The following is a 71028-nucleotide window of genomic DNA, read 5'->3' as shown; positions in this document are numbered from 1 at the left end:
CGTCGCTCCACTGACCGGCCTGACAGAAAGACAGCGCTGCCTGCGCCGCTCCGACTGCGGTGCCACTTGACAGAGTGAGGCTGACAGGTAGTCAGGCCCGGCCGCAGGCACCATAGGAAGCTCCGCTTTGCCCGACCCAGGGCTCGGACTCGGGCTAAGCCCCGGAAGACGGCGAACTCCGCTCCGCCCGACCCAGGGCTCGGACTCGGGCTAAGTCCCGGAAGACGGCGAACTCCGCTCCGCCCGACCCAGGGCTCGGACTCGGGCTAAGCCCTGGAAGACGGCGAACTCCGCTCCGCCCGACCAGGGGCTCGGACTCGGGCTAAGTCCTGGAAGACGGCGAACTCCGCTCCGCCCGACCCAGGGCTCGGACTTGGGCTCAGCCCCAGAAGACGACGAACTCCGCTTTGCCCGACCCCAGGGCTCGGACTCCGCCCTGGCCTCAGCCGACGGTCTCCGCCTCGCCCGACCCAGGGGCTCGGACTCGACCTCGACCACGGAAGACAGACTCGACCTCGGCTTCGGAGGAGCTTCCACATCGCCCAACCTAGGGCGCAGACCAGCCACGTCAACAGGAGGCGCCATCATCACCCTACCCCAAGCTGACTCGGGCCACGGGGAACAAGACCGGTGTCCCATCTGGCTCGCTCCGCCAGATAGGCAATGATGGCGCCCCGCATACTCTGTGACGACGGCGGCTCTCAGCCCCCTTACGGAAGCAAGAGGACGTCAGCAAGGACTCAACAGCTCCGACAGCTGTCCCTCCGCCAGGCTCCAGCGCTCCTCCGATGGCCACGACATCACACCAGCTGGGTGCCAAAATCTCTCCGGCTGCCACAACAGCATGTACTTAGGGCGCTAGCTCTCCTCCGCTAGACACGTAGCACTCTGCTACACCCCCCATTGTACACCTGGATCCTCTCCTTACGCCTATAAAAGGAAGGACCAGGGCCCTCTTAGAGAGGGTTGGGCCGCGCGGGGACGAGGACGAGACAGGCTCTCGCGTGAGGCCGCTCGCTCCCTCTCCCGTGTGGACGCTTGTAACCCCCTACTGCAAGCGCACCCGACCTGGGCGCGGGACGAACACGAAGGCCGCGGGATTTCCACCTCTCTCACGCCCATCTCCGGCCACCTCACTTCCCCCCTTCGCGCTCGGCCTCGCGCTGACCCATCTGGGCTGGGGCACGCGGCGACATTTCACTCGTCGGCTTAGGGACCCCCCGGTCTCGAAACGCCGACAGTTGGCGCGCCAGGTAGGGGCCTGCTGCGTGTTGACGAATAGCTTCCCGTCAAGCTCCAGATGAGCAGTCTCCAGCAACCTCTCCGACCCGGGACGGTGCTCCGTTTCGGGAGCCTTGAGTTCATGTCCCTCGACGGTGGCTACGACATGATACTCCTTCCACCGCCGAACGACAGCGACAATGGCGGCCGACAGCCCGCCCGCCGGCGGCGGAATCGACGACGTCTTCCCCGCGTGGTGGAAGAACAACATTCGAGCTCGCCCCGTCCTCTCCCCCGCCAACGGAGGAGGAGGCGGGGCAACCAAGGCCAAGCGGGAGGCAGCGCCTCGTCGGCTGTCGAGCGAGTCGACGGCCCCAGCGCCCCAACGGGGGGCGCGTCGGGCATCGACCTCGCGTTTGAGACGAAGGCGAGTGCCGTCTCCCCGCGACACGCCAATTTCGAGCAAACGGACGACGTCGGCACGCTCGCGAAAGGCTTGCTGGACGTCACCCTCGTACCTGAGACGACGGTGCAGTCAGTCCCCGACGTGACTTCATCACCGCCCGTCGACCAAGAGGTACCGACCGATTCCCATCTCACGCCTTTCGGATTCAGCCTCGACCCACCAAGTGGCCTCGCTTTGGTGGACGCTCTCGTAGAGGCGAGTCCTAGCCCTATGGGGTTTCGTATGCGGTCGCCCTGGGACCGGCTGACGGAAGTCTCGACCTACGGGCCCTCCGGGTCCGAGGAAGACGACGAGCCCAGCTTCTGTTGGGATTTCTCCGGACTTGGCAACCCCAGTGCCATGCAGGACTTCATGACCGCATGCGACTACTGCCTTTCCGACTGTTCCGACGGTAGCCATAGCCTCGGCGATGAGGACTGCGGCCCAAGCCGCGAATGTTTCCACGTCGATCTAGGGGGTCCCTCCGAAGGCAACCATCTCGGCATGCCGGAGGACGGTGACCCCCTAGGCCGGTGCCTCGCGTTGACATCCCACGGGAGCTAGCTGTGGTCCCCGTTCAGGCGGGGGGCCATGACCCACAGCTCGAGCAAATCCGCGGGGTGCAGGCCAGGCTCGATGAGGGAGCAGGAGCGCTTGAGCCGATCCACCGGGACGTCGTGCAGGAATGGGCGGGCCAGCCTCCGGCCGGAGAAATACGTCATCTACCCCAGGGCTTCCAGCACCACATCGCCGACGATGTCAGGGTCAGGCCGCCACCCGCATCCAGTGGGGTTGGCCAGAACCTGGCTGCAGCAGCAATGCTCCTCCGCGCGATGCCGGAGCCATCAACCACCGAGCGGCGGCGAATCCAGGGAGAGCTCAAGAATCTCCTGGAAGGCGCCGCGGTCCGACGGGCCGAGAGCTCCGCCTCCCGAAGGCAGGGGTACCCCTCGGAACCTCATGCCGCGACTTCTCGATTCATGCGGGAAGCCTCGGTCTACACCGGGCGCACGCGCAACACAGCACCTGCGGCCCCGGGTCGCCTCGGCAACGAGCACCATCACCGCGACCGTCGGGCCCACCTCGACGAGAGGGTGCGCTGAGGCTACCACCCCAGGCGTGGGGGACGCTACGACAGCGGGGAGGATCGGAGTCCCTCGCCCGAACCACCCGGGCCATACGACGGGCGCCGTTCCCGACCCGGTTCCGACCCCCGACTACTATCACAAAGTACTCGGGGGAGACGAGACCGGAACTATGGCTCGCGGACTACCGTCTGGCCTGCCAACTGGGTGGAACGGACGATGACAACCTCATCATCCGCAACCTCCCCCTGTTTCTCTCCGACACCGCCCGCGCCTGGTTGGAGCACCTGCCTCCGGGGCAGATCTCCAACTGGGACGACCTAGTCCAAGCTTTCGTCGGCAATTTTCAGGGCACGTACATGCGCCCCGGGAATTCCTGGGACCTCCGAAGCTGCCGACAGCAGCCGGGAGAGTCTCTCCAGGACTACATCCGGCGATTCTCGAAGCAGCGCACCGAGCTGCCCAACATCACCGACTCGGATGTCATCGGCGCGTTCCTCGCTGGCACCACCTGCCACGACCTGGTGAGCAAGCTGGGTCGCAAGACCCCCACCAGGGCGAGCGAGCTGATGGACATCGCCACCAAGTTCGCCTCCGGCCAGGAGGCGGTCGAGGCTATCTTCCGGAAGGACAAGCAGCCCCAGGGCCGCCCATCGGAAGATGCCCCCGAGGCGTCAACTCAGCGCGGCGCCAAGAAGAAGGGCAAGAAGAAGTCGCAAGCGAAACGCGACGTCGCCGACGCGGACCTTGTCGCCGCCGCCGAGTACAAGAACCCTCGGAAACCCCCCAGAGGTGCCAACCTCTTCGACAAGATGCTCAAGGAGCCATGCCCCTATCACTAGGGGCCCGTCAAACACACCCTTGAGGAGTGCGTCATGCTTCGGAGCCACTTCCACAGGGCCGGGCCACCCGCGGAGGGTGGCAGGGCCCACGACGACGACAAGAAGGAAAATCACCAAGCAGGAGAGTTCCCCGAGGTCCGCGACTGCTTGATGATCTACGGTGGGCAAGCGGCAAACGCCTCGGCTCGGCACCGCAAGCAAGAGCGCCGGGAGGTCTGTTCGGTGAAGTTGGCGGCGCCAGTCTACCTAGACTGGTCCGACAAGCCCATCACCTTCGACCAAGCCGACCACCCCGACCATGTGCCGAGCCTGGGGAAATACCCGCTCGTCGTTGACCCCATCATCGGCGACGTCAGGCTCACCAAGGTCCTCATGGACGGAGGCAGCAGCCTCAACATCATCTACGCCGAGACCCTCGGGCTCCTGCGTGTCGATCTGTCCTCGGTCCGGGCAGGCGATGCGCCTTTCCATGGGATCATCCCCGGGAAGCGCGTCCAGCCCCTCGGACAACTCGACCTTCCTGTCTGCTTCGGAACACCCTCCAACTTCCGAAGGGAGACCCTGACATTCGAAGTGGTCGGGTTCCGAGGAACCTACCACGCGGTACTGGGAAGGCCATGCTACGCGAAGTTCATGGTCATCCCCAACTACACCTAACTGAAGCTCAAGATGCCGGGCCCCAACGGGGTCATCACCGTCGGCCCCACGTACAAACACGCGTTCGAATGCGACGTGGAGTGCGTGGAGTACGCCGAGGCCCTCGCCGAGTCCGAGACCCTCATCGCCGACCTAGAGAGCCTCTCTAAGGAGGTGCCAGACGTAAAGCGTCATGCCGGCAACTTCGAGCCCGCGGAGACGGTTAAGTCCGTCCCCCTCGACCCCAGCGGCGACGCCTCCAAGCAGATCCGGATCGGCTCCAAGCTCGGTCCCAAATAGGAAGCAGTGCTCATCGACTTTCTCCGCGCGAACGCCGACGTCTTCGTGTGGAGTCCCTCGGACATGCCCGGCATACCGAGGGATGTCGTCGAGCACTCGCTGGACATCCGAGCCGGAGCTCGACCCGTCAAGCAGCCTCTGCGCCGATTCGACGAAGAAAAGCGCAGAGCCATAGGCGAGGAGATCCACAAGCTAATGGCGGCAGGGTTCATCAAAGAGGTATTCCATCCCGAATGGCTTGCCAACCCTGTGCTAGTGAGAAAGAAAGGAGGGAAATGGCGGATGTGTGTAGACTACACTGGTCTAAACAAAGCATGTCCGAAGGTTCCCTACCCTCTGCCTCGCATCGATCAAATCGTGGATTCCACTGCTGGGTGCGAAACCCTGTCTTTCCTTGATGCCTACTCAGGGTATCACCAAATCAGGATGAAAGAGTCCGACCAGCTCGCGACTTCTTTCATCACGCCCTTCGGCATGTACTGCTATGTCACCATGCCGTTCGGCTTGAGGAATGCGGGTGCAACGTACCAGCGGTGCATGAACCTTGTGTTCGGCGAACACATTGGCCGCACGGTCGAGGCCTACGTCGATGACATCGTAGTCAAGACGAGGAAAGCCTCCGACCTCCTTTCCGACCTTGAAGTGACATTCCGATGTCTCAAGGCGAAAGGCGTCAAGCTCAATCCCGAAAAGTGTGTCTTCGGGGTGCCCCGAGGCATGCTCTTGGGGTTCATCGTCTCCGAGCGGGGCATCGAAGCCAACCCGGAGAAGATCGCAACAATCACCAGCATGGGGCCCATCAAGGACTTGAAAGGCGTACAGAGGGTCATGGGATGTCTTGCGGCTCTGAGCCGCTTCATCTCACGCCTCGGCGAAAGAGGCCTGCCTCTGTACCGCCTCTTAAGGAAAGCCGAGTGCTTCACTTGGACCCCTGAGGCCGAGGAAGCCCTCGGGAACCTGAAGGTGCTCCTCACGAAGGCGCCTATCTTGGTGCCCCCGGCTGCCGGAGAAGCCCTCTTGGTCTACGTCGCCGCGACCACTTAGGTGGTTAGCGCCGAGATTGTGGTCGAGAGGCAAGAAGAGGGGCATGCATTGCCCGTCCAAAGGCCAGTCTACTTCGTCAGCGAGGTACTGTCCGAAACCAAGATCCGCTACCCACAAGTTCAGAAGCTGCTGTATGCGGTGATCCTGACACGGCGGAAGTTGCGACACTACTTCGAGTCTCATCCGGTAACTGTGGTGTTATCTTTCCCCCTGGGGGAGATCATCCAGTGCCGGGAGGCCTCGGGTAGGATTGCAAAGTGGGCGGTGGAAATCATGGGCGAGACAATCTCGTTCGCCCCTCGGAAGGCCATCAAGTCCCAGGTCTTGGCGGACTTCGTAGCTGAATGGGTCGACACTCAGCTCCCAACAGCTCCGATCCAGCCGGAGCTCTGGACCATGTTCTTCGACGGGTCGCTGATGAAGACAGGAGCCGGCGCAGGCCTACTCTTCATCTCGCCCCTCGGGAAGCACATACGCTATGTGCTACGCCTCCATTTCCCGGCGTCCAACAATGTGGCCGAGTATGAGGTTCTGGTCAACGGGTTGCGGATCGCCATCGAGCTAGGGGTCCGACGCCTCGACGCTCGCGGTGACTCGCAGCTCGTCATCGACCAAGTCATGAAGAACTCCCACTGCCGCGACCCGAAGATGGAGGCCTATTGCGATGAGGTTCGGCACCTGGAAGACAAGTTCTACGGGCTCGAGCTCAACCACATCGCTCGGCGCTACAACGAGACTGCGGACGAGCTGGATAAAATAGCCTCGAGGCGGACAACGGTTCCCCCGGACGTGTTCTCCCGAGACCTGCATCAACCCTCCGTCAAGATCGACGACACGCCCGAGCCCGAGGCACCCACGGTGCAGCCCGAGGTACCCTCGGCTCAGTCCAAGGCACCCTCGGCTCGGCCCGAGGCGCCCTCGGTTCAGCCCGAGGTACCCTCGGCCCCCGAGGGTGAGACGCTGCACGTCGAGGGGAAGCAAAGCGGGGTCGCGCCTGATCAAAACTGGCAGGCCCCGTACCTGCAATATCTCCACCAAGGAGAACTACCCCTCGACCGAGCCGAAGCTCGGCGGTTGGCGCGGCGCGCCAACTCGTTCGTCTTGCTGGGAGATGGGAAGGAGCTCTACCACCGCAGCCCCTCAGGCATCCTCCAGCGATGCATATCCATCACCGAAGGTCAGGAACTCCTCCGAGAGATACACTCGGGGGCTTGCGGCCATCACGCAGCACCTCGAGCCCTTGTCGGAAATGCTTTCCGACAAGGTTTCTACTGGCCGACGGCGGTGGCCGACGCCACAAGAATTGTCCGCACCTGCGAAGGGTGTCAGTTCTACGCAAGGCAGACCCACCTGCCCGATCAGGCTCTGCAGACGATACCCATCACCTGGCCTTTTGCTGTGTGGGGTCTGGACCTCGTCGGCCCCTTGCAGAAGGCACCCGGGGGCTACACGCACCTGTTGGTCGCCATCGACAAATTCTCCAAGTGGATCGAGGTCCGACCCCTAAACAACATCAGGTCCGAGCAGGAGGTGGCGTTCTTCACCAACATCATCCATCGTTTCGGGGTCCCGAACTCCATCATCACCGACAACGGCACCCAGTTCACCGGTAGAAAGTTCCTGGACTTCTGCGAGGATCACCACATCCGGGTGGACTGGGCCGCCGTGGCTCATCCCATGACGAATGGGCAAGTAGAGCGTGCCAACGGCATGATTCTACAAGGACTCAAGCCTCGGATCTACAACGACCTCAACAAGTTCGGCAAGCGATGGATGAAGGAACTCCCCTCGGTGGTCTGGAGCCTGAGGACAACACCGAGCCGAGCCACGGGCTTCACGCCGTTCTTTCTGGTCTATGGGGTCGAGGCCATCTTGCCCACAGACCTGGAATACGGTTCCCCGAGGACAAGTGCCCATGCCGACCAAAGCAACCAAGCTAGTCGAGAAGACTCGCTGGACCAGCTGGAAGAGGCTCGGGACAGGGCCTTACTATACTCGGCGCGGTACCAGCAGTCCATGCGACGCTACCACACCCGAGGGGTCTGGTCCCGAGACCTCCAGGTGGGCGACTTGGTGCTTCGGCAGCGACAAGACGCCCGAGGGCGGCACAAGCTCACGCCCCCTGGGAGGGGCCATTCGTCATCGCCAAAGTTCTGAAGCCCGGAACGTACAAGTTGGCCAACAGTCAAGGCGAGGTCTACAGCAACGCTTGGAACATCCAATAGCTACGTCGCTTCTACCCTTAAGATGTTTTCAAGTTGTTCATATACCTCGCTCCTACGCAAAGTTTAGTCATCAAGGAAGGGTCAGCCTTGCCTCGGCAAAGCCCGACCCTCCCTCGGGGGCTAAAAGGGGAGAACCCCCTCTGCGTCGAAATTTTTCCTCGAAAAAAGATCTTTTCTGCCAGAATGTCTTTCGTGCTTTTCGACTGCTTCGAAAGTGGATCCTGAGAACGACGGAGTACACGTAAGCAGCCAAGGCTGACCGAGCCGAGGGACTCCTACGCCTCCGGGATACGGATACCTCACTCATCACCTTCTGCGATAAGTAACTCACGTTCGGATGAGTGATTCTGCAGACCGAACAAGTCTTCACGTTCGGAAGACCTTCTGCCGGAGCGATTCTTCGAGCCTTCTCGACTGCGTCGGTGACAGAGCCCCATGGACGGGTAAGAGTGCGCGTAAGCGGCAAGGCCGACCGAGCCGAGGGACTCCTACGCCTCCGGGATACGGATACCTCACTCGTCACCTTCCGTGAGAAGCAGCTCTCGCTCGCACGAACAATTCTGTTATCGACAAAAAAGTCCGGATACTCGAAACAAGAGGAAAAGAGACGCAGCTTTACAACACGGCGAGGGTGTGTTTTGGCCTCGGCAGCCGCAAAAAACACGCGCTACAAGATGATCCGATCCTGCAGGCTCGGATCTTGACGCTTGAAGGGAGCAGCAGCACCCTCGGCGTCGACAACACCTTCGGCGAGGTCCGACCAAGCCTCGGATGGCGACGCAGTCCAAGGGTCTCCGCTCTGAAGGACAACGTCATCACCAAGCCCGGATCGTCGCCGCCAGGGTCTTCTCCGAGAATCCGGCTCGGGCAGGCGGCTCGACTGGCCACCCCGAGGCCTCGGCCAACTGTCCCCCGAGGACATCAGCCCGACCCGAGGCCTCGGCAGGTCAATTCCGGCGTCGGTCCCGCTAACGGACGACCCGGCCAGGCTCCGGCCGACCAGGTCTTCTTTCCGAGCCAACTCTGCCTTTGTTCGCGCTGACACCGCTACCCCTGGCCTCAGCTCATCGAAGAGCGGCCGAGGGGTTCCTTTAACTGAGCAAGAGAAGCCTCGGGCAACAAGGCTGACCGAGTCGAGGGACTCCTACGCCTCCGGGATACAGATACCTCACTCGTTACCTTTACACGGGGCGACTCACGCTTGGTGAAGCGGTTCAGACAACCAACAGGTGAGTCTTAGTGCTCGAAAATGAGGAAAAAATACATACATGTTCAGGCCTCGACAGCCACAATGAACAAAAACACTGGCATTCGAAGTGCCATTACAAACGGAACTCCGGTTCCACCTCCGCAGGTACGAACAACCCCACTCGATGGGGGGGGGCCTGCGGAGCAACAGAAGACCGACGAACGGCGCGCCGTCGCCCGCTCCGGCAGCGGCGACGACGACGACTTCTGCTCCGGGGGGCCGAACAGCGGCAGCGATGACCTCAGGGCGGATGCTGCTGCCAGGAGGCCCCCGCCCATGCCCAAACTCGTGAGGCAAGGACGTGCAGAAGGTCGTAGAGTTGGAGGTCGGTCCGTGGGCGGCCCTGGCTATCTCGTCGGCGGAAGAACCTCTTCCAGCTGCCGTGGCAGAAGCCGGCGCCGAGAGCGGCTCCGAAGCCACTCGAGCCCGAGAGCCAGGCACGCGGCAGCTGCCAGCGCCACGGACGACAACCGCCCTTCCCCCAATCACTGAGGGAAGGAGCGGGCCACCGCCCACGCAGGGGCCGACCCCAACTCGGCACACTCCCCTCCCCAGCCCTGGTGATGAAAATCCTTGAGGCTGAGGGAGGGGCAGAGGCCGCGGCCCGGTTTGCTTTCCCCCGCCATCAAACTGGAGGTCACCATCTTGGGTGACCGCCGGTGGAGGGGTGCAGCCGGGCCGACTGATGAAATCCTTGAAGCCGAACGATGGCTGAAAGGTACCAACTCCCGCGGAGTTGTGTTCCGCCAACGGCAAGGCGGAAAGACTGCGAGCATCCCCCATCCGGGGGCTTGGAAGGTGGAAAGGCACGATGCATAAGGGAGCACGAAGACGTGGTCGCCCTTCAAGGGGGTCACCCTACTTTTAAAGGCGACTCTCCCTACTTGCGTCCCCAACCGTCGTGGGCTGAGTCTTCTCCAACACGCTCCAAGGTCCTCCCCTACAGCGCGGGGGCTGGGTCCCACACGTCATGCAAGCCGGCTCAAAGCAGAAGAAGCCAAACCGCCGTGCGCGGTGCGTGCAACCGCCCAGCGGTTACAAGCGGCTCTCCACTTTTGCCCAGACCAGCGGGCGAAAGGGCGGGCAGCCATGCAGGCGGCATGCAACCGCGCCGAGTGGGCGCACTTCTCCGACTCCCAACACACCCAGCATGGAGGCCCAGGCCCACGTGTCATGCAACCGGCGCGCCGAATGCTTCGTGCATGCAACTGCACCGCCACTTGCGCCACCACCGCGCCTCCTCGACTGCGGAACCAATACCGCGACTCGAGGCGACCCAGCGCACGACCCAGCAGCGCCAGCCTGGCGCGACGGTCAATGCGGCCAAAAATGGGCCGGCAGTAATGGCGGTGGCAGGCGGGCAGGAGCAGCGGTCACGTCGTTAGCCAAGCTTACGTCCCATCCAGGGGCAACGAGAGAACCCTCTCTCATGGCGTGAAGACAACGCGCCCGTGTTCCGTTCCTCGAACGGCTCGCGCACGCGCAACGGCTGCCCCGCGAACCACTCGCCCCGTCGCATTAACTCCGCGGCGGGACAGGCGGCGCCTCTGGCAGGAGAAGCAAGCGACGCTTCGCCTTCGCCATAATGACCGCGTCAAAAAAGGTACGCCGCGTCGTTCGATTTCGTATCCTTTTCCTTTTTCCTCTTTCTCTCTCTTGCAACAGAAACCGGGAAAGGGGGATACCCCGAAAAGGATCCTTCCTCGTGAAGGAACCAGGCTCCGAGCCTCCCTACTGATCAGAGGTTCGAAGGCTGGCCCCTCAGAAGGGTTCGACAGCCGCCTCAGATCGCGTGGGCTCTACACCCACTACTGGTCAGAGGTTCGAAGGCCGGCCCCTCGGAAGGGTTCAACGACCGCCTCAGGCTACTCGGGCTCCGCGCCCACTACTGATCAGGGGTTCGAAGGCTGGCCCCCGAAGGGTTCACAGCCGCCTCAGACACAGAGCGAGGGATGACCATGGGTACGTTTGATACATAACCAAGGCTCGGGCTGCGCTCCCGAGGTACCCTAGGACATTTCCGAGACCAGCGGGAACGATCTTGTAACGGAATCCCATCAGAGGGAGGCATCGAGCCCTCGGACCCCGTCGCCAGGGGACCGGGTCCGGCAGATCACCCGCAGGTACTTTTGGGCGTGCCTCTGGGCCTCTAGCCGACCCCTAACGAATGGGGCACAGACGTCCACTCGGATTACCCGCCTGCAGCTCACCGGAGACACCATGTTCGGCGCCCACCGAGGGCAACATGGCCCTTTCCCCCCTCCTCCTTGCGGAAAGGCGATGCAGGGGCGTATGTAAAAAAGTCGAGTCTGTCCCTGATCGCCCTCTCGCCCTGTGCAGAGGCTCGGGGGCTGCTCTCGCAAACCCGGCTCCGGCCGAACCGTTGACAGCGTCAACATACCAGCCCAAGAACTTGGGACCCGACCGTACACCCGGGCTACGGCCAGCTCGCATGAGGGAACGACCAGACCAGCCGAAGCATTACGCGAGGCATTAAGACCTCGGAGGAGTCAAACCACTCCTCCGATGCCTCGGGGGCTACACCCAGCGGGTGCGCTCGCGCGCACCCACCGGAACAAAACGCAACCGAGAAAGGCTGGTCCCCTTGCAAAAAAGTGCGACGAAAGTCTCCAAGCGAGTGCTAACACTCCCTTCGAGGCTCGGGGGCTACTGTCGGGGACCATAATTAGGGGTACCCTCAAGGCTCCTAATTCTCAGCTGGTAACCCCCATCAGCATAAAGCTGCAAAGTCCTGATGGGTGCGACTAAGTCAGGGATCGGTCCATTCGAGGGACTCGATCACGCCTCGCCCGAGCCTAGCCTCGGACAAGGGCAGCCGACCCCGGAGGATCTCCGCCTCGCCCGAGGCCCCCCTCCAGCGGCTAACGTATTTCCGGCTCGCCCGAGGCCCTGTCTTCGCCAAGAAGCAACCCTGACCAAATCGCCGCGCCGACCGACCAAATCGCAGGAGCATTTAATGCAAAGGTGGCCTGACGCCTTTATTCTGACGCGCGCCCTTCAGCCGACAGAGCCGAAGTGACCGTCGTCACTTCGTCGCTCCACTGACCGGCCTGACAGAAAGACAGCGCCGCCTGCGCCGCTCCGACTGCGGTGCCACTTGACAGAGTGAGGCTGACAGGCAGTCAGGCCCGGCCGCAGGCACCATAGGAAGCTCCGCTTCGCCCGACCCAGGGCTCGGACTCGGGCTAAGCCCCGGAAGACGGCGAACTCCGCTCCGCCCGACCCAGGGCTCGGACTCGGGCTAAGTCCTGGAAGACGACGAACTCCGCTCCGCCCGACCCAGGGCTCGGACTCGGGCTAAGCCCCAGAAGACGGCGAACTCCGCTCCGCCCGACCAGGGGCTCGGACTCGGGCTAAGTCCCGGAAGACGGCGAACTCCGCTCCGCCCGACCCAGGGCTCGGACTTGGGCTCAGCCCCAGAAGACGACGAACTCCGCTTCGCCCGACCCCAGGGCTCGGACTCCGCCCTGGCCTCAGCTGACGGTCTCCGCCTCGCCCGACCCAGGGGCTCGGACTCGACCTCGGCCACGGAAGACAGACTCGACCTCGGCTTCGGAGGAGCTTCCACATCGCCCAACCTAGGGCGCAGACCAGCCACGTCAACAGGAGGCGCCATCATCACCCTACCCCAAGCTGACTCGGGCCACGGGGAACAAGACCGGCGTCCCATCTGGCTCGCTCCGCCAGATAGACAATGATGGCGCCCCGCATACTCTGTGACGACGGCGGCTCTCAGCCCCCTTACGGAAGCAAGAGGACGTCAGCAAGGACTCAACAGCTCCGACAGCTGTCCCTCCGCCAGGCTCCAGCGCTCCTCCGATGGCCACGACATCACACCAGCTGGGTGCCAAAATCTCTCCGGCTGCCACAACGGCATGTACTTAGGGCGCTAGCTCTCCTCCGCTAGACACGTAGCACTCTGCTACACCCCCCATTGTACACCTGGATCCTCTCCTTACGCCTATAAAAGGAAGTACCAGGGCCCTCTTAGAGAGGGTTGGGCCGCGCGGGGACGAGGACGAGACAGGCGCTCGCGTGAGGCCGCTCGCTCCCTCTCCCGTGTGGACGCTTGTAACCCCCTACTGCAAGCGCACCCGACCTGGGCGCGGGACGAACACGAAGGCCGCGGGATTTCCACCTCTCTCACGCCCATCTCCGGCCACCTCACTTCCCCCCTTCGCGCTCGGCCTCGCGCCGACCCATCTGGGCTGGGGCACGCGGTGACATTTCACTCGTCAGCTTAGGGACCCCCCGGTCTCGAAACGCCGACATATATATATATATATATACTAGTTAGATGCCCGTGCGTTGCCACGGAAGTTAAAAATTACTATAAAACATAAATACAGAACGACAAACACCATTTTAATATATAAAAATCTGTGTGGCAAACTATCAACATAACATTAATATTTTATTGACGATATAAATATGTAATATTATTATAAATACGTCGACTCAAATAAAATGAATGATGTCGAACAAACATTATAATATAGAAAAGATCATTACAAAACATATTTCTTCTGCAATAAACATAATCAAACCACCAAACCCGTCCAGATCCAAAACTTTAGACAAAAGAAAACAATATATTGTACACATTCCTCAACACTGGTGACGGGAGTTACAATAGGAGGAAGATATATGGCCTGCTAACATAAACATGCGACAACACTAATATACAAGACCTGATAGACCATCCTCATGCGAGTAAACCCATTTCCTTCTACTTATGTTTGGGGAACGCTGTCGAGTGTACGGTGTCCTTGTGGATGTTGTTGACGAGTATGTGCAAATTGGCAATGGCACCCAATCATATTTGATGGTATTGGTTAGGGTATGCCATATCCTACCAGCAGTGCAATGGTTAGGCATCACACAAGGGTCCAGTGGCAAACTACTGTGGACCCTCACTGTGACAGAACCTCCCAAGTAATTAGGCCCACCTACAATTGTCCTTGTCCAACGGACTTCAGACAACCCTGTAGGTGCCCCTGAACTACTTGACAAGTTCGGTATCTTTCCTTACCTTACCAGGAACGTTTCACCCGTCTTGCAGACATTACAGAACATCGGAGATAAAGAAATGCGGAAGCAATTACATAATCTTACATTTATTTCAAAAGCAAGCTTGAGTTATTTTATTACAGACCAGACTAAAAGTGAGTGCAGAGTAGTATTATACAAACCAAGGGAGGCACAAACTCCTCCTGATAAGCTAAAAGCAAAAGATCCTAAGTGGAGGACCGAGTCCTTCCGCACTTCAGTCTTGTTTTTCCTCGTTTGGTACCACCTTGGAGCAAAAGCAACAAAAGTTTGTTGCTTCCTCACCTAAAAACAACAAAGGGATAAACCCTGAGAATGGAATACTCAGCAAGTCTTACCCGACTAAGGAAAAGACTCTCAAGGGTATGCTGGATAAATAGGAGTTAAGGAGAGGCTTTAGCAAAAATCAACTTATACTTTTGCAGAAATAGCTTACTAAAGTGAGTCCTTACTTTCAGTCTTTTAACGCCATGTTAAGTATTAATAGACTCTATTTGCATCTAGTCTAATTTCACATCACATCAAGACAACATCATTTTTATCCATCGTGTTCACATCCTGACTTTAGGTTGCAGGGAAGTGACCAAGTCTTCATAACCGCGAAGGTACGGCGATCCGAATCGATTATACTCAGCTGAGGATCTCCAATCACACGACATATGTAGCACTTAACCCTTCCATATGTCAACCCGCCACCGGGGTTCTTAAGACCGGATCAGGTTCACGCAAACCGAGAGCACAGATACACCACCGTCCAGCCTCTTGCCACGGAGGGTACACGCTACTCTCGCCACCGCTCCACGCCCATTTCGTGTTAGCTTATTCCGGCCTTAGTCTGCCCGAGGCAAGGCTTACCCATGACGAGGCATGTGACCAGTTAAAGGGTCCTCGGTCAGCACGCCTACATACGCATTAATCCTTAACCAACCTGGGTAGAACATCACCTGTTCCTAACCCAAGTCTCAATTTAAGTATTTCCATCCTTAGGATGAAAGAGCATCACAGGGAACTTTGCAGTAAGATCCCTCTATTGCTCCAAATGAAAATATTCTTGCAGGTAGAAGCCATCCTTTCTCGAGTTAAATTAAGGACAACCTCTATCCACAAGATCTAAGCAAGGCTAAGCATTTTTGTAAATCATATTTTGATACTTCACAGAAGTATCTATAAAGGTATGGATATCAAGGAAAGCAATGCATCAAAGGGCTTCAAGCAATTCCTATGAACCTAATGCACATTTCACTAGACTTAAGTGTGCGAAAAGTATTTAAAAACACAAGGAAAGGGGTTGCATGCACCGGGGCTTGCCTTCGTTAGTAGGTGAGTCAGGCTCGGACCCGCAGACGTCGAAGTAGAGCCAAGTCCTTGCCCGAGATTCCAAAGGTGGTTGTGTCTTCTTCAATCACTTCACTCTCTTCTCCGTTTTCTAAATATAACCATATAGGTATATATATAAGAATGAATGCCATGTAATGCTTATGAGAGTGCAAAAATAATAAAAATTTATTAACTAAGTCTTGAGTACAACTTTCTTTCATGAAACTCCGAGAACCTAGGGTTTCCGGAGTCGGGAAAGGAGTTCAAAGGGCAGGGGGTGGTTTTGGGTTCTAGTGATCAAACAAGGTCCAAATCAATTCAAACTCTACCCAAGGCTTTTAAATAATGTGAAAAGCTTACATAAAAAGTTTGGGCAATTTTGGGATTATCATTTAATTTCTAAAAATCCAGAACTGTTAGTTTAAGCTATTTTAAATGCCTCAAAATTCCCTGTTTAACCTAAAAATCATGAAACTATTTTTATTAAATTCTAGGGAAAATAAGAAGCCTAGGAAAATTGGTTTCATAATTTTAGGATTTTTCTACAATTTTCTACAAGTTATTTGGTTCTGAAGTAAAAAGAAAAGGAAAAAGGCATTAACAGTAATGGGCTGACTTTGGCCCACACGGCCCAGACCTAAGCAGAAGCGCGCCCGCGCGCGCGCTGGCTGTTTTGCGAAAAGGCCCTCTGCTTAACGGTTAACCGAAATAGGTCCATTCACTATTGAGGTGAGTCTCTGACGGTTTACAAAAAGAACCTCCACGTTCTATACTTTCGCAGAGCAAAGTCCACGACGAGGAACAGTCCTCGCCGCACTCCGGCGAGCCTATTCCGGCCAGATGACGCCATGGCTGGAGCTCCCAAGCGACAGGGACACAATTAGATCCACCCCGACCATTTCCCCTCCATCAATTTCACCTAGGGGACACTGAATCAATCAGTTCACGGTGACCGAGCGGATGGACAAGAGGATGAACATGTTCCGATCAAACAGCGACGGGGACGGCCAAATTGAGGCTGGGTAAAGGTTCACGGGTTCACCAGGGCCTACGTACACACTTTGGTTTGGGCAGAACAAGAACCGAGGAGCGGGTCGACGGTGAGGGGGGGTCACGGCGGCGTTTTACAAGGCAAGGGCGCATTCCGGTGATGGACTTCGGCCAAATTCCAATTGCTCGGTACAGAGAGCAATAGGAGACTATACACGAGCTAGAACAGAGAGTAATTGAGAAACTACCAACCCGAAGAGTGTTGTCCACGGTGGAGTCCTATGCGGCGGAGCAAGAACAGAGGAGGAGGGAATTTGGGGCTGCGTGTGAGCTCCGGTGAAATTCAGCCGATTGCTCAGTCACTGAGGTGCGGGATGTGGTGAAGAAGCAGAACCCGGGCGCAATTTATAGGCCGCAAGCCGGAGATGTATGAGATCCACCAAGCTGTGACCGCGCTGGCGAGCACACCCGCGCGGCAGAGCCACGACGGAAGTCCGGTGGCCACCGTTTAACCGGGTAGCGCCACCTCAACGTTTTGAAGCCACGTCGCGCCAGATCTTTACTGCGGACGCCGGCGACCCATCCCACGCCGCGGTAGCGTCCTTATCGCCGGCGAGGGGCTGATTCTTATCCTCTTCCCCGATGTACTGTACCATGGCCAGCCTCATCAGACAGCCTGTCAGTCCATGTTTGGGGTGGATTTTCTCCAATTTTTATGTGGCAACTAAGCCAACCTTCTGTAGTAAAGTTGTAGAACTATAATCCCTTTACAACTTTGGTACAATGTGCTCACACAAAAAGTCACTGGACCCCATTCAAAATCGGGCTCAAAGTTCATCTCATAACACTGTTACTCTGAAATTTAAACTTCAGGCAGTCTGACAGTCCAACTTCAGGCTCATTTATCTCTAAATTGTTCTTAACAACTGAGCTCACACTCTTTAGCAAAGTTGTTCTCCATTAATTGGTCTACAAACTTGTTGTGGTCACTTTGGGCAAAAACCTTATATTTTAAAAGATACAGGGCTCCAAAGTTGAACCAACAAAACTGAATTTCAGACTTGGCTCTATAGTGCTTAAGAGGTGATTTTTGCAAATAAGCCCAAAACTTAGGGTTTAACTTGCAAATTCACATATTTGTGAACCAAATGACTTTATATGTTTAAACATAGTAGTTTTTACACTTTAGTCCAAAGGTTCATCATTTTTGCACATAAGCCCCTAGGGTTTGGTTTCAGGGTTTTCCAGGGTTCCAATTAGGGTTTCTGGTATCCCATGGGTATAAAAGTGATTCAAGTTTATTCTAGGGGTTATTTTATTACTTTTACCCTAAAGCTTTTAGGTTTTCTCAACTTGGGTTAAGTTTTACCCCTTTAACCACTATTTAGGGTTAAGTCCATTAACCAGGGTTTCATTTGCAAAAACATTAAAACAATACAACTTGTTTGAAATTTTTGCCTAGTGAATGCACTCTAGGTGTGTCACACACATGCAATGCCAATGCTTATGATGTCATGCTCAAGTTTTAGTTATAGTAACACCAGGGGTGTTACATCCTTCCCCCCATAAAAGAATCTCGTCCCGAGATTAAAAGTCCTAGGGTAAGTAATGGTAAAGGAAACGCATCACATTTTTATTTTCTTAATTCTGGTACAAGGCAGGGGTAATGTGGGGGTTACTTCTTTATTACAAGAGCTATACAGGCTTTACAATTTACATGAGGCTAGAAAGCCTGGGAAATTCTTATTCAAGAAGTCTTGAGTTTCCCAAGTAGCCTCATCTTTAGAATGCTGGTTCCACTATATCTTGTAGAACTTGAGAATCTTTCTTCGGGTAATCCTGTCCTTTTGATCCAGAACTCGAATAGGATGTTCCGAGTATGTTAAATCTGGTTCCAGGACAACATCAGTCACTTCAATGGTTCGATCGGGAACCCGAAGACACTTCTTCAATTGTGACACGTGGAACACATTATGCACAGCCGACAATGTTTCAGGTAGTTGAAGTCGGTACGCCACTGGTCCACATTGCTCAATCACCAGGAACGGACCAATGTACCTGGGCGCAAGTTTCCCTTTAACCCCGAAACGCGATACACCCTTCATTGGTGAAACTTTTAAGTAGACATAATCGTCTACCAGAAAGCATAAGGGTTGTCGTCGTCGGTCTGCATAATTCTTTTGTCGAGTCTGAGCTTTCTTCATATTATGGATAATTCTCTGAACCTTTTCTTCGACCTCTTTCACCATATCAGGTCTAAAGAAGTATCTTTCTCCAGGTTCAGACCAATTTAGCGGAGTTCGACATCGTCGTCCATATAAAGCTTCGAAGGGTGCCATCTTGATACTTTCTTGATAGCTATTGTTATATGAAAACTCCGCCAAGGGCAAACATTCCTATCATTTCTATGGGAATTCCAGAACACATGCCCGTAGCATATCTTCCAGTATTTGGTTTACCCTCCCAGTCTGTCCACTGGTTTGAAGATGATAGGCCGAACTGTGGAGCAACTTAGTACCCAGGGATTTATGAAGTTCTTCCCAAAATTTGGATACGAATTGCGATCCATGATCTGACACTATGGTCTTCGGAACACCGTGCAGACTAAGAAGACGAGCAATATACAATTGGGCATAGACAGTAACTAGGTGATTGGTCTTGACTGGCAGAAAATGAGAAATTTTCGTAAACCGATCAATAATAACCCAGATAGAGTCATACCCTTTTGTAGTCCTGGGTAATCCCATGATGAAGTCCATACAATATCTTCCCATTTCCATGTTGGGATAGGTAAGGATTGTAATGGACCAGCAGTCTTCAAATATATGGCCTTGACACGTTTACAAGTGTCACATCTAGCCCCATAGTGTGCAATTTCAATTTGCATCTTTGCCCACCAGAAGAACACATAAGGTTCCATGTGTGCAACTTGCTTTTTCTGATGACACTATACTATCTGAGTCTGTTGGGTGGCAATTATGCAACTTTACCCAAATGGAATCAGATGCACCATCTTGGGTAAAACACACAAGAAGAGGTTTACCAACAAGTGGTTACAGTAAGTTCATAGCACGCGAGACGGGTGTGAATGTCGAATAACACCACAGTTGACCCGTGGCTAAACAGAAAATCCAAGTCCCGAGAAGGTGACATAGATTCGAGAGAATCATCAGCGGAGGGATCTAAAAATGCGGACTTTGCAACCAGTCCATTTTATCCAGCACTAGTCATGGATCGGCATGATCACACATGCAGGAAAACACGCGTGAGACGGTCGAGGCACGACTAGAGCGATGATTAGGTGGCTTATTGGCTGACTTAATCTCGATTCTTGTAAGTACTTTCTTTAGGGTGGGTTGAACTAAAGTGAGTTTAGACAACTTGATAAAACGATCTCTAAACTCAGCATGTGTTCATTGAGCAGTTACAAGTTAGTCAAAACCAACTTGTTGAACTACTTTTGACATTGAGCAAATCCTCTCAGTACCATTGGTAAGCCAAGGGTTGAGAGTTCAATTTGCAAGCAAACGGTCATGCATTTGGATAGAAATCCATTTGGTCAGGTTGTTCATCTGTTTCTTCAAGCGAGATGAATTATCCACTTGGTTAGGGAATACATAGATTAATTAGGAAAGCGAATGAACAAACTCCTGCATTCCAGCAGCAGGGAAAACCAGTCTTCATTTTGGGAGCTAATCAGTTGTTTTCCAACACTAAAAAGCTCCAAGGCTTCACCTTTACACAAAGGATGCAAAGGGAACTTGTGTGAGTAGTCACTACCAAGATCAAAAGAAATAAGACCACACATGAAAGTGGTATGCCCTTTTGATCCAATGGAAATGACAGATGTTGCTTGATCTCTTCACAAACAACATAGAAAACGTTTTAAGGAAAGGTCAATGGGAGATAACACCTCAGTGTAATTCCATAATGGATCATGACTAGAGACCTTGATACCGACATGCGCCAAGCAGCAAAATCCTGGGTGAGGTTCGCAGCTTCGCCGCGGTACCATAAGTTCTTAACCATGTCACCAATAGATTGAGCAAGGGTGATTATACACAACGAAATACTCCACTAGTAAAGATGGTTACAAGTAGAGAGCCAAATAGATCATGGCCCCAGGCATGGCCATAACCTAAACTTGATGAAAGGAGTATGATGGGAGACTGTTAATTCAGCCCAAGCATATTTCTATGCCCATCATAGGAGTCACAAGGTCAAGGATTAAGTTGGTATGCCTTCGATAGATATGAAGAAACCAATGGCATCAAATTCAAGGAAATGGTCGGACATGTCTTTCCTAGGTTGGGTTAATAAAGTAACCTGACGATCCACAAGGAGAGGCCAACTATACTAGAGACTTCAACCTGCATCAGCTGATCAAGAGAATGGCTCTAAAAGGAGGCACAACTTGAGATCCTTGTTTGAAGTCTAGGTACACCTTAGGTTTGACAAGGAAATTATCTAGGCATTTATTTGTACGGGTGTGGTCATGAAGTGATAACGAAAAGTTCAACTTTGGGTCGGGTCATGGTTCACTAAATACTAATATAACCTAATTCTTGGGTTTAGGCAATCAAGTCATCAACTCTCTATTGGTTATAACTCAACCTGAGAATTACTTTATGCGGGCTAACCAGTTCATGCCCAAGATGACATCTATGTCTTGGCTTTTCAGAACAACCATATTAGTAGGAAAGTCCTGTCTGGCCAACGTTAAAGGCACTTGGTAAGCCACTTCTTTTCACTTTTGGTAGCTTTACTGTCGGGCGTAGAAAACCATTTGTCAACCAACTTCATAGAGGGAGGGGGCCTGAAAAGGTCCAGTTCACCATGAAGTGCTTCTCCCGCTACATAAGAAGGTCTGGCTTCTGTCCCGACAAGATCCGCAGGGACGTTCGGGTGCAGTCATGAATACAACACATGAACTTCTTCATGTAGTGTACTATAATAGACCTGCAAGTTATCCATGGCTAAGCTAAGCTCCTCCACATGGGCTCGAGCTTTGGCTTCCTTAGCCCAGACGAGTAAACGAGAGTTAACCATCCAATCGAGTGCTAAATCTCGTTTCGCGAGTTGGTCTTGCAAGTAGCGGATGGCTGCATCCGCGACCCATAGATCATTCCTGTGATGGAGTTCTGATTGAAGCAGTTCAACTTGTGCTTCCAGATCCCCGATAGGATCGTTGCTACCACAGCTACTTTCTTCACGTCTTGGGGCAAGTGAACGGCAGGGTACGCCAATGGGTCTAGTAGATTTGCGCGCAGTCTTTCTGATGCGCGACAACATTTCTCTAAGGGGGAAATTTTATTAATATAATGCTTAGCATGATGCATGTATAATTACAGAATCAACCTTAGTCGATTCAACCTTCTATACATTGCACTCTTCCTATCTGGTCTTTAAAATAGACTCTTCAGAATACTTAGGTAAGAAGAGAAAAGAGTTTTTAGGTAAGACTTTTGAAAATCCTTTTGAAGATGCCTCATAATATCTGCAAAGAAGGGCTACGCTCCGATACCAGCTGTGACAGAACCTCCCAAGTAATTAGGCCCACCTACAATTGTCCTTGTCCAACGGACTTCAGACAACCCTGTAGGTGCCCCTGAACTACTTGACAAGTTCGGTATCTTTCCTTACCTTACCAGGAGCGTTTCACCCGTCTTGCAGACATTACAGAACATCGGAGATAAAGAAATGCGGAAGCAATTACATAATCTTACATTTATTTCAAAAGCAAGCTTGAGTTATTTTATTACAGACCAGACTAAAAGTGAGTGCAGAGTAGTATTATACAAACCAAGGGAGGCACAAACTCCTCCTGATAAGCTAAAAGCAAAAGATCCTAAGTGGAGGACCGAGTCCTCCCGCACTTCAGTCTTGTTTTTCCTCGTTTGGTACCACCTTGGAGCAAAAGCAACAAAAGTTTGTTGCTTCCTCACCTAAAAACAACAAAGGGATAAACCCTGAGTATGGAATACTCAGCAAGTCTTACCCGACTAAGGAAAAGACTCTCAAGGGTATGCTGGATAAATAGGAGTTAAGGAGAGGCTTTAGCAAAAATCAACTTATACTTTTGCAGAAATAGCTTACTAAAGTGAGTCCTTACTTTCAGTCTTTTAACGCCATGTTAAGTATTAATAGACTCTATTTGCATCTAGTCTAATTTCACATCACATCAAGACAACATCATTTTTATCCATCGTGTTCACATCCTGACTTTAGGTTGCAGGGAAGTGACCAAGTCTTCATAACCGCGAAGGTACGGCGATACGAATCGATTATACTCAGCTGAGGATCTCCAATCACACGACATATGTAGCACTTAACCCTTGCATATGTCAACCCGCCACTGGGGTTCTTAAGACCGGATCAGGTTCACGCAAACCGAGAGCACAGATACACCACCGTCCAGCCTCTTGCCACGGAGGGTACACGCTACTCTCGCCACCGCTCCACGCCCATTTCGTGTTATCTTATTCCGGCCTTAGTCTGCCCGAGGCAAGGCTTACCCATGACGAGGCATGTGACCAGTTAAAGGGTCCTCGGTCAGCACGCCTACATACGCATTAATCCTTAACCAACCTGGGTAGAACATCACCTGTTCCTAACCCAAGTCTCAATTTAAGTATTTCCATCCTTAGGATGAAAGAGCATCACAGGGAACTTTGCAGTAAGATCCCTCTATTGCTCCAAATGAAAATATTCTTGCAGGTAGAAGCCATCCTTTGTCGAGTTAAATTAAGGACAACCTCTATCCACAAGATCTAAGCAAGGCTAAGCATTTTTGTAAATCATATTTTGATACTTCACAGAAGTATCTATAAAGGTATGGATATCAAGGAAAGCAATGCATCAAAGGGCTTCAAGCAATTCCTATGAACCTAATGCACATTTCACTAGACTTAAGTGTGCGAAAAGTATTTAAAAACACAAGGAAAGGGGTTGCATGCACCGGGGCTTGCCTTCGTTAGTAGGTGAGTCAGGCTCGGACCCGCAGACGTCGAAGTAGAGCCAAGTCCTTGCCCGAGATTCCAAAGGTGGTTGTGTCTTCTTCAATCACTTCACTCTCTTCTCCGTTTTCTAAATATAACCATATAGGTATATATATAAGAATGAATGCCATGTAATACTTATGAGAGTGCAAAAATAATAAAAATTTATTAACTAAGTCTTGAGTACAACTTTCTTTCATGAAACTCCGAGAACCTAGGGTTTCCGGAGTCGGGAAAGGAGTTCAAAGGGCAGGGGGTGGTTTTGGGTTCTAGTGATCAAACAAGGTCCAAATCAATTCAAACTCTACCCAAGGCTTTTAAATAATGTGAAAAGCTTACATAAAAAGTTTGGGCAATTTTGGGATTATCATTTAATTTCTAAAAATCCAGAACTGTTAGTTTAAGCTATTTTAAATGCCTCAAAATTCCCTGTTTAACCTAAAAATCATGAAACTATTTTTATTAAATTCTAGGGAAAATAAGAAGCCTAGGAAAATTGGTTTCATAATTTTAGGATTTTTCTACAATTTTCTACAAGTTATTTGGTTCTGAAGTAAAAAGAAAAGGAAAAAGGCATTAACAGTAATGGGCTGACTTTGGCCCACACGGCCCAGACCTAAGCAGAAGCGCGCCCGCGCGCTCGCTGGCTGTTTTGCGAAAAGGCCCTCTGCTTAACGGTTAACCGAAATAGGTCCATTCACTATTGAGGTGAGTCTCTGACGGTTTACAAAAAGAACCTCCACGTTCTATACTTTCGCAGAGCAAAGTCCACGACGAGGAACAGTCCTCGCCGCACTCCGGCGAGCCTATTCCGGCCAGATGACGCCATGGCTGGAGCTCCCAAGCGACAGGGACACAATTAGATCCACCCCGACCATTTCCCCTCCATCAATTTCACCTAGGGGACACTGAATCAATCAGTTCACGGTGACCGAGCGGATGGACAAGAGGATGAACATGTTCCGATCAAACAGCGACGGGGACGGCCAAATTGAGGCTGGGTAAAGGTTCACGGGTTCACCAGGGCCTACGTACACACTTTGGTTTGGGCAGAACAAGAACCGAGGAGCGGGTCGACGGTGAGGGGGGGTCACGACGGCGTTTTACAAGGCAAGGGCGCGTTCCGGTGATGGACTTCGGCCAAATTCCAATTGCTCGGTACAGAGAGCAATAGGAGACTATACACGAGCTAGAACAGAGAGTAATTGAGAAACTACCAACCCGAAGAGTGTTGTCCATGGTGGAGTCCTATGAGGCGGAGCAAGAACAGAGGAGGAGGGAATTTGGGGCTGCGTGTGAGCTCCGGTGAAATTCAGTCGATTGCTCAGTCACTGAGGTGCGGGATGTGGTGAAGAAGCAGAACCCGGGCGCAATTTATAGGCCGCAAGCCGGAGATGTATGAGATCCACCAAGCTGTGACCGCGCTGGCGAGCACACCCGCGCGGTAGAGCCACGACGGAAGTCCGGTGGCCGCCGTTTAACCGGGTAGCGCCACCTCAACGTTTTGAAGCCACGTCGCGCCAGATCTTTACGGCGGACGCCGGCGACCCATCCCACGCCGCGGTGGCGTCCTTATCGCCAGCGAGGGGCTGATTCTTATCCTCTTCCCCGATGTACTGTACCATGGCCAGCCTCATCAGACAGCCTGTCAGTCCATGTTTGGGGTGGATTTTCTCCAATTTTTATGTGGCAACTAAGCCAACCTTCTGTAGTAAAGTTGTAGAACTATAATCCCTTTACAACTTTGGTACAATGTGCTCACACAAAAAGTCACTGGACCCCATTCAAAATCGGGCTCAAAGTTCATCTCATAACACTGTTACTCTGAAATTTAAACTTCAGGCAGTCTGACAGTCCAACTTCAGGCTCATTTATCTCTAAATTTTTCTTAACAACTGAGCTCACACTCTTTAGCAAAGTTGTTCTCCATTAATTGGTCTACAAACTTGTTGTGGTCACTTTGGGCAAAAACCTTATATTTTAAAAGATACAGGGCTCCAAAGTTGAACCAACAAAACTGAATTTCAGACTTGGCTCTATAGTGCTTAAGAGGTGATTTTTGCAAATAAGCCCAAAACTTAGGGTTTAACTTGCAAATTCACATATTTGTGAACCAAATGACTTTATATGTTTAAACATAGTAGTTTTTACACTTTAGTCCAAAGGTTCATCATTTTTGCACATAAGCCTCTAGGGTTTGGTTTCAGGGTTTTCCAGGGTTCCAATTAGGGTTTCTGGTATCCCAGGGGTATAAAAGTGATTCAAGTTTATTCTAGGGGTTATTTTATGACTTTTACCCTAAAGCTTTTAGGTTTTCTCAACTTGGGTTAAGTTTTACCCCTTTAACCACTATTTAGGGTTAAGTCCATTAACCAGGGTTTCATTTGCAAAAACATTAAAACAATACAACTTGTTTGAAATTTTTGCCTAGTGAATGCACTCTAGGTGTGTCACACACATGCAATGCCAATGCTTATGATGTCATGCTCAAGTTTTAGTTATAGTAACACCAGGGGTGTTACACTCACCATAAAAAATAAATTTAATATCAAAGTAGACACATGGTCCATATATCAGATATTAAACTGATAAAAGTAGATACTACACTTGATCTTAGCCAAAAGACCGAAAAAGGTATGTATTGAAAAGTAACCTACCCTTTTTTATAGCTAGCCATACACCCATGTCAGCACTTCTAACAATTGGTTGAAATGTTATTGTTTCACACTATGACTATCTGAAAGTGAGGAAAAACAATGAAAATTGTTTGAATTTTTTCAGAATCACAACTCATTTTCAGGTTGGACTTCATAGCGTTTGGTCCTAATCCGAGCCATGGCCAGCTCTTGGGCTCCTTGATTAGTGCCACATCTGAAGGAACAGTTTGATACTATGTATTTGCATTGAGGCCGAAGAAAAACAGAAGTGCACAAATTAGTTCCAAATACAACACTGACAAAAAAAGAAATCGCCATACTGAAAATAACAATCACAGCAACCGCAAATTACCGATCCTTTCTCTTCTCGAGGAAGCGGTGAAGAGAAACCTTCCTCATAACAGGCATATCTACTAAAGAAAAGACATGTTTCGATCAGTAATCGGCATAATAAAGACCAACAATCATATTTTAGAACTTCAACTAAGTAAGAGGCATACCATAAGTATTTGTGCGAGTAGGCTTTTTAGCAGCAGCCAAGCTGATGACCGAGTCCAGCACGACCTTGTTAGTAGTGACAGCAGCAGCTGCAGAGGGTTGAAGCAAAAAACCGCGGTTTATACAACTGGACTGTCCTTGCTGTCTAGCTGCATCAGATCGTTTGCCTTGTCGACAAATACCAGCACCTTCCTGCCATAGAAGAATGTGAGCTGCTTAGGCTTATCTTCTTGCTCTCTGACAAATATTACAGCTTAGCAAATCAATTATCTACTATGTTTTTTGTTAATCCTTGGCAGTTGCGGTTGTGGGGGCGGCGGACATGCGATTTGCTCGGTTGGTTGCTGCACGCCGAACAAACGATGGTCGAATGTTGTGAAGATCACGAAAGTCTCCTTTAAAAGGAGTAGAGATAGAGATGATACAGACAAAAAATCATTATTTTCGACATAGAAATAACATTAGTATATTTGTAAGGACAAACTTTTCTAGATGACTACATTCTCATTAGGTTTTAACAATGAATGCTTAGAGAAAGTAGAAACTGAAGATATGGTTTGAAGACCATGTCAATTTCCAAAACATCAAATGAAAAAAGAGTAGAGGTAGTAATTTCAAGTTTGGCATGTAGTAGAAGGATAAATATTAACACAAGTACACATGACTGCAGTGAACTTCAATACTATAAACAAACAAGAGATAAAACATACATGGTTTCTTCATGCGGGAGGTGAGAGGTGGCTTCATGCGGGAGAGTGGAGGAGGGGTGGAGAACGCGGTAGCGAGGAGACGGTGCGCGAGGGTGGGGGAGGGGCGGAGAACGCAGAGGTCGTGCTGTGGCGATGGGAGCGACGACGCGCGGGGGGCAGCTGAGGCGCTAACCGTGCTTCGACAGTGAGCTTTGGTTTGGGCCACAACAAGCAAATGGGCCTCCCAGAAAGCGTGTATTCCGTATTTGCAAGCCAAACTTAGTACCACATCAGGTACTAAACTGTGCACGCATCTGTTTATAAGTGCCAGTGCGGATACAACATTGTGGTCTTGGTTGGGCGGCAACCTGTGTAGGCTTGGCGGTGCGCGAGCTTTTATTCCTACACAACTAGATTTTTTGGTACAACTTGCTCAGGTGCGCGGCGCACGTGTGGGAAACGACGAGGGTGTGGATGGGAATGTGGGGGAATAGGAAACAACGAGGGTGGGGACATGGGAATCGACAATGGCAGAACGCTACGGGTGGGACATGGGAATCGGAATTGCAACGCTACGGGTGGGACATTGGAATGGCGCCACGGGACATGGGAATGGGAATGGCAGAACCAGGAATGGGGCAGCCTACCCCTTAGAGTCTTAATAGGTAGTATAGATATATATATATATATATATATATATATATATATATATATATATATATATATATATATATATATATATATATATATATATATATATATATATATATATATATTAGGAGCCCTGGGCTTCAAATAACTAGAGGAAGCCCAGGTCGGACGGTGCAATCCGGTCTAGCCGGACCACATCCGGACGTCTATAAAACAGGACCCGGAGTGCTAGGGTTCAGTTTTTTACGCTCCACCCCGATTCATTAGCGACGCCGCGTGCGACGACGACGGTTGCCCCAGAGCGTGCGCGGCGGTGGACCCCCAGCCGTTGGCCGCAACTCCATGACCTCGACACGCGGTGGCGGAGGTTCCTCGATCCGGAGTAGTGGCGGCGGTTCCCAGGTCGGTGGCGGCGGCTCCCTGATCCAGAGGGCGAGCGACAGCGGGGCCCTTGTGCGGGCAAGCGGCGGCTTCCCCAAGGTCCCGAGGAGGCGGCACTTCCAAGGCCGGCGAGCAAGCGACGCCCGTCAACGTGCGAGTAGCGACGGCGACGCATGAGGCGCGATCTTCGAGCGAGCGGTGTCATGGAAGGCCCGAGATGCACGCAGCGATGATCGCGCGTGACATCCTCCGATCCGGCGCAGTTTTCTTTTCGATTATTATGTTTTATGCCTACCACATGTATTATTTACGCCAAAAACTGTACGATTTTATGCTTAAACATGGAGTTCGTATATCAGTTTACTGCATGCACATTGGAAAGCCAATTCCTTGATTTATGTTGTTCGTAATTTACGCGCATGCAATGGAAACCAACCATTTTTGCCATAATTTTTGGATCTGTATAAAAATAGAAACCGCATGCATGCGGCTGCCATATTTTCGGATTTGTCATAAAAATAGGATAGTAATAACAACCTACTAGAGCTATCAACCTCTCACATTGACTCGGTATTTACGCTTATAATTGAGGGATTTTATGCTCAAAACTTAAGGTTTTTACGCTCCACCCGGAGATGCGTCCACCAGTGAACAACATGCCAAATTTTTTACGCGGTATAACGAATTGCATAAATACCTACACCGTGTAGTATAATTTGTATCAGTATATATCATAAACTAGTTCTAATGCGTTTAGCTGCATGGCTGTTGGAGGGATCCTATATTTACGAAGAAAATAAAACATTAAATGCGATTTTTTGTTTCTATGCATGCAATTCATTTCCTTTCATTGCATATTCTTTCTATCATAAATTCGTGTGCATGCAGTTGGTAACAGATTTTTACGCAGTATACCGAATTGCATAATTATCTACATAGTGTGGCATATTTAGTATCGGTATATATCATAAAATGGTCATTACGAGTCTAGCTGCATGGCTGTTGCAGCGATCCTAAATTTATGGAGTAAATAAAGCATTTAAAATAGAAACCGCCACACATATCTTTCCTAAATTTACGCGCATGCAAGGGAACGTGTTTGACTCATGCATGCATTTTGCCATAATTTTTGGATCTGTATAACCGCATGCATGTGGCTGCCATATTTTTCGGATCTGACATAAAAATAGGATCGTAATAACAATCTACTAGAGCTATCAACCTCTCACATTAGCTCGATATTTACGCTTATAATTGAAGGATTTTATGCTCAAAACTTAAGGTTATTACGCTCCAACCCGGAGATGCGTCCACCAGTGAACAACATGCCAGATTTTTTACGCAGTGTAATGAATTGCATAAATAGCTACACCATGTAGTATAATTTGTATCAATATATACCATAAACTAGATCTAATGTGTTTAGCTGCATGACTGTTGAAGGGATCCTATATTTATGAAGAAAATAAAACATTAAATACAATTTTTTGTTTCTATGCGTGCAATTCATTTTCTTTCATTGCACATTATTTTCACCATAAATTCGTGTGCATGCAGCTGGTAACAGATTTTTTACGCAGTATACCGAATTGCATAATTATCTACACATGGTAGCATATTTAGTAGCAGCATATATCATAAAATGGTCCTTACGAGTCTAGTTGCATGGTTGTTGCAGCGATTCTAAATTTATGGAGGAAATAAATCATTTAAAAATAGAAACCGCCACACATATCTTTTCTAAATTTATGCGCATGCAAGAGGACGTGTTTAACTCATGCATGCATTCTTTTTTTGCGCGCACAGACGTGAGCGCGGGTGGTGCAACCGACAGCCTGGTCCAGTCGGTGCGCTGAATTGAACCAGGTTGCAGGGATGATCGACCTGGACTTCCTTTAACTATTGGAAACACAGAGCTCCCATTATACATGTCCTTTATATATATACATATATATAGGGCAGATATATATATATATTATAAATGTGGAAGATTAAGATAAGAATGTGTCTTGACGTTCGTATTAATATACCGGATACTTGTTTATTATGTACACTGTATTTAATTTACAGTATTATATCTAATTCGCAATTGACAAAGTCGTCGTTTTTATGGAAAAAAATTGGCCCTAAAGCACACATGCACGTAGTTTTATTTTATCCTATATAAAATCCGGCGTGACACTCGGGGACGGGGACCAAGCAGACGATGGACGGCTTTGTCTCTAGCGATCCTTCTATTCTTCGGCTAACATCAATGCATCCGTCTCTGTGCGCGTAGTACGCTGTCAGCTGAGCCATCGAGCCAGCCAGGATCTCCGAGGCGTTCATCAGCACCGTAGCGATTAAAATCAATGCTGCACAAATCCGTAGAGCGGTCCGTTTTCGTTTCGGTTTCGGCTGCACGCACAGATGCTGTACTGCTCTCTCTCTCTCTCACCCTCGGCTGCAGGAGGCCAGAGGAGAGGATGGAGTGGGAGGACGAGATGCAAGCAACGTCGCCATTGCAGTAGAGCATTGGATGCTGTGTGCACCACCCAGGCCCCCACCCACCCGGAGCATGCAGATGGCTCCAATCCCTCTCACCGGCACCGCCTCGTGGTTTCTGGTTTGGTCAATGCAAGCAAACCTGGGGAAAAGCTAAGGATATCACACTACTAGTGGAGGAGGCTAACAAAGTTCTCCTTTAAAAAAAACACACAAGTGCTACTATGGCCGGGTACCGTGAAAAGTTGTGGAGGGAGAGAGTGATGCATCATCACATGAGCCTGTCTGTCTGCGTTGCTCAAAAGTTGGATCGTGGGAGCTCGTTGAGCGACGTCTAGCCGCGGCACGGATGAGATCGTCCCATGTAGTAGTAGCCGTGTAGGCCGTCAGTTGCTGCCGCTCGCTCACACGTCCGGTCCTCTCCCAAGTCCGAATCGCTCGATTCAATCACCTGGTCGCTGTTGCTGCTTACTCCGTCTTCCTCCAGCATTTATTACTCAATAGAGTCAGTCGGTCTCGGACAGTTCCAACTCCATTTTCACGACCACACGCACTCCCGAGTCCCATCCACTCCTTCGGTCCTTCCCCTTCCAGTTCCAGCTTCCATCCCTTTCCCTTGCCTGCGCTACTGCTCCCCCCTGCGGCGAGCGGCGAGCAGCGAGCAGCGTGCTCTCTCTCTCTCTCTCTCTCTCTCTCTCTCTCTCTCTCTCTCTCTCTCTCTCTCTCTCTCTCTCTCTCTCTCTCTCTCTCTCTCTCTCTCTCTCTCTCTCTCTCTCTCTCTCTCCCTCCCTCCCTCCCTCCCTCCCTCCCTCCCCCCCCCCCTCCCTCCCTCCCTCCCTCCCTCTCTCTCTCTCTCTCTCTCTCTCTCTCTCTCTCTCTCTCTCTCTCTCTCTCTCTCTCTCTCGCTCTCTCTCTCTCGCTCTCTCTCTCTCTCTCTCTCTCTCTCCCCCCCCCCCGGGCTAAGTCCATTTGGCTTCTCCTCCGTGTCGGACGCCCGCTGGTCGCTGACTCGTGTTGCTGTTGGGGCGGCGTCGACGCTGCAAAGGTACTTCGGCTGCCCCTCTCTCCCTCTACCCTCCTGCCGACCCCGACATTCCGCAAAGAACCTGTATTATCTCAGAAATGCCGCGCGGTGCTGCTCCAGTTCCTGCCGCAGTGCGTGCCTTCCCGGCCCCGAGAGCTTCGTGTTCCCCGCCTTCTCCTCTCCTTCATCACTACTACCACAGGGGAGGGGAAGACTAGCGTTGGGTGATCTTTGCAAGATCGCTGCGCTTTTATTTATTTATTTATTTATTTATTTATTTATTTATTTGCAGCTGTTTGCGGTCCGGCGACCGGCCTGCTTCTCATTCGAACCCAATCAAATGCTGATGCTACGGTGGGGTTTCGTCTCCTCCTGTCTTTTTCAGTTATTGCTGCTGGCATTGCGGCGCGGTAAGAGGAGAGGAGCGAGGAGGGATCGGCGGAGAATGAAGATGAAGGCGCTGGCGTGCTGCCGGCGGCGGCCCCAGGACTTGAGCATCGACATGGACCAAGAGCCCGACAGTAAGCAATCCTCACTCCCTCCCAACAGTAATCTAGATCCTGGGGGCGACAACAGAAGATGAGAAAATATATATCCACCAGCTTTTTCACCTGCCGCACTGCGCACAACAGAAGATGAGAAAATGTATATAAAAAAATAAAAAAGGGATAGGTAGACACTAGACACCAGTAGAGGCTAGAGAGCGACGGCAACGTGGGCGACGTCTCGTCCCTACAGTGTCCCTCCCATTGAGCAGCGCCCAGGCCGTGCGGTGGGTTGGGAACGTGCGAGGGGGTCACAGGGAGATTGGAGCGACGAGACACACGGCCTTGTGCCCCACCTAATGCGACCAGGGGCCGGCCCGGCCGCGCCAAACCATGTTCTGCATTCACAGCTGTAGTAGCTTGCTCCTTCCATTGCAAGTTTGCAACAGCCCGTAGACTCCATGCGAGCCATTTTTGTGTCAGCCTGAGTGCCTGACTGCCATTTGCGTTTACCTTTGTGGCTAGCTCTCCATGGATCGCACAATCGAATGAGAGTTCCTTTTGCTACTTCCATCTATCTTTATAATTTTTTTATATTAGAGCTCGTTAGCATGCAGGTTTGTATACAGCTCAGAACAGGAGTGGTCCTCGGCTGTTTTCTGCAATGTCAGGCGCGCGCCGTGCGGCATCTGCGCCCTTTTATTGACTTTGTGCGCAAAAGACTAGCTAGCCGGTTTCCTCACTCATTAGTGATACACTGCTGCTTTTTAGACACTGCGCGGGGGAAAGGCACCCGTCGTTGGACTTCATTACGTTGCTGCAAGATTCTTGCAACTGAACAGTTCTCGACGGAATGCCATGTGTGGGCAACGCAAATTGCGAAATAAAAATCCTATGTTACTATGGCTTTCAAAATAAACCAGCTCTGGCAGCTGTGTTGTTACGAGTAGAGTAGATATCTGGTAGATAGATAGTGGCTGCGGTGTTGTTCTTTCTCGAGTCCTTGCATTTTTAGTTCAGTCCTTGGTGCTTAGTACAAAATCAAATGTTAGTGGAACTGAAATATGCGTAGATCCTGCAATCAACAACCGGATGTTGTAGCTCTGCAGTGAAGTTTTAGATGGAAAAAATGACACAAGAATCCGAACAAACAGTTAACCATTAGATTTTCCTTGTAATTTCTTAGTTTTTTTTATTGACCTTTTATTTGCATCTATTTACTGTGCTTAGTGTCTCTAGTCATTTAATTTGCACCTCTGTTTTGGTGGAAGTCGAATGAGTGGGCAGGTTCTGCATTGTAATCTAGTAAGTACTTTTGGTGCAGAAATACAGCCAATGGAAACACAAGATTCACAACAGCTTCTAGGAAGTTCGCACAGGCATGACCAATGGCCTTCTGAATTCTTACGATGGCATTCTAATTGCACTACGGATTTTTAAATCTATAACTAGCACTGCGCAGCAAACAATTGATGTGTTTTTTTTCCTTTGGTTATTTAGTACTCTGCTGTTTATACGCTGTTGTTTTGGGGACCTTGAATTAGCTTTCTGGACGATAGCTGTGATATGTAAATGGGTTGTCATGTAATCTGTTTTCTTCTTTCCTTGTATTTAACAAAACCAAATGTTAGTGGAACTGAAATATGTGTAGATCCTGCAATCAACAACCGGATGCTGTAGCTCTGCAGTGATGTTTTAGATGGAAAAATGACACAACAATATGTAATCTGCTTTCTTCTTTCCTTGTATTTAGCAATACCGTAACTTCATAAGTGCAGGCAAGTTGCCATCTGTTTGAAAGCACATATTGCCAAATTATTTTCATGAATTAAAATATTTCTATTTCATTATGGTGAAGGTAAGCTTAAATGCATATTGATGTAGGGGTGATGACATATAATGGCCTGGAGACCTGCATTATCAACTGTTCCGCCTATGACGATGATAGTGGCATCAGTGCAACAACATGCGGAGATGGCTGTGTCACCGCTGATTCCCTTGATGATGAAGTCTCTAGCTGCTTTAGTAAAGATGCTTCTGGTTCTTCCTTCTCTTCACACTGCCTTAGCAAGCAGGAGGAGCATTCGCTAGATGAGTTGGGTACACCCATCGCAATTCATCTACTCCCTTTCAAAGCGAAGAAACCAATCACATATACCTTGAGTGCTTCAGATATTGAAAACATGAAGAAAAAATTTGCGAAGCTTTTGCTCGGTTATGATACTTCAGGAGGCGCTAGGGGCGTTTGTGCGGCTCTGGCCTTGTCTAATGGCATAATCAATCTCTCTGGTATACACTTCTAGAAGCAATTTATTTTGTGTATATTGTAGTGTCCCTGTGCTCCTTGATCATGACAGAAAAAAGGTGAATAAATGTTACAGCTACTGTTTTTGGAGAACTCTGGAAGCTGGAACCATTGTGCGAAGATAAAAAGATCAGGTGGAGAAAAGAAATGGACTGGTTGATGTCTCCTACAACTTATATAGTGGAGCTGGTTCCAAGGAAACAAAGCGGAGCAGATGGATGCACATTTGAGGTGACTAACCTCCAAATAGAATGTTCCTTACTTGCTCTTGTATCTTTATTATAAAGTAAAATGTTTCAGAATCTAACTTAGTTATTTTTCAACTGAACCATACAGATTATGACTCCAAAGGCCCGCTCAGATGTTCATGTGAACCTTCCTGCCCTTCAGAAGCTTGATACGATGCTCATTGTATGTTGTCGTCCTCTAACCCATTCATATGCATGATTAGGACATTTTCTCCGCTCTGTGGCATACTCTTCTACTCTTTGTGACATATTTTGTATTTAGTAATATCGTGTGCAACAAAATATGCAGGAAGTAATGGACTCTATGATAGATACAGAGTTCTGGTATGAGGAGAGTGGTAGCAGAGCTGATGGTCCGGTGAAAATTACCGGCCCAAGGAAGAGTAAAAAGTGGTGGCTCCCATCTCCTCGTGTCCCTGAGCAAGGGCTATCTCGATTTCAGCGGAAAAGGCTTGTTTTTCAGGCTAAGCTTGTTCACCAGATCCTCAAAGCCGCAAAATCCATCAACGAACAAGTCCTGTTCCACATGCCTATTCCGGCAGCTGTTATGGATGCCCTTCCAAAGGCAAGTATCCTCTGTTCTTAAGGCGTCACCTAGGCGTCCGGGCGGTGGTCTAACGCCTAGGCGCTTTGCCCGCCTACCTCGCCTAGACGTCCAGGCGGTGCTCCAACGCCTTGGACCGCCTTACCGCTTTAAAAACCATGCAAGTATCCACTTTAATTTAATCAAGTGTTAGTACAGCCTTTTGTGGGGGTCTTGCAGCAAAGCCTTGAGCTTCACCTTTGCTTACAGAATCAGTCGCCGATTGAATGAGATTCTCTGATGCAATGTAAATATTTTTGCTCTTTGCAGTCTGGGAGAGCTAGCTTGGGTGAAGATTTGTACCAGGCTATAACGACCGAGTATATTCCCATAGAGGAAATATTTGTTTCCCTCAGTTTGAAAACTGAGCATAGTGTGCTCGAGACTATGAACCAGTTGGAGGGGGCAATGTTTGCATGGAACCAAAGAATCTTAGAGGAGCGAAGCAAGAGGTCACCGGGACGTCATTCCTGGAGCTTCATGAAGGACAGCTCGTCAGAACTCGACAAGATGTCTGCATGCATCGAAAGGGTCGACACCCTTGTGCAGCTTCTGAAAGCCAGATATCCGAACCTGCCTCCAACTTTTATAGATGTTCTAAAGGTCCAGTACAATGTGGTAAGTTAGACACTGCACTGCGACGTTTTGGATAGGCCTAATTCTAAGATGCTGTAGCTCTGAACATTCGCTGAAGAATGGCTACTGGATGCAGGATGTGGGGAATGCAATCGTGGAGGCATACTCTAGGGTTCTTGTCGGGGTAGCATTCAGCATACTGTCGCGCGTGGCGGAGATACTGCTGGAGGATGACCTGGTCAAGAGGCCCAACACCCCCATGGCCTCACTGAAGTTCGACCTCTCCTCCGACGTGTACTTGGCCGGCATAACAGAGACGCCGCCGGGACACGTCCGGAGGTCCCTTATGGATCAGATCAGCATGGTCGACGGGCGCTTCAACGCTGCTGTGAAGAAGAAAGGAGCGAAGCAGCTGAGGTGGTGAGGACAGTCGGCTGTTGTGTGAAATCTTTTGGCCATGTACAGGGTGGGTGATGCAGAGCCCAGTGTCCGCTCCACAAGGACACAAGGCAAGGTTACCATAGCAATAGCGCCAGTGTAATGTATTTGGCAACGAGTTTATAGCTTACTGTAAGAGCAAGCATTAGGCGAATCCTGCCTGTCGAAGTCTCCGGATGTTGCTGTTCCGTCTGAACATCTGATGCTCTTGGTCAGCCTCTGCTGCATTTCTTGCTGGCACCTGATGATAGCATGTCTATGGCGAGGGACCTTGCTTGAGTGCTTGACGGGTTCATGCTGACGCGTCTTCCGCTCTGGAAGCAGTCCGCGTGTGGACGCTTGTGGAATTGAGACTTTAGAGAAGAGAACGAATTCCGAAGTCAGATTGGGAGCCAGTCGGGTGCAAAAGGGAAGGAAATGCACTCGGCCCAACAAATCTTCCCCGCACGGTCATTCGGTCAGCGATCCTCTAGTTGTATCCTTGATTTTTCAGATTTCTGTCATCAATGTCACTATTATAGAATCTACGGCATACATATTTTTAGGTTTTTTTTCACAAACGTCAACTCGCATCAGTTTTCTCGCCCACGTCTACAATCAAAATTTTAAAAATATACAGTTAAACCTAACAGATCCTAGGTGTTTCTATCTCTATCTCAAAAGATTTATGCAACCTAATTCCAAACCTCCCCCACTAACCTAACAGCTAAGATAGGAAGATAAAGCATGCAACCAATGTAAGATAATATAAATGTGAAAGCTTAAGTAAGATGTTTGTGGCAAGTGAAGGACGTGATTATGCTCTAAAATCAGACCTGGCACTTTATAACGGTCAAAGTGATGGATATAATCCATCACAGATAATGCTAAAGCTTGATTAGTATTAGAATTTGATGCACAAACATAAAATTGTATGTATGGGTGATAATGGAACACGATCCAAACATTTCTTCACGATTCGTTTGAACCCTTAATTGGTTTTAGTTTAAAATCGAGTAGAAATATATCTTGATACTAATATGATCCGATCCTTAAATTTTATAGTGTAAAATTTAAACCCCATTACCACCCCTAACTGTAGGCAATCCACAGATCTATTTTCTTCCGCAGCTTTACATCTCAGAAATGTAGATTTTCCTTTTGATGCAACATGTTGAAGCTGGTGTTTCCTTTAATCTAATGATAGATAGGAAAGGAACATTGTTTTTGTTTTGATGGAAAAAGACCGCAACGTAATCAAAGTATAAATGAATAGATGTAGATGACAGTTCTGAGATGGACTGACACCTGTTCCTTGAGCTAGACGGAAGGCGACAGAGCTTCAGGACAACACAAGATGACCGTCGTCGTTTGTCGGCTCGCCGCCCAAAAAAGGAGCAAAAAATGCCAAGTGTCAACGTCAGTATCGCGCCCTGCAATGTGTTGTTGGGCCGATGTCCAGCTCATGGAGGAATGGAGAGGGGTGAGAGCTCCACACATATGTCATCAAAATCTCACGAACCATTGTTTTTAACAGAATCTGATATTGTAGACATGATCTGATGAAAAAAACCATTAAAAAGAAGATAGCTTCAACTTCTCTAATACTACCACGCTACATTTACATTAGGTCAGACGTGACTTATTTGTTTCTTTTGACTCTCACGGGATCTAGGAAAATAATGTCCAGCTGTGGTTTGTGCTATCACTCGCTCTTCTTTTTCTTGGCATAATAGCTCTCGATGGTGGAGAACCAATTCCACTGGAAACAAATTGCCGCAAACCGCATGAGTCCAGCGCCAACCACTTCTAGGAATGCCATTAACGGGGAGCTCTGCGGGGATAAACCAGCGGTGGCTACGGCTAACATTGCGCCCTCGAAATTACAGGGGACAATGAATTTTGCGGATTTGATGCCGTCCAGAGCCTTCTTGGCAACATCGTCGGCCTTCATTCCACCGGATGACCCTGCTATGATGTTTGTCAATTCCGGCCTCCTCTTATGCTCTGAAATTAGGCAAACCACATGCTCAGCATTCGGTAGCAAAAATTTGTAGACCGTGTCTTCAGAAATTAGGATGCCAAGCTTAGGGGCATTCTTTTTTTCCTACTCTTCCCCCCAATGTTTGCTGGTGTGCTTGAGAAAATGGTACTGTGAAACATGTACTAATGAAACAAATGAGAGCATGCTATATGAGCCATGCACTGAATGGAACAAATGGGAATGTGAAATATTCGGTAGCAGCATGTTTTGGTCTATGGATTTTAATGTACGGAGTACTGATTTACAGGCAAGTGTAAGTGTTACTGATTGCTGAGATCAGTTGCTGAAGTGAGTATAGAAGATAGCTCTGATATTTTCAGTTTTGCCAAGTTGAAAAGCTTGGCTGTCAAATCGAAGAGGATAACTCAAGCATTCATGGTTCACTTGTTTAGTTGCTACTAAAGCAGACATGAACTAAAATATAGTTGGCCAGTTCATAAGCAACACATACCCTCTTCCAATCCTGGAGTCTCGGTGTCAGGAGGGAATATCAACGAGACATGAATGTTGTCCGCGATGACCTCATGCTGCAACGCCTCACCCAATCCGCGAAGAGCGAACTTGCTCGCTGAGTAGGCAGTGTAACCATAAATACCAACCTGCAGCAGAGACATCACCAACAAAAAGATCAATCCCCCCCCCCCCCCCCCCCCCCCCCCCAGCGAGCAGCATTACATCGAACACCTTCGCTGCATGGCAGGCGACGGACGCCGGGTGTCTACCTGGCCGGCCTGGGAGGACATGATGGCGATGGAGCCAGGGAGGCGCGTCTCGCGGGTGCGCGCCTTCATGGCCGGAAGCGCGGCCTTGATGAGGTGGAAGCTGCCCATGAGGTTGATGTCCACCATCCACTTGATCTCATCCACGTCCTGCCCCTCGAGCTCCTGCGGCACGAACACGCCGTGGTTGCAGACGAGGACGTCGACGGGGCCGGCCTCCTGGAGCGCGCGCGCGACGGCGCCGGCGTCCCGCACGTCGGCCGCGTGGACGCCGACGTCGTCCCTGCCCGAGTCGCGCTGGATGGCGGCGCGCGCGTCCTCGAGGCGGGCGAGGTTGCGGGCCAGGATGGAGACCCGCGCGCCCTCCCGCGCCGCGGCCGTGGCCATGGCGAGCCCGATGCCGCTGGACCCGCCCGTGATGAAGACGTGGCGGCCTTTGAGCGGGACCCGCGCGGCCCGGGGCCGCGTGAGGAGCGCGAGCGCGGCGAGCAGCCCGACGGGCGTCACCAGCAGGAGGAGGAGCGCCACGGCCATCCCGACGGGAGTCTGTTGGCTGCTGCTAGCGGTGGAGTTGTGGGGGCCGTGGTGGAGTGCGGCGCGGCTGGATCTGGGTGGCGGGGTTAAAGAAGGGTGGTGCGGGCCGTCGGAGTGGACCGGCTCTTTCAGGGCAGCCGAAGGTCTGTCTGGTCGTGATCGATGCGCTCGTATCCTAGGGCGTTCGCGGTCGCGCTACGCGTACGAGAGGGGTTGTGTCATGTGTGGACTTGCCGGCTGGCAGGCGTGGCAAGCAACGGCCGATGGCCGAAACTGACTGATGAAATGTCAAGTGCGATTGACGAATTCACGACCGGCGGCGCGGCCATCCATGTTGGACACTCGGACGGAACTTTAGGTAGCCATGTATGTTCCGGAAGGAAACAGGAACATGGAAGAGAACATAAAGATGCTGATTGGTTACAGCGCTTTGGTCTGGACCGCCAGGGATTGCCCTCACCACTTCTCCACGCGCATATAGGACAAACAATAAAAAAAAGAGCAAGCTACATGCGCGTATATATAATTAGGTCCCGTTCGGTTAATCCCGTTACCTATAGATTGGATGGGATTGAAAAAAATTAAGAAAAAGTTTGACTCGTTTGGGATTTAAACCCACTCAAGCCTTGTTCGGTTATTCCTAATACACATGGATTGGATGTGATTGGAAAAAATTAAGAAGAAAATTGACTTGTTTGGGATTGAAACACATCCAATCTCACTCAATCCACATGGATTGAGAGCTAACCGAATAAGCCCTCAATCTCACTCAATCCACATGGATTGAGAGCTAACCGAACAAGCCCTTATGCAAACTATTTTTACATCCATACAAGATCGTATGCAAACTATTTTTTATAGAACATGTTGCACTAGCTAGTGGATAAATTGAGGCAATTTTTTCACACCCTCACATAGCACATATAAAAAAAACACAACCTTTTACGTAGTATAACCACATAAGAAAATAAGCTTATAGAATAATTGCATTTCTCAATAAGATGTACACCTTTCTACTTCGCAACGTTTTTCATTATCGCCATCTTGGTACCGTCGATGTAATATCTAGATCTACAAATATATGTTGTCGGTACCCTGAAACTAGGGTACCCCTGCTACTGTACAAAGACGCAGAACCCGCGCGGCTATCCCTTAGTCGCGTGGCAGAAGTGCTGTGTGGGACCAAGATGCGTCTTGCCCCAATCTCAGGCGGCTATTCTGGGTCCACGGCAGCGCCCGACCCCACCACATTGGCGGGTCCGAAGCCGCCATGTGTCCAAAGAAGGTGGCACACTCTAAAGCATCAACAGTGAGTCTGGACCCCCATGGGAGAGCGCCGGACCCCCGGATGTACAGTCCGGACCCTCAAGAATGGTCCTGGACCCCCGGATATACAGTCCGGACCCCTAAGGTTGGTCCCGTACCTCCACGTATGCAAGTCGGACCCCTGGAAATCTGGAATGGGATCCGGACCCCTCCGTATGGGATCCGGATCGCCCACAGTGGGGGTCCCAAGGTCCCAGGATAGAACGTACACGGGCCTTGGGTAGGACCCAAGCGGGGGTCCGGTGCCGACACGTGTCCAGGCCCAGTCTGGTGCGGACCTGTCCACATACGCCTCTGCTCCCCGCCCAGGCGGAGACCCGATGCTGCCACATGGCCTACCGCGCGTGATGTAAGCCAGCGGGCAAAGCCTGACGTAAGGCCCCTGGGTTACGCGGCCCCCGCATTTATTGCGGATAAGGCGCGCCGCCTGTCCACTCCGCTGACAAGCGATGTGCCGCCTCGGCATTTAATGAGCCCTGTCCATTCCGCAGGCGGCGTGCCTGTCCATTCCACTGGCAGGCGATGTGCCGCCTTAGTGAGAGCACCTAGAGGGGGGGGTGAATAGGTGATCCTGTAAAACTTAAACTTATAGCCACAAAGACTTGTTAAGTGTTAGCACAATTATTGCCAAGTGGCTAGAGAGAAGTCTCAACAAAACACAATACCACAAAAGATCAATCACAGAGATGACACAGTGGTTTATCCCGTGGTTCGGCCAAGACCAACGCTTGCCTACTCCACGTTGTGGTGTCCCTACGGACGAGGGTTGCAATCAACCCCTCTCAAGCGGTCCAAAGACCCACTTGAATACCACGGTGTTTTGCTTGCTTTTTCTCAATCCCGTTTGCGAGGAATCTCCACAACTTGGAGCCTCTCGCCCTTACAATTGAAGTTCACAAAGAAACACAGAGCAAGGGTGGGAATTAGCAACGCACACAAGACTTCAAAAGATCAGAGCAACAACACGCACACAAGCAGCAACAAGAGCTCGCAACACAACTCAAAGAGTTCACAACTCTACAAGAGCTCTATATGCTATCACAATGAAACGAATGCGTGAGATCGATGTCTTGGTGCTTAAGAATGTTGTAGGAATGCTTGGTGTTCTCCTCCATGCGCCTAGGGGTCCCTTTTATAGCCCCAAGGCAGCTAGGAGCCGTTGAGAACAAATCTGGAAGGCCATCCTTGCCTTCTGTCGTCGGGCGCACCGGACAGTCCGGTGCACACCGGACACTGTCCGGTGCCCGATTTCTTTCCTTAACAGGCGCAGCCGACCGTTGCCGACCGTTGCAGATCTGGCGCACCGGACAGTCCGGTGCACACCGGACAGTCCGGTGCCTCCTTCCGACCGTTGGCCAGACCACGTGTCGCGCGCAGATTCCGCGGCCGACCGTTGGCTCGGCCGACCGTTGGCTCACCGGACAGTCCGGTGCACACCGGACAGTCCGGTGAATTTTAGCCGTACGCCATCGGCAATTTCCCGAGAGCGGCCTCTTCGCCCGAGGCAGCCTGGCGCACCGGACACTGTCCGGTGCACCAGACCGAAACAGCCTTTTGGCTGTACACAACCAACATTCTCCTTTTCTTCTTCTCTCTGTTTCTAACACTTAGACAAATATATTAGTATACAAAACCAATGTACTAAGGCTTAGAAACATACCTTTACTTGTGATTTGCACTTTATTCATCTATGGGCATAGATTCACATTTAAGCACTTGTGTTGGCACTTAATCACCAAAATACTTAGAAATGGCCCAAAGGCACATTTCCCTTTCAATCTCCCCCTTTTTGGTGATTTATGCCAACACAACATAAAGCAACTAGAACAAGTGCAAAATCACTTCAAATAGAATAAATTTGAGTTTTATTCAATTTTGGCATATATGGATCATCCTTTGCCACCACTTGGTTTGTTTTTGCAAATCAAACTCAAATCTCTATCTCTAAGTCAAACACACATGTTGAAGCATAAAGAGAGTCATTCCAAAAGAGATTGATCAAAGATTTCAAAAACTCCCCCTACTTCCCATAGTCAAAACTTCTCCCCACAAGAAGCCAACTTTTGACGAAAGAGACAATGCAAGAGTTTTGAATAAACCAAAAGCTCTATTCTACTATTTTCAAAATCTCTCAAGTGGTAGCTGATCCATTTATTGCTTTGGCCTTTATTTTCTCCCCCTTTGGCATCAAGCACCAAAACGGAATCAACTTTGGCCCTTTTAACCCCATTGCCTCACCAAAATCTTCAATTAAGAGCAAATGGCAATAAGAGTTCATGAGATGAACTTGGAATAAGTTACCCTCTCATCGGAGTGCAGTGGAAGTCTTTCATGGTCCAAGTCCACCTTTTTCCTTTAAATTTGCCTTCGAGACTAAATCAAGCAAACTCAACCACATAGTTAGTCTCAAAGGGTCAAGTTGTAACACATCTCCCCCTTAACATGTGCATCACCTTGCAACGGACTTGTGAGGTCCAGGGAGTGTTTGTACAACTTGAGCACCACAGTAAGCAACAAAATGCAGAATGAACATGATCAAGGGCATAAACACATGTATGCTACCATTCAATCCAAGTTCCACGAATCTAAGACATTTAGCTCACTACGCAGCCTGCAAAAGGTCTTCTCATCTAGAGGCTTGGTAAAGATATCGGCTAGCTGGTTCTCGGTGCTAACATGAAACACTTCGATATCTCCCTTTTGCTGGTGATCTCTCAAAAAGTGATGCCGGATGTCTATGTGCTTTGTAAGGCTGTGCTCAACAGGATTTTCCGCCATGCGGATAGCACTCTCATTATCACATAGGAGTGGGACTTTGCTCAGATTGTAGCCAAAGTCCCTGAGGGTTTGCCTCATCCAAAGTAGTTGCGCGCAACACTGTCCTGCGGCAACATACTCGGCCTCAGCGGTGGATAGGGCAACAGAGGTTTGTTTCTTAGAATTCCATGACACCAGGGACCTTCCTAAGAATTGGCACGTCCCCGATGTAATCTTCCTATCGACCTTACATCCAGCATAGTCGGAATCTGAATATCCGATTAAGTCAAAGGTAGACCCCTTTGGATACCAGATCCCGAAACAGGGCGTAGCAACTAAATATCTAAGGATTCGCTTCACCGCCACTAAGTGACACTCCTTAGGATCGGATTGAAATCTAGCACACATGCATACGCTAAGCATAATATCCGGTCTACTAGCACATAAGTAATGACCCTATCATTGACCGGTATGCCTTTTGATCAACGGACTTACCTCCTTTGTTGAGGTCAGTGTGTCCGTCGGTCCCCATCGGAGTCTTTGCGGGCTTGGCGTCCTTCATCCCAAACCGCTTTAGCAGATCTTGCGTGTACTTCGTTTGGGATATGAAGGTGTGAAAGGGAAATGTGCCCTTGGCCATTTCTAAGTATTTTGGTGATTGAGTGCAAACACAAGGGCTTAAATGTGAAAATATGCTCATGGATGAACAAAGTGCAAATCACAAGTAAAGGTATGTTTCTAAGCCTTAGTACATTGGTTTTTGTGTACTAATATTCTTGTCTAAGTGTTAGAAACAGATAGAAGAAGAGAAGAGAAGACTTGGCTGTGTACAGCCAAGGGGCTGCTTCGGTCTGGGGCACCGGACTGTCCGGTGGTGCACCGGACAGTGTCCGGTGGGGCACCGGACAGTGTCCGGTGCGCCAGGCTGCCTCGGCCGAAGAGGCCGCTCTCGGGTTTTTCTCCGGCGACTTCGGCTAAAATTCACCGGACTGTCCGGTGAGCCAACGGTCGGCCGGGCCAACGGTCGGCCGCGCGATCGGCGCGCGACACGTGGCCGAGCCAACGGTCGGAAAGATACACCGGACTGTCCGGTGTGCACCGGACTGTCCGGTGCGCCAGATCTGCAACGGTCGGCAACGGTCGGCTTCGCCATTTAAGGAAACAAATCGGGCACCGGACAGTGTCCGGTGTGCACCGGACTGTCCGGTGCGCCCGACGACAGAAGGCAAGGATAGCCTTCCAGATGTGTTCTCAACGGCTCCTAGCTGCCTTGGGGCTATAAAAGGGACCCCTAGGCGCATGGAGGAGAATACCAAGCATTCCTACAACTCTTCTAAGCACCAAGACATCAATCTCACGCATTCGTTTCATTGTGATAGCATATAGAGCTCTTGTGGAGTTGTGAACTCTTTGTGTTGCGTTGCGAGCTCGTGTTGCGACTTGTGTGCGTATTGTTGCTCTGATTTTTGAGTCTTGTGTGCGTTGCTCATTCCCACCTTACTCCGTATTTCTTTGTGAACTCAATTGTAAGGGCGAGAGACTCCAAGTTGTGGAGATTCCTCGCAAACGGGAAAAGATCAAAGGAAAGAAAAACACCGTGGTATTCAAGTTGATCATTGGATCACTTGAGAGGAGTTGAGTGCAACTCTCGTCCGTTGGGACGCCACAACGTGGAGTAGGCAAGTTTTGTACTTGGCCGAACCACAGGATAACCACCGTGTCAACTCTGTGATTGCTTTCTTGTGGTTATTGTGTTTTGACTCCTCTCTAGCCACTTGGCCATACCTGTGCTAACTCTTAACAAGTTTTTGTGGCTTAAGTTTTTGAAGTTTTACAGGATCACCTATTCACCCCCCCCTCTAGGTGCTCTCAATTGGTATCAGAGCCGTTCTCTTCAAGAAAGGGACTAACCGCCCGAAGAGATGGATCCTAAGGGGAAGGGAATTGTGATCAACGACAAGGAGAAGGAGTCCTTCGTCAACGAGCCAAGGGATGACAAGTCCAATGACTCGGGCTCGGGCCACAAGCGAAGAGATGGGAAGAAGAAGAAGACAAGACGCATCAAGGAGATCGTCTACTACGACAGCGATGAGTCCTCTTCTTCCCAAAAGGACGACGACCACGACAAACAAAGGAAACCGGTTAATTCTAACTTTTCTTTTGACTACTCTCGTATTCCGCAAAGTTCAAATTCACATTTGCTTTCTATTCCACTCGGCAAGCCCCCACACTTTGATGGGGAGGACTACAGATTTTGGAGCCACAAAATGCATAGTCACCTATTCTCTCTCCATCCTAGCATATGGGAGATTGTATATAGTGGAATGCACTTTAATAGTTCGGATAGTCCTATATTCATTAATGAGCAAATCCATAAGAATGCACAAGCTACTACTGTTCTTCTAGCCTCATTGTGCAGGGATGAATATAATAAAGTGAGTGGCTTGGATAACGCCAAGCAAATCTGGGATACCCTCAAGATCTCTCATGAGGGAAATGACGCTACCTTGCTCACCAAAATGGAGTTGGTGGAGGGCGAGCTTGGACGGTTCGCGATGATAAGGGGCGAGGAGCCAACTCAAACATACAACCGGCTTAAGACCCTTGTCAACAAGATAAGGAGCTATGGAAGCACGCGATGGACGGACCACGACGTCGTCCGCCTAATGCTAAGGTCCTTTACTGTTCTTGATCCTCATTTGGTGAATAATATTCGTGAGAATCCCAGGTACACCAAAATGTCGCCCGAAGAAATTCTTGGAAAATTTGTAAGCGGGCGGATGATGATCAAGGAGGCAAGGTACGTTGATGACGCGTTGAACGGTCCAATCCACGAGCCTCAACCCATTGCTCTCAAGGCATCGAGGAGCAAGGAGGCACTACCAAGCAAGGTGGCGCAAATTGAGGCGGCCGGGCTTAATGATGAAGAAATGGCTCTCATCATTAAGCGCTTCAAGACGGTGCTAAAGGGTCGCAATGGACAGCCGAGCAAGACTAAGACCAAGGGGAAGCGATCATGCTTCAAATGCGGTAAGCTTGGTCATTTTATTGCTAACTGTCCTGATAATGAAAGTGACCAGGAAAAGGGAAACAAGAGGGAAAAGAAGAAGCATTATAAGAAGACAAAGGGCGAGGCGCATCTAGGCAAGGAGTGGGACTCGGATTGCTCCTCGTCCGACTCCGACAATGAAGGACTCGCCGCCACCGCCTTCAACAAATCAACCCTCTTCCCCAACGAGCGTCACACATGCCTTATGGCAAGGGAGAAGAAGGTATGTACTCGCAACTCTACCTATGCTTCTTCAAGTGAGGACGAATCTAGTGATGAGGATGAAGTAGATTATTCATGTTTGTTCAAGGGCTTAGATAGATCTAAGATAGACAAAATTAATGAATTAATTGATGCCTTGAATGAAAAGAATATACTTTTAGAAAAGCAAGAGGATTTGTTGTATGAAGAGCATGATAAATTTGTTGAGGCACAAAAATCCTATGCTTTAGAAGTTAAAAGAAATGAAATGCTTTCTTTTGAACTATCTACTTGTCATGAAACCATTTCTACTTTGAAAAGTGTAAACAATGATTTAAATGCTAAATTAGAAGTAGCAAATAAATCCAATTCTTGTGTAGAACATGTTGAAATTTGTACTAGGTGTAAAGATTTTGACGTTGATGCTTGTAGTGAACACCTAGTTTCTATTGCAAAGCTAAATAATGAAGTGGCTAGTCTTAATGTCCAACTTAAGACTAGCAAAAGTGATTTTGAAAAACTAAAATTTGCTAGGGATGCCTACACGATTGGTAGACACCCCTCAATTAAGGATGGACTTGGCTTCAAGAGGGAAGCCAAGAACTTAACAAGCCATAAGGCTCCCATTCCCGCCAAGGAGAAAGGGAAGGCCCCTATGGCTAGTAATGTGCAAAAGAACCATGCTTTTATGTATTATGATAGGAGACAAACTAGAAATGCTTATAGGAGTTATAATGCTTTTGATGATTTTGACTCTCATGCCATGTTTGCTTCTAGTTCTTCCTATATGCATGGTAGAAATATGTCTAGGAGAAATGCTATTCATCATGTGTCTAGAAAGAATGCTATTCATGCTCCTAGGAAAGTAGTGAATGAACCTTCCACAATTTATTATGCTTTAAATGCTTCCTTTGCTATTTGTAGAAAGGATAAGAAAATTGTTGCTAGGAAGTTAGGGGCAAAATGCAAGGGAGACAAAACTTGCATTTGGGTCCCTAAGGAAATTTGCACTAACCTTGTAGGACCCAACATGAGTTGGGTACCTAAGTCCCAAGCCTAATTTGCCTTGCAGGTTTATGCATCCGGGGGTTCAAGCTGGATTATCGACAGCGGATGCACAAACCATATGACGGGGGAGAAGAAGATGTTCACCTCCTACGTCAAGAATAAAGATTCCCAAGATTCAATTGTATTCGGTGATGGGAATCAAGGCAAGGTAAAAGGTTTAGGTAAAATTGCAATTTCTAATGAGCACTCCATATCTAATGTATTTTTAGTAGAGAGTCTTGGATATAATTTGCTATCTGTTAGTCAATTATGTCATATGGGGTATAACTGTCTATTTACAAATGTAGATGTGTCTGTCTTTAGAAGAAGTGATGGTTCACTAGCTTTTAAGGGTGTATTAGACGGCAAACTTTATTTAGTTGATTTTGCAAAAGAAGAGGCCGGTCTAGATGCATGCTTAATAGCTAAGACTAGCATGGGCTGGCTGTGGCATCGCCGCTTAGCACATGTGGGGATGAAGAACCTTCACAAGCTTCTAAAGGGAGAACACGTGATAGGGTTGACTAACGTGCATTTCGAAAAAGATAGACCTTGTGCAGCTTGTCAAGCAGGTAAACAAGTGGGAGGAGCACATCACAGCAAGAACGTGATGACCACTTCAAGACCCCTGGAGCTGCTGCATATGGACCTCTTCGGACCTGTCGCCTATCTGAGCATAGGAGGGAGTAAGTATGGTCTAGTTATTGTAGATGATTTTTCCCGCTTCACTTGGGTGTTCTTTTTGCAGGATAAGTCTGAAACCCAAGGGACCCTCAAGCGCTTCCTCAGGAGAGCTCAAAATGAGTTTGAGCTCAAAGTGAAGAAGATAAGGAGCGACAACGGGTCCGAGTTCAAGAACCTTCAAGTGGAGGAGTTCCTTGAAGAGGAAGGGATCAAGCACGAGTTCTCCGCTCCCTACACACCACAGCAAAATGGTGTGGTAGAGAGGAAGAACAGGACGCTCATCGACATGGCGAGGACGATGCTAGGAGAGTTCAAGACCCCCGAGTGCTTTTGGACGGAAGCCGTTAACACTGCTTGCCACGCCATCAACAGGGTCTACCTTCATCGCCTCCTCAAGAAGACGTCATATGAGCTACTAACCGGTAACAAACCCAATGTATCGTACTTTCGTGTATTTGGGAGTAAATGCTACATTCTAGTGAAGAAGGGTAGAAATTCTAAGTTTGCTCCCAAAGCTGTAGAAGGGTTTTTATTAGGTTATGACTCAAATACAAAGGCGTATAGAGTCTTCAACAAATCATCGGGTTTGGTTGAAGTCTCTAGCGACGTTGTATTTGATGAGACTAATGGCTCTCCAAGAGAGCAAGTTGTTGATCTTGATGATGTAGATGAAGAAGACGTTCCAACGGCCGCTATGCGCACCATGGCGATTGGTGATGTGCGACCACAGGAACAACTGGAGCAAGATCAACCTTCTTCCTCAACTATGGTGCAACCCGCAACTCAAGACGATGAACAGGTTCATCAACAGGAGGCGTGTGATCAAGGGGGAGCACAAGATGATCATGTGATGGAGGAAGATGCGCAACCGGCACCTCCAACCCAAGTTCGAGCGATGATTCAAAGGGATCATCCCGTCGACCAAATTCTGGGTGACATTAGCAAGGGAGTAACTACTCGGTCTCGATTAGTTAATTTTTGTGAACATTACTCTTTTGTCTCTTCTATTGAGCCTTTCAGGGTAGAAGAGGCCTTGCTAGATCCGGACTGGGTGTTGGCCATGCAAGAGGAACTCAACAACTTCAAGCGCAATGAAGTTTGGACACTGGTGCCTCGTCCTAAGCAAAATGTTGTGGGAACCAAGTGGGTGTTCCGCAACAAACAGGACGAGCACGGGGTGGTGACGAGAAACAAGGCTCGACTTGTGGCAAAAGGTTATGCCCAAGTCGCAGGTTTGGATTTCGAGGAGACTTTTGCTCCTGTGGCTAGGCTAGAGTCAATTCGAATCTTGCTAGCATATGCCGCTCACCATTCTTTCAGGTTGTACCAAATGGATGTGAAGAGCGCTTTCCTCAACGGGCCGATCAAGGAGGAGGTATACGTAGAGCAACCCCCTGGCTTCGAGGATGAACGGTACCCCGACCACGTGTGTAAGCTCTCTAAGGCGCTCTATGGACTTAAGCAAGCCCCAAGAGCATGGTATGAATGCCTTAGAGATTTCTTAATTGCTAATGCTTTCAAGGTTGGGAAAGCCGATCCAACTCTTTTTACTAAGACTTGTGATGGTGATTTGTTTGTGTGCCAAATTTATGTCGATGACATAATATTTGGTTCTACTAACCAAAAGTCTTGTGAAGAGTTTAGCAGGGTGATGACGCAGAAATTCGAGATGTCAATGATGGGCGAGTTGAACTACTTCCTTGGGTTCCAAGTGAAGCAACTCAAGGACGGCACCTTCCTCTCCCAAACGAAGTACACGCAAGATCTGCTAAAGCGGTTTGGGATGAAGGACGCCAAGCCCGCCAAGACTCCGATGGGGACCGACGGACACACCGACCTCAACAAAGGAGGTAAGTCCGTTGATCAAAAAGCATACCGGTCAATGATAGGTTCTTTGCTCTATTTATGTGCTAGTAGACCGGATATTATGCTTAGCGTATGCATGTGTGCTAGATTTCAATCCGATCCTAAGGAGTGTCACTTAGTGGCGGTGAAGCGAATTCTTAGATATTTGGTTGCTACGCCTTGCTTCGGGCTCTGGTATCCAAAGGGGTCTACCTTTGACTTAGTTGGATACTCAGATTCCGACTATGCTGGATGTAAGGTCGATAGGAAGAGTACATCGGGGACGTGCCAATTCTTAGGAAGGTCCCTGGTGTCATGGAACTCTAAGAAACAAACATCCGTTGCCCTATCCACCGCTGAGGCCGAGTACGTTGCCGCAGGACAGTGTTGCGCGCAACTACTTTGGATGAGGCAAACCCTCCGGGACTTTGGCTACAATCTGAGCAAAGTCCCACTCCTATGTGATAATGAGAGTGCTATCCGCATGGCGGAAAATCCTGTTGAGCACAGCCGCACAAAGCACATAGACATCCGGCATCACTTTTTGAGAGACCACCAGCAAAAGGGAGATATCGAAGTGTTTCATGTTAGCACCGAGAACCAGCTAGCCGATATCTTCACCAAGCCTCTAGATGAGAAGACCTTTTGCAGGCTGCGTAGTGAGCTAAATGTCTTAGATTCGCGGAACCTGGATTGAATTGTAGCATACATGTACTTATGCTTTTGATCATGTTCCTTTTTGCATTTTGTTGCTTATTATGGTGCTCAAGTTGTACAAACACTCCCTGGACCTCACAAGTCCGTTGCAAAGTGATGCACATGTTTAGGGGGAGATATGTTACAACTTGACCCTTTGAGACTAACCATTTGCTTGAGTTTGCTTGATTTAGTCTCGAAGGTGAATTGAAAGGGAAAGGTGAACTTGGACCATGCAAGACTTCCACTGCACTCCGATGAGAGGGTAACTTATTCCAAGTTCATCTCTATGATCTTATTGCCTTTGTACTCTTCATTGACGATTTTGGTGAGGCAATGAGGTTAAAGGGGCCAAGATTGATCCCGTTTTGGTGCTTGATGCCAAAGGGGGAGAAAATAAAGGCCAAAGTGATAAATGGATCAGCTACCACTTGAGAGATTTTGAAAATAGTAGAATAGAGTTTTTGTTTTGTCAAAAGCTTTAATTGTCTCTTATTGGTCTCTATTTTCAAAAAGTTGGCTTCTTGTGGGGAGAAGTGTTGATTATGGGAAATAGGGGGAGTTTTTGAAATCTTTGATCAATCTCTTTTGGAATGACTCTCTTTATGCTTCAACATGTGTGTTTGACTTAAAGATAGAAATTTGAGTTTGATTTGCAAAAACAAACCAAGTGGTGGCAAAAGATGATCCATATATGCCAAAATTGAATAAAACTCAAAGTCAGTTTTTATTTGAAGTGATTTTGCACTTGTTCTAGTTGCTTTATGTTGTGTTGGCATAAATCACCAAAAAGGGGGAGATTGAAAGGGAAATGTGCCCTTGGCCATTTCTAAGTATTTTGGTGATTGAGTGCAAACACAAGGGCTTAAATGTGAAAATATGCTCATGGATGAACAAAGTGCAAATCACAAGTAAAGGTATGTTTCTAAGCCTTAGTACATTGGTTTTTGTGTACTAATATTCTTGTCTAAGTGTTAGAAACAGATAGAAGAAGAGAAGAGAAGACTTGGCTGTGTACAGCCAAGGGGCTGCTTCGGTCTGGGGCACTGGACTGTCCGGTGGTGCACCGGACAGTGTCCGGTGGGGCACCGGACAGTGTCCGGTGCGCCAGGCTGCCTCGGCCGAAGAGGCCGCTCTCGGGTTTTTCTCCGGCGACTTCGGCTAAAATTCACCGGACTGTCCGGTGTGCACCGGACTGTCCGGTGAGCCAACGGTCGGCCGGGCCAACGGTCGGCCGCGCGATCGGCGCGCGACACGTGGCTGAGCCAACGGTCGGAAAGATACACCGGACTGTCCGGTGTGCACCGGACTGTCCGGTGCGCCAGATCTGCAACGGTCGGCAACGGTCGGCTTCGCCATTTAAGGAAACAAATCGGGCACCGGACAGTGTCCGGTGTGCACCGGACTGTCCGGTGCGCCCGACGACAGAAGGCAAGGATAGCCTTCCAGATGTGTTCTCAACGGCTCCTAGCTGCCTTGGGGCTATAAAAGGGACCCCTAGGCACATGGAGGAGAATACCAAGCATTCCTACAACTCTTCTAAGCACCAAGACATCAATCTCACGCATTCGTTTCATTGTGATAGCATATAGAGCTCTTGTGGAGTTGTGAACTCTTTGTGTTGCGTTGCGAGCTCGTGTTGCGACTTGTGTGCGTATTGTTGCTCTGATTTTTGAGTCTTGTGTGCGTTGCTCATTCCCACCTTACTCCGTATTTCTTTGTGAACTCAATTGTAAGGGCGAGAGACTCCAAGTTGTGGAGATTCCTCGCAAACGGGAAAAGATCAAAGGAAAGAAAAACACCGTGGTATTCAAGTTGATCATTGGATCACTTGAGAGGAGTTGAGTGCAACTCTCGTCCGTTGGGACGCCACAACGTGGAGTAGGCAAGTTTTGTACTTGGCCGAACCACGGGATAACCACCGTGTCAACTCTGTGATTGCTTTCTTGTGGTTATTGTGTTTTGACTCCTCTCTAGCCACTTGGCCATACCTGTGCTAACTCTTAACAAGTTTTTGTGGCTTAAGTTTTTGAAGTTTTACAGGATCACCTATTCACCCCCCCCTCTAGGTGCTCTCAAGGTGCCGTCCTTGAGTTGCTTCACTTGGAACCCAAGGAAGTAGTTCAACTCGCCCATCATTGACATCTCGAATTTCTGCGTCATCACCCTGCTAAACTCTTCACAAGACTTTTTATTAGTAGAACCAAATATTATGTCATCGACATAAATTTGGCACACAAACAAATCACCATCACAAGTCTTAGTGAAAAGAGTTGGATCGGCTTTCCCAACCTTGAAAGCATTAGCAATTAAGAAATCTCTAAGGCATTCATACCATGCTCTTGGGGCTTGCTTAAGTCCATAGAGCGCCTTAGAGAGCTTACACACGTGGTCGGGGTACCGTTCATCCTCGAAGCCAGGGGGTTGCTCCACGTACACCTCCTCCTTTATTGGTCCGTTGAGGAAAGCGCTCTTCACATCCATTTGGTACAACCTGAAAGAATGGTGAGCGGCATATGCTAGCAAGATACGAGTTGATTCTAGCCTAGCCACAGGAGCAAACGTCTCCTCAAAGTCCAAACCTGCGACTTGGGCATAACCTTTTGCCACAAGTCGAGCCTTGTTCCTTGTCACCACCCCGTGCTCGTCCTGTTTGTTGCGGAACACCCACTTGGTTCCCACAATGTTTTGCTTGGGACGAGGCACCAGTGTCCAGACTTCATTTCACTTGAAGTTGTTGAGCTCATCTTGCATGGCCAACACCCAGTCCGGATCTAGCAAGGCCTCTTCTACCCTGAAAGGCTCAATAGAAGAGACAAAGGAGTAATGTTCACAAAAATTAACTAATCGAGACCGAGTAGTTACTCCCTTGCTAATGTCACCCAGAATTTGGTCGATGGGATGATCCCTTTGAATCATCGCTCGAACTTGGGTTGGAGGTGCCGGTTCCGCTTCTTCCTCCATCACATGATCATCTTGTGCTCCCCCTTGATCACACGCCTCCTGTTGATGAACCTGTTCATCGTCTTGAGTTGGGGGATGCACCATAGTTGAGGAAGAAGGTTGATCTCGTTCATCTTGTTCCTGTGGCCGAACGTCTCCAATCGCCATGGTTCGTATCGCGGCCGTTGGAACATCTTCTTCATCTACATCATCACAATCAACAACTTGCTCTCTTGGAGAGCCATTAGTCTCATCAAATACAACGTCGCTAGAGACTTCAACCAAACCCGATGATTTGTTGAAGACTCTATACGCCTTTGTATTTGAGTCATAACCTAATAAAAACCCTTCTACTGCTTTGGGAGCAAACTTAGAATTTCTACCCTTCTTCACTAGAATGTAGCACTTGCTCCCAAATACACGAAAGTAGGATACACTGGGTTTGTTACCGGTTAGTAGCTCATACGACGTCTTCTTGAGGAGGCGATGAAGGTAGACCCTGTTGATGGCGTGGCAAGCCGTGTTCACGGCTTCCGTCCAAAAGCACTCGGGGGTCTTGAACTCTCCTAGCATCGTCCTCGCCATATCGATGAGCGTCCTGTTCTTCCTCTCTACTACACCATTTTGCTGTGGTGTGTAGGGAGCGGAGAACTCGTGCTTGATCCCTTCCTCTTCAAGGAACTCCTCCACTTGAAGGTTCTTGAACTCGGACCCGTTGTCGCTCCTTATCTTCTTCACCTTGAGCTCAAACTCATTTTGAGCTCTCCTGAGGAAGCGCTTGAGGGTCCCTTGGGTTTCAGACTTATCCTGCAAAAAGAACACCCAAGTGAAGCGGGAAAAATCATCAACAATAACTAGACCATACTTACTCCCTCCTATGCTCAGATAGGCGACGGGTCCGAAGAGGTCCATATGCAGCAGCTCCAGCGGTCTTGAAGTGGTCATCACATTCTTGCTGTGATGCGCTCCTCCCACTTGTTTGCCCGCTTGACAAGCTGCACAAGGTCTATCCTTTTCGAATTGCACGTTAGTCAAACCTATCACGTGTTCTCCCTTTAGAAGCTTGTGAAGGTTCTTCATCCCCACATGTGCTAAGCGGCGATGCCACAGCCAGCCCATACTAGTCTTAGCTATTAAGCATGCATCTAGACCGGCTTCTTCTTTTGCAAAATCAACTAAGTAAAGTTTGCCGTCTAATACACCCTTAAAAGCTAGTGAACCATCACTTCTTCTAAAGACAGACACATCTACATTTGTAAATAGACAGTTATACCCCATGTTGCATAATTGACTAACAGATAGCAAATTATATCCAAGAGACTCTACTAAAAACACATTAGAGATAGAGTGCTCATTAGAAATTGCAATTTTACCTAACCCTTTTACCTTGCCTTGATTCCCATCACCGAATATGATTGAATCTTGGGAATCCTTATTCTTGACGTAGGAGGTGAACATCTTCTTCTCCCCCGTCATATGGTTTGTGCATCCGCTGTCAATAATCCAGCTTGAACCCCCGGATGCATAAACCTGCAAGGCAAATTTAGGCTTGGGTTTTAGGTACCCAACTCATGTTGGGTCCTACAAGGTTAGCACAAATATTCTTAGGGACCCAAATGCAAGTTTTGTCCCCTTTGCATTTTGCCCCTAACTTCCTAGCAATTACCTTTCTATCCTTTCTACAAATTGCAAAGGAAGCATTCAAAGCATGATATATTGTAGAAGGCTCATTAACTTTCCTAGGAATATTAACAACATTTCTCCTAGGCATATTATGAAAAACATCCCTTCTACCAACATTTCTATCATGCACATATGAAGAACTAGGAGCAAACATAGCATGAGAAAAATCATCGTACGCATTATAACTCCTATAAGCATTTCTAGTTTGTCTCCTATCATGATACATAAAAGCATGGTTCTTTTTAGCACTACTTGCCATAGGGGCCTTCCCTTTCTCCTTGGCAGAGATGGGAGCCTTATGGCTTGTTAAGTTCTTAGCTTCCCTCTTGAAGCCAAGCCCATCCTTAATTGAGGGGTGTCTACCAACCGTGTAGGCATCCCTAGCAAATTTTAGTTTCTCAAAGTCATTCTTGCTAGTCTTAAGTTGGTCATTAAGACTAGCCAATTCCTTAGTTAATTTGGAAATTGAATTTAAATGATCACTACAAGCATCAACATCGAAATCTTTACACCTAGTGCAAATCTCAACATGTTCTACACAAGATTTAGATTTACTAGCTACTTCTAGTTTAGCATTTAAGTCATCATTAACATTCTTTAAAGTAGCAATGGTTTCATGACAAGAAGATAGTTCACTAGAAAGCACTTCATTTCTTTTAACTTCTAAAGCATAAGATTTTTGTGCCTCTACGAATTTGTCATGCTCTTCATACAAAAGGTCCTCTTGTTTTTCTAAGAGTCTATCTTTTTCATTCAAGGCATCAATCAATTCATTAATTTTATCTATTTTAGTTCTATCCAATCCTTTGAACAAACTAGAGTAGTCTATTTCATCATCACTAGACTCATCATCACTGGAGGAATCATAAGTGACATTGTTTTGATTACATACCTTCTTCTCCCTTGCCATAAGGCATGTGTGACGCTCGTTGGGGAAGAGAGATGACTTGTTGAAGGCAGTGGCGGCGAGTCCTTCATTGTCGGAGTCGGAGGAGGAGCAATCCGAATCCCACTCCTTTCCGATATGTGCCTCGCCCTTGGCCTTCTTGTAATGCTTCTTCTTTTCCCTCTTGCTCCCGTGTTCCTGGTCACTATCATTGTCGGGACAGTTAGCAATAAAATGACCAAGCTTACCGCATTTGAAGCATGATCGCTTTCCCTTGGTCTTAGTCTTGCTTGGCTGTCCCTTGCGACCCTTTAGCGCCGTCTTGAATCTTTTGATGACGAGGGCCATCTCTTCATCATTAAGACCGGCCGCCTCAATTTGCGCCACCTTGCTGGGTAGCGCCTCCTTGCTCCTTGTTGCCTTGAGAGCAATGGGTTGAGGCTCATGGATTGGGCCATTCAACGCGTCGTCCACGTACCTTGCCTCTTTGATCATCATTCGCCCGCTTACAAATTTTCCAAGAATTTCTTCGGGCGACATCTTGATGTACCTAGGATTTTCACGAATATTGTTTACCAAGTGAGGATCAAGAACGGTAAATGACCTTAGCATTAGACGGACGACGTCGTGATCCGTCCATCGCGTGCTTCCGTAGCTCCTTATTTTGTTGATAAGGATCTTGAGCCGGTTGTATGTTTGTGTCGGCTCCTCGCCCCTTATCATCGCGAATCGTCCGAGCTCGCCCTCCACCAACTCCATCTTGGTGAGTAAGGTGACATCATTCCCCTCATGAGAGATCTTGAGGGTGTCCCAAATTTGCTTGGCATTGTCCAAGCCGCTCACCTTGTGATACTCGTCCCTGCACAAAGAGGCTAGCAACACAGTAGTAGCTTGTGCATTTTTATGGATCTGTTCATTAATAAACGAAGGACTATCCGAGCTATCAAATTTCATTCCACTTTCCACAATCTCCCAAATGCTTGGATGGAGAGAAAATAGGTGTGTACGCATTTTGTGACTCCAAAATCCGTAGTCCTCTCCATCAAAGTGAGGAGGCTTGCCAAGTGGAATGGGGAGCAAATGAGCATTTGAGCTGTGCGGAATGCGCGAATAATCAAAAGAAAAGTTTGAGTTAACCGTCTTTTGTTTGTCGTAGTCGTCGTCTTTGTGGGAAGAAGTAGACTCGTCGCTGTCGTAGTAGACGATCTCCTTGATACGTCTTGTCTTCTTCTTCTTCCCATCTTTATGTCTGCGGCCGGAGCCAGAGTCGTTGGATTTGTCATCTTTTGGCTCGTTGACGAAGGACTCCTTTTCTTTGTCGTTGATCACGATTCCCTTCCCCTTAGGATCCATCTCTTCGGGCGGTTAGTCCCTACCTTGAAGAGAACGGCTCCGATACCAATTGAGAGCACCTAGAGGGGGGTGAATAGGTGATCCTGTAAAACTTAAACTTATAGCCACAAAGACTTGTTAAGTGTTAGCACAATTATTGCCAAGTGGCTAGAGAGAAGTCTCAACAAAACACAATACCACAAAAGATCAATCACAGAGATGACACAGTGGTTTATCCCGTGGTTCGGCCAAGACCAACGCTTGCCTACTCCACGTTGTGGCGTCCCTACGGACGAGGGTTGCAATCAACCCCTCTCAAGCGGTCCAAAGACCCACTTGAATACCACGGTGTTTTGCTTGCTTTTTCTCAATCCCGTTTGCGAGGAATCTCCACAACTTGGAGCCTCTCGCCCTTACAATTGAAGTTCACAAAGAAACACAGAGCAAGGGTGGGAATTAGCAACGCACACAAGACTTCAAAAGATCAGAGCAACAACACGCACACAAGCAGCAACAAGAGCTCGCAACACAACTCAAAGAGTTCACAACTCTACAAGAGCTCTATATGCTATCACAATGAAACGAATGCGTGAGATCGATGTCTTGGTGCTTAAGAATGTTGTAGGAATGCTTGGTGTTCTCCTCCATGCGCCTAGGGGTCCCTTTTATAGCCCCAAGGCAGCTAGGAGCCGTTGAGAACAAATCTGGAAGGCCATCCTTGCCTTCTGTCGTCGGGCGCACCGGACAGTCCGGTGCACACCGGACACTGTCCGGTGCCCGATTTCTTTCCTTAACAGGCGCAGCCGACCGTTGCCGACCGTTGCAGATCTGGCGCACCAGACAGTCCGGTGCACACCGGACAGTCCGGTGCCTCCTTCCGACCGTTGGCCAGACCACGTGTCGCGCGCAGATTCCGCGGCCGACCGTTGGCTCACCGGACAGTCCGGTGCACACCGGACAGTCCGGTGAATTTTAGCCGTACGCCATCGGCAATTTCCCGAGAGCGGCCTCTTCGCCCGAGGCAGCCTGGCGCACCAGACACTGTCCGGTGCACCACCGGACAGTCCGGTGCCCCAGACCGAAACAGCCTTTTGGCTGTACACAGCCAACATTCTCCTTTTCTTCTTCTCTCTGTTTCTAACACTTAGACAAATATATTAGTATACAAAACCAATGTACTAAGGCTTAGAAACATACCTTTACTTGTGATTTGCACTTTATTCATCTATGGGCATAGATTCACATTTAAGCACTTGTGTTGGCACTTAATCACCAAAATACTTAGAAATGGCCCAAAGGCACATTTCCCTTTCACTTAGCATCTAATGAGACCTTTCCATTCCACTGGCAGGCAGCGACCTGTCAGTCCCATAGGCGGCATGCCTGTCCGTTCCACTGGCAGACTGCACGCCCATACTGTCGCGTGCGCTACGCCCATCATTACTCGTGCGTTACCAAGGAAGCTGCCGCCACATGTCAACGCTGCACGTGCTGCGGACAACATGGGCCTAGAGATTGCACAGACGACACCTACATTAGTTGCTCTAGGTATTCCATCTGTTATGTTCTTGGGCCCACATGTCGGGGCTCAGCAACCTTGTATGTGCCTCCCTTGAGCTATAAAAGGGAGGGCACACAGCGTTACAAGGCAAGCTCTCAGATTCACTCAGGTTCACAGCATCCCTAGACTTACACAAACTCAAGTGCTCAGACACTCAATACAACACAAAGTGGAGTAGGGTTTTACGCTCCGGCGGCCTGAACCACTCTAAATCCTTGTGTTCTCGTGTGTTCTTACACCTTCCGACAACAGGCAAAACGCTTAGGCCCCCTCCTCATCTTAGGATTTAGGGCGGGTGCATTCCGCCACCCGGCCGAAGATTTCCTCTCCGACATTTGGCACGCCAGGTAGGGGGCTTGGCATTTAGTTTTTTCTTGTTTTCCTGCTCGACACCATGGTTCACATCGTCGAGCACCACAACTTCGTTCCCGAGGACTTCCCCATGGAGGAAGAAGCTGCTTCTTCCACACCATGGGCCTCCGGCCGCCCTGCGCCTGGTGCCGCTGCTGTGCGCTCTACACGGCAGCACACTCCTGCACATGTGTCCAGAGCGTCAAGGGCTGCTCCCGGTGCGCTGTCCGCAGCCAGGGAGTTGTTGCGCCACCCTCCTAGCTCCACGGCCTCGCTAGGGGCCATGAAGCAGTGGTGTGACAACGTCGACCATCTGCTCGGCATGGCGCACTCTAGCTCAGCCAGGCCCAGGCCTTGGTCATCCCGGCGTCAACATGAGGCGTCGACGTCAGTGTGCTCACCTTCAGTGAGGGCTGCGCTGACCGAGAACCTGCTGGCCGAGCTCAACCGCAGGCGTGCGGTAGAGGACGCTCCACTCTCTCTGGTGGGGGATGACCTACGGGCAGAACTCAACCGCAGACATGCGGGCGAGGATGCACGTGTCTCTCTGGAGAGGGCGCGAGAGCGCCGACAGAACATCGAGGGTCGCAACCTCGACTAAGACTTCGCTGCGGTCGCACCGCAAACTCCAAGGAGCACCCAGATTCAGGCAGGTGTCCCATTGGCCGGCGTCGGCTGCGCCGCTCTGGCGAATCATCTCCATGCGGCGACGTGGCCATCCAAGTTCTGGCTGCACCTACCAGAGAAGTATGACGGTACATCAAACCCGTCGGAATTCTTGCAGGTATACGTCACCGCCATCACGGCAGCAGGTGGAGACACCGTTGTGATGGCAACATACTTCTATGTAGCCTTGTCTGGGCCGGCCCAGACCTGGCTCATGAACCTCTGCACGCGGTTCATAGCGAACTTTGCCAGCGCTTATCAATAGCATGGCGTGGAGGCTCACCTCCATCCAGTGAGGCAGGAACCCAGGGAAACTCTCTGGGCTTTCATCTCCCGCTTCACCAAGGTACGGGGCACCATACCTCGTATCTCTGATGCTTCCATCATCACCGCTTTCCGCCAGGGGTGCGTGATGAAAAGATGTTGGAGAAGTTGGCCACGCATGACGTGGAGACTGTCACCACACTCTTCGCTCTGGCCAACAAGTGTGCCAGAGCTACCGAGGGTCGTGCATGGCACTCGGCACCGTAGACCGGGGTTGCCCAGACAGGTGGCTTTGGTGCCGTTGCCCAAGATGGCAAGAAGAAGAAGAAGAATCACGGCCATGAGAGGCCGCAGACTGCTGCACCAGTCGTCGCGGCTGCGGCTGGGGGCCGGAGCGAGCGCAACAAGTGCCCACGGCCACAGGGGGCAACAGCGGCTCATGCCCTGTGCACCCCAACAGCCGCCACAACGCCGCGGAGTTCCACGAGATTATCAAGCTCGCGAAGCGAGTCAGCGAACGGCGCGAACAGACCTCCAAGGATGGCTCCCCACCCCGTCGCCGACCTGGCAAGGAGAGGGCCGATGACGGTGACGTGGCCGCCGGAGAATGGGACCTCGGGTATAAGTCACCCGAGGGGGTCCTGAAGGACGTCTTCACCAGGGACTCTAACTCTGGTGGCAAGAGCGACCGCCGCAAGAAGCTGTACGTCATGTACGGCGGGAGCTGGGAGCTCACCTCCCACAGGAACGTCAAGTCCCTGCACCGAGAGGTCTTGTCGGCGACCCCAGGGGTCCCAAAGGCCGCTCCACACCAGCGGTGGAGGAGCACTACCATCTCCTTCGGGGCATCCGACTGCCCCGACATCATGGCAGGGGTCGGTATACTACCGCTCATCACTGCCCCTGTCATCGCCAACATGCGGCTATACCATGTGCTAATCGACAGTGGGGCCGGCCTCAACATCATCAGCCATGCAGCATTCAAGCAGCTGCAGATCCCGGGGTCCCGCCTGGGACCCTCACGTCCATTCTCCGGAGTGGGCCCACAACCGGTGTAACCCCTAGGGAGCATCGCACTCCCGGTAACATTCGTGACCGAGGAAAACTTCCGCACGAAGAACGTCCAGTTCGACGTCGCGGAGGTTAACCTCCCCTTCAACGCCATCATCGACAGGCCAGCCCTGTACCAGTTCATGGCCATTGCCCATTACGGGTATTTGGTCCTCAAGATACCGTCCCTAGCTGGGGTCCTCACCGTGCGGTGCGACCGCGCCGCTGCGGTGTCGGTGGTCGAGAAGCTGCACGCCCTGGCGGCGGAAGCTGCTCGCTCGGACGACGGAGGGAAGGACCCCTCGACCTCTGGTACCAAGGCGCCTGCCAAGGTGCCAAAGGTGCAGCCGTCCGGAGCAGATGGCGGACCCGTGAAGACCATCCAGGTCGGCGCGGACACCTCCCAGACCACCCGCATCGCGGGCAATCTGGGAGAGAAATAGGAACTCGCGCTCGTCGCCTTCCTTCGGGCAAATGTCGACGTTTTCGCTTGGGAACCATCACAGATGCCTGGGATCCCCAGGGAGGTGATTGAGCACCATCTGAAGATCCACCCCGATGCCAGGCCGGTGAGCCAGAAGCCTCGGAGACAGTCCATCGAGCGGCAGGACTTCATTTGCCAAGAGGTCTGGAAGCTACTTGACGCTGGCTTCATCGAAGAGGTCCATCACCCTGTGTGGCTGGCCAACCCGGTCATTGTTCCAAAGGCGAACGGGAAGCTTCGAATGTGCATCGACTACACCAGCCTGAATAAGGCTTGTCCCAAGGACCCGTATCCACTTCCACGCATAGACTAAATCGTGGACTCTACCTCCGGGTGCGACCTCTTGTCCTTCTTAGATGCCTACTCGGGTTTCCATCAGATCCGGATGGCTAGGGAGGATAGGAAGCATACCGCTTTTGTAATAGTGGACGAGCTCTACTGCTATGTTGTAATGCCCTACGGTCTGAAGAACGCCTTGCCAACATTTGTACGAGCGATGAGTAAGACCTTCGGGGACCTGATTAGGGACAAGGTTGAGATATATGTCGATGACATCGTGGTCAAGACTAGGAGGGGGTCGACTTTAGTAAAAGACCTGACCCTGGTCTTTGACAAACTGCGGGTGACGCGCACGAAGCTGAACCCGGACAAGTGCATCTTTGGCGTCTCCGCTGGGAAGTTGCTAGGATTCCTGGTTTAACACCGGGGCATTGAAGCAAACCCGGAGAAGATTAGGGTGATTGAGGCGATGAGGCCTCCGGCCCGAATCAAGGACGTCCAAAAGCTTACGGGGTCATTAGCCGCCCTTAGCCGCTTTATTTCAAGGCTGGCTGAGAGGGCGCTACCCTTCTTCAAGCTCCTGTGGAAGTCCGGTCCATTCTCTTGGACCAAAGAGGCTGAGCAAGCCTTTCAAGAGTTGAAGCAGCACCTGGTGTCCCTACCAGTACTGGTAGCTCCAGACCCTAGGGAGCTGTTGTATTTATACATCACGGCGGCCGCAGAAGTGGTGAGCATGGTGCTGGCTGTGGAAAGGACGGCGCAAGAAGGCCAAGAACCTGAGGGCTCGGGACCAGCTACAGGGGTCCGGATCGTTCAGAGGCCGGTCTATTACGTCAACGAGGTCCTCCATAAGGCAAAGACTAGGTACCTTGAGACGCACAAGCTCCTCTATGCTATACTTGTTGCGTCCAGGAAGCTGTGCCACCATTTCCAGGCACATAGGGTTGTGGTGGTGACCTCCTTTCCATTAAGGGCCATCCTCCACAACTCTAACGCCACAGGCAACATCACCAAGTGGGCCGCGGAGCTCGCTGAGTTCCAGCTGGTCTTCCAGCCTAGCCATGTTGTCAATAGCCAGGTCCTGGCTGACTTCATCGTGGAGTGGACACCTCCTCCGAGCGCTCCTAGGGGTCCAGATCCCAATTCGAACCTCACACCTGCGGAGTCCAAGGGTCCGGTCTTCACTGAGCCCCACTGAACGCTCTTCTTCGACGGATTCGCTCATCAGCAAGGTGGCGGTGCCGGAGTGGTCCTTATCGACCCAAGCGGAGATCAAGTGAAGTACATGGTGCACCTAGAGTTCAAGGCCACCAACAACATGGCCGAGTATGAGGCACTAATCTTCGGCTTGTCGACGGCCCTATCCCTAGGGATCCGCCAGCTCCTCGTGAAGGGGGACTCCCAGCTGATCATCAAACAAGTCCACGGGGAATGTAGCTGCAACGAGCCTAGGCTCGTGGCTTACCTCCTCCATGTAAGGAAGCTGGAGAAGGACTTCACGGCCTTGGAACTGCAACATGTTCCTCGGGCAGATAACTCGGCAGCAGATGAACTCTCCCAGAGGGCATCAACTCAGGCACCCATGCCCGAAGGCGTCTTCGAAAGACGGCTGCTGAGACCCACCGCCCAGCCTGCCGAGCTGGGCAAAGGGGGCGAGACTAGCACTTCGAAGCTAGCGGTCCCGGTGGCGTTACATCTACAACACCCATCGAAGACTGTGTGTGCTATAGGGGGTCCTGCCTACCCCTTAGTGTCACAACCAGTATCTCAGAGTGGTCCTGATGCATGGATCTCCGAGATCCTGGACTACCTGAAGGAAAATATCCTTCCTGAAGATCATGTGTCCGCAGAGCGCATAGTGCGGTTGGCAAAACGCTACGCGGTGGTGGAAGGGGATCTCTACCACCGTGGCGCCAACGGCATTCTTATGCGGTGCATTTGAAAGTTGCCTAGAGGGGGTGAATAGGCGGAATCTGAAAATTATAAACTTAAGCACACACTACAAGCCGGGGTTAGCGTTATAAATAAAATCGAGTCCAAAAAGAGGGCGAAAACAAATCAAAGGCAAATGGAGAGAGTGACGCGGTGATTTGTTTTACCGAGGTTCGGTTCTTGCAAACCTACTCCCCGTTGAGGTGGTCACAAAGACCGGGTCTCTTTCAACCCTTTCCCTCTCTCAAACGGTCACCTGGACCGAGTGAGCTTTTCTCCTTAATCAACGGGTCACTTAGACCCCTCACAAGGACCACCACAACTTGGTGTCTCTTGCGTTGATTACAAGTTGCTTGAGAACAAGAAAGAGGAAGAAGAAAAGCGATCCAAGCGCAAGAACGCAAATATCTCTCTCGCTAGTCACTAATTGTTTGGAGTGATCTTTGGACTTGGGAGAGGATTTGATCTCTTGTTTGTGTCTTGGAGTGAAGTCTAGAGCTCTTGTATTGAATGCAAATGGCTGAAAACTTGGATGCCTTGAAGTGTGGTGGTTGGGAGGTATTTATAGCCCCACCCACCAAAATGGTCGTTGGGGATGGCTGCTGTCGACGGGCGCACCGGACAGTCCGGTGCGCCAGCCACGTCACCCAACCGTTGGGGTTCGACCATTGGAGCTTCTGACAGCTGGGCCACCGGACAGTCCGGTGGTGCACCGGACAGGTCCTGTTCAATGTCTGGTGTGCCTTCTGGCGCCTGCTCTGACTCTGCGCGTGCAGTCCACACTGTTCACTGTTCACTTTTGCAGTCGACCGTTAGCGCTGTAGCCGTTGCTCCGCATGGCACACCGGACAGTCTGGTGCTACACCGGACAGTCCGGTGCTACACCGGACAGTCCGGTGAATTATAGCGGAGAGCATTTTCCAGAAACCCGAAGGTGCCAAGTTCGGAGTTGATCTCCCTGGTGCACCGGACACTGTCCGGTGGTGCACCGAATACTGTCCGGTGGCACACCGGACAGTCCGATACGCTAGACCAGGGCAGCCTTCGGTTGGTTTTGCTCCTTTCTATTTGAACCCTTTCTTGGACTTTTTATTGGTTTTGAGTTGAACCTTTGGCACCTGTAGAACTCATAATCTAGAGCAAACTAGTTAGTCCAATTATTTGTGTTGGGCAATTCAACCACCAAAATCATTTAGGAAAAGGTTTGACCCTATTTCCCTTTCAATCTCCCTCTTTTTGGTGATTGATGCCAACACAAACCAAAGCAAATATATAAGTGCAAAATTGAACTAGTTTGCATAAGGTAAGTGCAAAGGTTGCTTGGAGTGAAACCAATAATTATTTCTACTAGATATGTATGGATTGTTTTCTTCTTATTTAAAATTTTGGACCACGCTTGCACCACTAGTTTTGTTTTTGCAAATTCTTTAGAAAATTCTTTTCAAAATCCTTTTGCAAATAGTTAAAGGTATATGAGTAAGATTGAAAGAAGCATTTTCAAGATTTGAAATTTTCTCCCCCTGTTTCAAATGCTTTTCCTTTGATTAAACAAAACTCCCCCTCAATGAAATTCTCCTCTTGGTGTTCAAGAGGGTTTTACCAATTGAGATAGAATTTTCAAATATACCAATTGAAAAACTTTTAAAACTTAAACTTATTTCGAAAAATTTTGAAATTGGCATGGTGGTGCAGTCCTTTTGCTTTGGGCTAATACTTTCTCCCCCTTTGGCATGAATCGCTAAAAACGGATACTTGTGAGTGAAATATAAGCCCTTCTACTTTCTCCCCAATGGCAAACAAATAAATATGAGTGAAAGATTATACCAATGTGGAGAGCTTGCGGAATACCGACAAAGTGAATAATACCGATGGTGTCGAGTGGAAGCGTCGTTTTTGCCGAATACTCCATTTCCCTTTCAATTCTATGACTAAGCATAAGAATACACTTGAAAACACATTAGTCATAGACATAAAAGAGATATGATCAAAGGTATATAAATGAGCTATGTGTGCAAAGTATCAATCAAAGTTCCGAGAATTAAGAATCTTTAGCTCATTCCTATGTTTGGTAAAGGTTTTCTCATCTAATGGCTTGGTAAAGATATCGGCTAATTGTTCTTTGGTGTTAATATATGCTTTCTCGATATCCCCCCTTTGTTGGTGATCCCTCAAAAAGTGATACCGAATGGCTATGTGCTTAGTGCGGTTGTGTTCAACGAGATTATCTGCCATGCAGATTGCACTCTCATTATCACATAGGAGAGGGACTTTGCTAAATTTGTAGCCATAGTCCCTAAGGGTTTGCCTCATCCAAAGTAATTGCGCGCAACAATGGCCTGCGGCAATATACTCGGCTTCAGCGGTAGAAAGAGCGACTGAGTTTTGTTTCTTTGAAGTCCAAGACACTAGGGATCTTCCCAGAAACTAACAAGTCCCCGATGTGCTCTTCCTATCAATTTTACACCCTGCCCAATCAGCATCTGAATAACCTAATAAATCAAAAGAGGATCCCTTGGGGTACCAAAGGCCAAACTTAGGAGTATGAACTAAATATCTCAAGATTCGCTTCACGGCCCTAAAGTGAACTTCCTTAGGATCGGCTTGGAACCTTGCACACAAGCATACAGAAAGCACAATATCCAGTCGAGATGCACATAAGTAGAGTAAAGACCTATCATCGACCAGTATACCTTTTAATCTACAGATTTACCTCCCGTGTCGAGGTCGAGATGCCCATTGGTTCCCATGGGTGTCTTGATGGGCTTGGCATCCTCCATTCCAAACTTGGTGAGTATATCTTGAATGTACTTTGTTTGTGAAAGTCGCCTAGAGGGGGGGGTGAATAGGGCGAATCTGAAATTTACAAACTTTAAGTACAACTACAAGTCGAGGTTAGCGTTAGAAATATAAATGAGTCCGAAAGAGAGGGCGCAAAACAAATCAACCAAGAAAATAAAGCGGATGACACGACGATTTGTTTTACCGAGGTTTGGTTCTTGCAAACCTACTCCCCGTTGAGGTGGTCATAAAGACCGGGTCTCTTTCAACCCTTTCCCTCTCTCAAACGGTCACTTAGACCGAGTGAGCTTCTCTTCTCAATCAAACGGGACACTAAGTCCCCACAAGGACCACGACACAATTGGTGTCTCTTGTCTTGGTTACAATTGAGTTGAACACAAGAAAGAAGGAAGAAGAAAAGCAATCCAAGCGCAATAGCTCAAATGAACACAAGTCACTCTCACTAGTCACTAATTGATTGGAATTATCTTTGGACTTGGGAGAGGATTTGATCTCTTTAGTTGTGTCTTGTATTGAATGCTATAGTTCTTGTATGAGGTGAGAATGCTTAAAACTTGGATGCCATGAATGGTGGGTGGTTGGGGGTATTTATAGCCCCAACCACCAAAGTAGCCGTTGGTGGAGGTTGCTGTCGATGGGCGCACCGGACAGTCCGGTGCGCCAGCCACGTCACCCCGCCGTTAGGGTTCGACCGTTGGAGCTCTGACTTGTGGGGCCATCGGACAGTCCGGTGGTGCACCGGACAGGTCCTGTAGACTGTCCGGTGCACCTTCTGCCGCCTGCTCTGACTTCTGCGCGCGCAGGCGCGCAATGTAGCGCATTTAATTCCTCTGCAGACGACCGTTGGCGTGAAGTAGCCATTGCTCCGCTGGCACACCGGACAGTCCGGTGCTGCACCGGACAGTCCGGTGAATTATAGCGGAGCGGCTCCCAGAATTCCCGAAGGTGGCAAGTTAGGAGTTGGATTTCCTGGTGCACCGGACACTGTCTGGTGGCGCACCGGATTGTCCGGTGCGCCAGACCAGGGCACACTTCGGTTGTCTTTTGCTCCCTTTGTTTGAACCCTTTCTTTTGACTTGTATTGGTTTGTTGTGAACCTTTGGCACCTGTAGAGCTTATAATCTAGGGCAAACTAGTTAGTCCAATAATTTGTGTTGGGCAATTCAACCACCAAAATTCATATTGGAAAAGGTTTGACCCTATTTCCCTTTCAATCTCCCCCTTTTTGGTGATTGATGCCAACACAAACCAAAGCAAATATAAAAGTGCAGAAATAAACTAGTTTGCATAACGTAAGTGCAAAGGTTGCTTGGAATTGAAACCAATATACTTATTTCAATAGATATGCATGGATGGTTTTCTTATTAAAATTTTGGACCACATTTGCACCATGAGTTTTGTTTTTGCAAAACCTTTTGTAAAATTCTTTTCAAAAATATTTTGCAAATAATCAAAGGTATATGAATAAGATTGAAGAAAGCATTTTCAAGATTTGAAATTTTCTCCCCCTGTCTCAAATGCTTTTCCTTTGACTTAAAACAAAACTCCCCTAAATAAAATTCTCCTCTTAGTGTTCAAGAGGGTTTTGCAAGTTTTGAAGATACTATTTTCTCCCCCTTTTGAACACAATAAGATATCAATTTTAAAAACTTCATTTTTAAAATTTGGTGGTGATGCGGTCCTTTTGCTTTGGGCTCATACTTTCTCCCCCTTTGGCATGAATCGCCAAAAACGGATACTTGTGAGTGAGATATAAGCCCTTTTTCAAACTTTTCTCCCTCTTTGGCAAACAAAAATATGAGTGAAGATTATACCAAAGTGGAGAACGATGCGGAGTACCGGCAAATTTAATTGGAGTTGAGTGGAAGCGCCTTCTTTGCCGAATACTCAATTTCCCTTTCAATATCTGTGACTAAGCATAAGATGAGACTTGAAAACACATTAGTCATAGACATAAAAGAGATATGATCAAAGGTATAACAATGAGCTATGTGTGCAAAAGAATCAATCAAAATTCCTAGAATCAAGAATATTTAGCTCATTCCTAAGTTTGGTAAAGGATTGCTCATCTAAAGGCTTGGTAAAGATATCGGCCAATTGATCTTTGGTGTTTATATAGGCTATCTTGATATCCCCCTTTTGTTGGTGATCTCTCAGAAAGTGATACCGAATGGCTATGTGCTCAATGCGGCTGTGTTCAACGGGATTATCCACCATGCGGATTGCACTCTCATTGTCACATAGGAGAGGTACTTTGCTAAACTTGTAGCCATAGTCCCTAAGGGTTTGCCTCATCCAAAGTAATTGCGCACAACAATGGCCTGCAACAATGTACTCGGCTTCGATGGTATAAAGAGCCACTGAGTTTTGTTTCTTTGAAGCCCAAGACACCAGGGATCTTCCTAGAAACTGACAAGTCCCTGATGTGCTCTTCCTATTAATCTTACACCCTGCCCAATCAGCATCGGAATATCCTAATAAATTAAATGAGGATCCCTTGGGGTACCAAAGACCAAACTTAGGTGTGTGAACTAAATATCTCAAGATTCGCTTCACGGCCCTAAGGTGAACTTCCTTAGGGTCGGCTTGGAACCTTGCACACATGCATACAGAAAGCATAATGTCCAATCGAGATGCACATAAATAGAGTAAAGAACCTATCATCGACCGGTATACCTTTTGATCTACGGATTTACCTCCCGTGTCGAGGTCGAGATGCCCATTGGTTCCCATGGGTGTCTTGATGGGCTTGGCATCCTTCATTCTAAACTTGGTGAGAATATCTTGAATATACTTTGTTTGGCTAATGAAGGTACCCTCTTGGAGTTGCTTTACTTGAAATCCTAAGAAATACTTCAACTCCCCCATCATAGACATCTCGAATTTCTGAATCATGATCCTACTAAATTCTTCACAAATAGATTTGTTAGTAGACCCAAATATGATATCATCAACATAAATTTGGCACACAAACAAATCATTCTCAATGGTTTTAGTGAATAAAGTAGGATCAGCCTTTCCGACTTTGAAGCCATTAGTGATAAGAAAATCTCTTAGGCATTCATACCATGCTCTTGGGGCTTGGTTGAGCCCATAAAGCGCCTTAGAGAGTTTGTAAACATGGTCAGGATACTCACTATCTTCAAAGCCAGGAGGTTGCTCAACATAGACCTCTTCCTTAATAGGTCCATTAAGGAAGGCACTCTTCGACTTGTGAGTACCCTTTGGCCACAAGTCGTGCCTTGTTCCTTGTCACCACACCATGCTCATCTTGTTTGTTGCGGAAGACCCACTTGGTTCCTACAACATTTTGGTTAGGACGTGGAACTAAATGCCATACCTCATTCCTCTTGAAATTTTTGAGCTCCTCTTGCATTGCCAGCACCCAATCCGAATCTTGAAGTGCTTCCTCTACCCTATGTGGCTCAATAGAGGAAACAAAGGAGTAATGTTCACAAAAATGAGCAACACGAGAT

The 71028-nt window shown here is 49.6% G+C and overlaps 2 protein-coding genes and 1 non-coding gene across 6 annotated transcripts; 1 reads left to right on the top strand and 2 right to left on the bottom strand.

Annotated features, from left to right (window-relative positions):
• Positions 1-25864: 25864 nt before the first annotated feature.
• Positions 25865-26060, bottom strand: LOC111591494 (U2 spliceosomal RNA). Its single transcript, XR_004858099.1, has one exon. It is a non-coding gene; the product is annotated as a U2 spliceosomal RNA (small nuclear RNA).
• Positions 26061-31029: 4969 nt separating this feature from the next.
• Positions 31030-37001, top strand: LOC100280417 (Rop guanine nucleotide exchange factor 14). Of its 3 annotated transcripts, XM_020551524.3 has the most exons (9): positions 31693-31827; positions 32192-32327; positions 33616-33670; positions 34176-34580; positions 34673-34827; positions 34933-35007; positions 35134-35409; positions 35698-36045; positions 36140-37001. In XM_020551524.3, exons 4-9 carry the CDS (start codon positions 34181-34183, stop codon positions 36425-36427), a joined length of 1542 nt encoding a protein of 513 aa, XP_020407113.1. In that variant the 5' UTR covers positions 31693-31827; positions 32192-32327; positions 33616-33670; positions 34176-34180; the 3' UTR covers positions 36428-37001. The 3 variants fall into 3 exon arrangements, with proteins under 3 accessions (XP_008677160.1, XP_020407113.1, NP_001146812.1); XM_008678938.4 differs by lacking the exon at positions 33616-33670 and having other exon boundaries at positions 31030-31827; NM_001153340.1 differs by lacking the exon at positions 33616-33670 and having other exon boundaries at positions 31710-31827; positions 32099-32327; positions 36140-36655.
• A 903-nt stretch (positions 37002-37904) lies between these two features.
• Positions 37905-40028, bottom strand: LOC100384036 (uncharacterized). Of its 2 annotated transcripts, none has more exons than XM_020551706.3 (3): positions 39187-40028; positions 38916-39063; positions 37905-38427 (listed from the first exon to the last, which is right to left on the bottom strand). In XM_020551706.3, the coding sequence occupies exons 1-3, from the start codon at positions 39715-39717 to the stop codon at positions 38126-38128; spliced, it is 981 nt and encodes a 326-aa protein (XP_020407295.1). In that variant the 5' UTR covers positions 39718-40028; the 3' UTR covers positions 37905-38125. The 2 variants fall into 2 exon arrangements, with proteins under 2 accessions (XP_020407295.1, NP_001308667.1); NM_001321738.1 differs by having other exon boundaries at positions 37907-38427; positions 38916-39032; positions 39187-39929.
• Between the last annotated feature and the right edge of the window lie 31000 nt (positions 40029-71028).

This window comes from Zea mays, chromosome 4 (genome assembly GCF_902167145.1).
Source record: "Zea mays cultivar B73 chromosome 4, Zm-B73-REFERENCE-NAM-5.0, whole genome shotgun sequence".
In the NCBI taxonomy this organism is placed as follows: Eukaryota; Viridiplantae; Streptophyta; class Magnoliopsida; order Poales; family Poaceae; genus Zea; species Zea mays.
The sequence above is the reverse complement of the archived record's forward strand: the minus strand, read 5'-3'. Positions and strand labels throughout refer to the sequence as shown.

Excerpts from the sequence above, each read along its gene's own strand:
- LOC100384036 (XM_020551706.3), bottom strand. The coding sequence starts at position 39,717 with ATGGCCGTGGCGCTCCTCCTCCTGCTGGTGACGCCCGTCGGGCTGCTC. Across the intron at positions 39,064-39,186 it reads TGTCCTCCCAGGCCGGCCAG|GTTGGTATTTATGGTTACAC; the intron begins GTAGACACCCGG and ends TCTCTGCTGCAG. Across the intron at positions 38,428-38,915 it reads GACTCCAGGATTGGAAGAGG|AGCATAAGAGGAGGCCGGAA; the intron begins GTATGTGTTGCT and ends GCCTAATTTCAG.
- LOC100280417 (NM_001153340.1), top strand. The coding sequence starts at position 32,147 with ATGCTGATGCTACGGTGGGGTTTCGTCTCCTCCTGTCTTTTTCAGTTA. Across the intron at positions 34,828-34,932 it reads CAGATGGATGCACATTTGAG|ATTATGACTCCAAAGGCCCG; the intron begins GTGACTAACCTC and ends TGAACCATACAG. Across the intron at positions 35,008-35,133 it reads AGCTTGATACGATGCTCATT|GAAGTAATGGACTCTATGAT; the intron begins GTATGTTGTCGT and ends CAAAATATGCAG.